Raw genomic sequence first — 71,399 nt, forward strand, 5'->3', positions numbered from 1 at the left:
AATAAAAGGAGAAAAGAGAGCAAAAATATAAAGAAAATCGGAATTGTGTTCTTCTTCAAATTCAAGCCACAGGCCCAAAAAAAATATCCAACCTTCCCCATGACCCGGTCCATTTCAACCCGGGTCGACCCGGTCCGCCCCATTAACCCCAAATGACCTAACCCTTCCTAATCTTCATTTTCATTTTTTCCAAAACCCTAACACTAAACCATCTGCCCCTCTCTTTCTCTTTTGTCCTTCACCATCTCCAAAACTCCAAGCCCATCCATGGATGCCCCCCAAGCTCACTCCAAACAGCCCCTCCCTCGTCCGCCATTAAAGAGCAAACGACCCCCATTACTGTGCATCTTCTTCTTCGACCAGCTGCTGCCCCAAGCTTCGTCTTCATCGACGAACAAACATCCGCCATTGACGAGCTCGTCAAGCTCCCATGGCTGCTGCGTTGCTGTGACTTCTGCTACGTCCAAACATACCCCGCTGCTTCTGCCTTCATCTTCTTCGTCAAGCTCGAGCTTGAGCTCGACACCCATGGCTGCCGCTGCGTCTTCGTCGTCAACCCGTCGCCATGGCTTCCATGGCTAGCTCCCTGCTGCTTCAAGACTGCTGCTTCATCGTCGTCACGTTAGCTCCCTCCTGTAGCTTCCTCGTCTTCACGCGTCGTCGGCCACTCGCTTCCAGCATCTGCTTCCTGCTGCTTTGCTACGTCCAAATAGACCACGCTTCTGCTTCTGCTTCATCTTCTTCGTCTCCGTCGAACTCGAGCCCGAGCTCCCATGGCTGCCCTTTGCTGCTTTGTCTTCTCCATGGCGAGCTCAAGCTCATTCATGGACTGCCCTCATCACCATAACTTACCAGAAAAACACACACAAACACACACGCTGAAGCCCAGCTGAAAACATTCAAAATCGCCCAGAAGTTCTGTCCGGGGTTGAGGTCCGTTCGAGTTCGTCGTTGGTCAGTCGTTGTTCGTGGTTCCGATCCGGTTAGTTGTTTTAACCAATTCGTGTTTATCATTTTTCTTATTTTTCTTCAGTTTGTTTCATTTTTGTTTCATTGCTCTTGTTTATTTTTAGGTAGAAATTGTTAGTAATTATAATGTTTTTAGATTTAAATTGAAGTTCAACTAATTATGTCTTTAGTTTGTTCTGTTGATTTTAAAAGGATTTAGTATAGAAGAGTGTTAGTTTAAATCATTTGAATCCGTCATGTTTGTTGTTTAAAATAGATTTAATTCATGTTCATTTTTGTTTGAAGTTCGTTTTTAATCCAGTGATTTAATGAGAGTTTATGTTTTGGTTTTTAATTTTTTGATTTAGTTTGAATCATGTATCTTTGTTGTTAATATTGTTGTCTCCTTGCTCATTCATTTGTGTCTAAGTTAACCAGGATTGGTTCCCAATATGGTTAGCTTATTCCCATTATTTGATGTTATTCAATCTGTGTTCATGTGATTTGTTGTTAAATTTGTTTAGAAATTGGTCATATTTGCTGTATTTTGGTTGAGATTGATTAGGAGAATTGGTTATAGCTGATGGGGGTAGTTTGGTAAATTGCAGTACGTTCAGGGGTAAAATGGTAATTTCAGTAAGGTCGAAGGGGTATTTTTGGAATTGAACATTTAAACAATTATTTAATCCGAATATATTGTGGGGGACAAGACATAAATTAGTGGAGGTTGATATAATTATTTAATATAGTGGGGAACAAGACATAATGTAGTGGGGTGGGAATAATGTAATTATTTAAGTTAAGTATGGGGGACAAGGTATAATGGGGTGGAGTTGATATATTTGTTTAATATAGTGGGGGACAAAACATGTGGGCATGAGGGACAAGGGTTTAAAATAAAGAAGACATAGGGTAATGGGGAACAAAGCATGCAATTAGGGGAATATTTCGGGTTGGGGATTCAAGACAAGAGTCTTGTTATAAATAGAGTCATTTGACACATTTTTTAGATGAAAAAAAGGACTTGAAAGACTTGAACTTGAAAGACTTACTTAGAGAGAGAGGAAGACATTCTGAAAATCTCAAGAGTGTTAGAGAATTTAAAAAGAGAAAACAAAAACAAAGTGAGAAACGAGTTTAGTTTCGGGTTTAATACACGTGGGTTTGAGTATGTTTGTGGTGATGTGGTTTGTTGTTGTTTAAGTCTTTTACCAACTTTTGGGTTTGTTCTATCGAGCTTGCTTGATTTTCTTCAAATTTTCCTGGGTTTTGATTCTGGTTCGAATTGCTGCTGTGGGGTTGCTGTTGCGTTGATGTGTTATTACTGCTGCTGACTCCTCCTTCTTTTCTTCTTGTACTGCCATTTCCAGGTACACATTTGTACACTCTCGGCTTGAAGCGAAATGAAATATTAATCAGGCTTTGTTCCTGTTGAATTCCTCCCGTTTAGATTTGTGTTTGAATAGAATTTTCCTTTCTTTGTATAAAAATGTAGTTGACTGATTAATGAGTAATGGGGTTGCATATGTATAACTTCTTCATCTAATAATGTTAGTTTAAATTAATCAAAGACTAGTTAATTTGTTTTGATATTATGGTGTGTCAATCTCATGTTCTAGTATTATTAAATAATAGAATATAGAATGAAAGCAGTCTTTCTTTGTACAAACTCGATTGCAATTTTCCATTCGCATTAGCCGTAAACTAATAACTAATAAGTTACGTCTTTTTTAGTATGTAATTAATCGGGAGATTTTCTTTTATTTTAGAGATGAACTTAATAGAAAAAATGTAGTCATTGTAGGTTTATCCTTTTAAATAAAAATGAGACGAGCCTCGCCAAATAAAACGCACAGATTGCGGGGCCCTCACAAAATTGTACGTGTTAATTGCTTAGATTTCGGGATGGACCGTTTAGCAAAATTTCACGACCCTACCCAAAGTAAATGATACGCTAGTCGCTTTAGGCGCGCCTTTAATAATTTAATCTTCTTAAACTCGGGTGCGCATTTATGTGACCCAAATCCAAATCTCAACGGAGTGAAAATGTGCCAACAACCACGGGTGCATTGATGTGACGTGGTTCGAGATGTATTTCCATGACGTTGCAATTCCCTGTAAAATAATAATAATAATAATGAAAGCGGTAAAGAGTTAAAATCTGCACATAAGTTCATATTTGTATAAAATCAGATAATCAAGCCGAATATGACAGTTGAGCGACCGTGATAGAACCACGGAACTCGGGAATGCATAACACCTTCTCCCGGGTTAATAGAATTCCTTATCTGGATTTCTGGTGCGCTGACTGTTAAATAGAGTCATTCTTTTCCTCGATTCGGGATTAAATTGGTGACTTGGGACACCCTAAATCTCCCAAGTGGCGACTCTGAAATAAATTAACAAATCCCGTTTCGATTGTCCTTTAATTGGAAAAACTCCTTGTACCCCTCGCGGGGTGGAAATATAGCAACTTCATGTATAGTATTACTTATAAATGCACCAGTATGACTTTGATCTTTATCATATTTAAAAGCAATAATACGTTTTTGCATACAAAAATTATCATCTATCCAATGACATGTAACAGTCAAATAATCATTTTCATTCACAGCACGACCAATATCAGAAGTAAGAGAAACTTTACAAGGAAGACTTGCGAACAAATAACGTATATATGTCTGATATTGTCCAAAAAACCTAAAGATATCAGCTCTACAAGTACTTCTAGGAATACCTTTAAACATAGGGTTATAAATTCTTTGAATATAAGTAACAAGATATGGTGAAGAAGCAAAACTAAAAGGTAAACAACCTAAAACAATCATTTTAGCTAATTCTTCCCGATCTTTCTTAATATCGTATTTCCCAAATAACCCACCAGTACTCGGGTTAAGTCTTTGTTGCCCAGATAACTCATCTACTCCCCATTCAAGAGGGTGTTTCTCTTCCATATGCCTACGAAGTTGACCCGTTTCCCCTCCTTTACCGGGCTCATGTTTATAATGTTCAATATAAATTTTACATTTTACATATTTTTTTTAATCTTCTAGTCTTTCAAAAAACATCCAACACTTACTTCTTAATCGTCGATTCTTCTTAATAGGGAGAGGAGGCCTACTTGTTGCACCTGCACCCCTAACATTTTGAGTTTGACTAACATTACCAGGTGTAGGTGGTGGTGTGTCAAGATTATCGGGTGATTGAATATCATCTAACAAAGCATCTAAATCATCATCTACACCATAATTTTCTTGCATTCGCTCATAATCTACATTTAAATTTTCAGGTGAACTTCCAGAAATATGTGTAAAGCTACTAGAAGAACCAACACCACCTCTTGTTCTTTTTGAAGTTTTCTTACTACCACCTCTCTTGCACGCTTTTTTGGCCGCTCTAAGTAAATCCATTATATAAATTAAAGTAAGAAATTAAATTAAGAAATTAAATTAAGAAATTCAAGTAAGAAATTAAATTAAGAAACTAAATTAAGAAACTAAGTGTACACCAAATAAGAGAAAGAGATGGAACGAGTGTACCGGGATTCCTTATGCCGCACTAATTTTGAATTTTTGATATCAAAATTCAAACTTCAATTGATAGACCGAAACTTGATAGTTGATAATACTTGAATACTTGATAATTGATACCACACTTCACTTGAATAATTGATATTTGATAATAATAATTTTGTAATGGCTAAACTAAATAATTGATGAAACTTGAAATAATAAATAATTGAGAATTTGAGATTTGAGAATTTAAGAACTATAATATCAAGAGAGAATTGAGAGTTTGATACTTGAGAGAGAATTAGAGTAGTAAGAGAGTGAATTTGTGAGAAAAAATGAAGAAGAAGGGGGGCTATTTATAGATTTTGGGGTGAGAGGGCTATATTATTAATGGGGGGGCCGAAATTGGCAATTTCTGCAATTTTTGGTCGTTCCCCAACGGTCATTTCTGAATTTGACCGTTGGGAACGGTCCAATTTAAATAAAAAAAAATTTCAAACGGAAACCGGGCTGCAACGGGTTGCAGCCCGTGTTCAGCCCGTTAAGGAAATTCGGGCTTAACAGGTTCAGGGCACCGTTAGTCTAAACGTGAACGTACACAACCCGGCCCCCGTTCCAACGTGAACAGTAGCGAGTTGACCCGGGCTGAAGCGGTAAATATAGAATCATTTGCTCAAGAATCATTTTGTTTTTTTCACCTGCTTGTATAGTTTACCACAAACTTTGACTTTCACACAAGATATATGTGTACTAAGACGGAGTTCAACATTGCAGCATGCACATAAAATTCTCTACCATAGTACAACACTAAAAGGAGATGCCAACATAATTGCATAAGCATAAACAGGTATATATGGCTTCAAAATCTAGCATTCAAGTAATAGATTGTTGGATCTAAATGTGAGTGGTAACATCATTTGCCCAATTACTACACACCAAAGAATAATTTCCAGTTGCTTATAGATCAAAATTATTCGCTTAATGCACCGTGCTGCCCTTTTATGCTGCAGGCAGGCAACACTGATAGTTGGCAGCAACATCATAGTCATCTGTCAGCACTAGAAACCCGTAATATATATTTGAGTACTTCAGAAACATTTTCACTAAACGGGTACCAGTAATAGTTATTTGACGAGTGTCTCGCGTATATGATTTAAACTCGTACTCTGTCAAATAGTAGTATAGAAAGATGTCGAACCCACAGAGATTGGTTTATCTATTCTACAGACGTTTCTTGTTTTAATTACTATTTGAGAAAATCAGAAAGAGTTGAGTTGTGAATTAACTAACTAAAAATGCACGAATAGAGCAATAGAATATATTTTGTTTTTCACAAATATAATAAAAAGGTGTTGGAATCCTGACTTCACTTAATATTTTTATTATATAGTAGATACATTTATCATTCAACTTTTATTTCTCATAAATGTATAAATGCCTCTCACGATTATATTTATATATTATTACTATAGTTGAACAATTAAATACACTCCTCTCGGTTATACAAATTAATTGTTAAAATGGTAATATTAAAGAACTAGAAATATATACTTGAACTAAAACATGCTCTTTTTAATAAGTCCCTTTCGGTTACCCTAATTGTTATAACTGATTACTACAATATTCGTCTCTTTCAATTACAAATAAGTGTAGAATCAATTTTAACATATAAGAGCTAGATGTCACTAAATACAAGTTAACATCTATCAATACCAAAATTAACTATTACTTTTTCTGCCTCTTTCGATTACAGAATTAGTAAGAAGTTAATATGTAGAACGAAATAGATAGATGTTAACAAAATTAAATAACACCCAACTATAAAGCAGATAAAATTTAAATAAAAAGCTTCAGCTCAAGCATGTGAAATTTGAGGAATAATATCTACTATTATATAAAAATATGAAGATTCGTCATTTTCCCAACACAAGAAAGTTACTCCATATTGGAGCCAATACCGACAAATAATCTTGCCCATTAAATAAGAAATCCCACTTAGTGAGGTTATTCAAGAGAATAATTCCTCCTATTTAATGAAAAACATGAACTAGAGTAATCTCCAATACTACACTTTATTCTGAACTCGAAATGAACCCAGTGTAATGGCTAAAAGAAGAAACAGAAGCAAAACTAAAGAACAAAGAGAAAGGAAAAACTTTCTACTCAATATTACACTTCTAAGATTTCTTTTTCGCTCCCCTGGTTTCACGATTGATGCCTCTTTTTATAGCCAAGCCATGACAAACTTTTCAATACACTCTTGGATATGAACTTGTCATGGTTAGTTGTGGCCTTGTTATGCTTGGTTATGAGTTTCTGTTATAGGTTAGTTATGGATCGGTTATAGTTTGTCGTAGCCGATTGTGAGTCGGTTGTCCTTTGTCATGGCAGATCACGTCTTTCTTTAGCACCATGTTTATTCTGCTTTAGCTTATCCGTTTTTCTAATTTTTCCTCTGTAATCTTCTCGTTCCCGGACCAATACTTCTTTAACCTTTCTTGCATAATTTAGACAAAAGTATGGAAGAAATATGATAGATTTTTTGTTTTTTTGTTTTTCAAAGAAATTATATGTTTTTAAATCAAGTAAAATGCACTTATCATTATGCATTCAACAAGTAGGAAAAAAATAGATCATAAAACCAACCTTAGCCACTAAAGGTTCCAACTTGGAGATATCAATTCTGTACTCCTTAAGAAATCTGAGATGAAAAAAGAAAATATTATCATAAAAACTCATGCTAATGTGAACCTATAAATTATTAAAAAATACTAGTATTGATTTTGATAAGAGGAGAAGTTTTTATAACAATGAAGCAACATAAACAGACTAGATGTGTAATTCTTTTCCCAATTCCATTACTTGTGTGCCATAGTCTGATCTCGAAGGGCAGCCGTGCATTACAACTTTCTACTTAACAAGTTACAAAAAATAAAGCCACTAAGAGTAAGAGAGAATATGTGGTGTTACTAATATTGTCTTCTTTTGTTTTTTTTGTCTTTTTGAGCCGAGGGTCTTTCAGAAATAGTCTTTCGGAGTAGGGGTAAAGTCTGCGTACACATTATCCTCCCCAGACCTCATTAGTGGGATTTCGCTGGGTCGTTGTTATTGTTGTTGTTAGAGTAAGAGAATCAAACATAATTCGACCAAATTCTAGAAAATGAAGAAGGGGACAAAAAAAATTGCCACACGCACTCATGTATTCTTTTTCTACTTTGCTTACAGTCTGATTCTTGAATTTATGTTGGATCTGAAAAGTGACTAAGGATACTTTGAGACTCACTCTTTTTCTTCCCATTGCTAGTTTGATTAAAGAATGTGAAATTAAAACCTATTGCTTCTCATTCAATTCTCAAGAGGAAATCGGACACCTTTTCTCCAAAAATACAACACTGGTAAAATGTTCGGTAGCACCCCATACTTCCATGTGTTGCTACTAAGAAAGCTCTATAAGAGCAAAAGAATGTGTAGGAGGGTCCATCTAGAGAATGTACTCGATTATGTTTAGCAATGCAACATTTGATCCTACTAAACCTATTCATTATAGATGTCAAAACGATGACGATAAAGAAATGGGCCTTGGGCCTAACTCAACCTCAAAATCTAGCTCATGAGATGAGGATTTCCCAAGACCAACAAACCCATATCCCACTGATGCAAGACTCAATACCCCCGGCATGCCCAGGACTAGACATCTGAAGAGTGGATAATATAAAATGGGGACCCAACATAGGATAAACAATGAATTGCGATGCATGTGGCTCTGATACCAAGATAAAGAAATGGACATTGGGCCTAAATTAACCTCACAAGCTATCTCATGAGGTGAGGATTGCCAGAGACCATATAAAGAGACCAAGAAACTCCATATCCCATTGATGTGAGTCTCAATTAACGACATTGGAGATAACAACCAAAAAGATTTAATTAAGCTTGAGGATTGAAATTCACTAGAAATGATGTATTCATAAAAACCAGTAAAATAGCTCCACATAATTTTCCCAAGATCATAACATTAAGGTAATACATAGAAAGCAAGCCAACTTTTGTTGTGCTACATTTCAGAGAAAGAAACGGAGACAAGAATGCATAATACGGAGGATCTCAGAAAGAAAAACACAATCAATTTGAAATTCCAAATGAGGAAAGATAACACTGAACACAATTTTGACAAATGGGAACCACTAGAATGTACCGCAGCTCGACCTTAATGTATTGTGAGGAAGCATGGTGAATAAACATTTCCTTCTGTTTTTTGCAATACAGTTTGGAAGTACTGGTATTTGAAGCACTAAAAGTCAGGCACGTGAATCAAGTTGATTGTTAGGATATATTAAGACTAAGATACAGGACATACACACTAGAATGATGTGAAACCGCTATGGCTTCAGGAAAAGAAGATAAACAGTATTTAATTACCTGGCTCCTTTATCGCTATAAACAGGTTCATAAGGCACAGAAGTCTTGTCCTGTGACAGCATTAAATTAACATATATTAGCTTTCGAGTAGCAGATCTTTCCTTCTCTAGACCAAGCAATTAAGATATCATTGATTGTGGACAGCATGTGCTGAATAATATTAAGCCTATGAGGGACGGGAAGGATCTAAAGAAGTAACTTGTACCCACGGCTTGGGTCCATTCTTAAGTTGTTTTATCGGCTGGGATGACACCATTCTTTCCATCAGCTTCAACAACCATGTTGCATAATGTCATTCTTTCTTCCATCTATTAGAGCAATGAGAGCTGTTACCATTTAAAAAGGATGCCTGCTTATTTTCATCAAAAATATCAAGAAAGCTTACGCTCAAACATTCAACTGTGGTGCCAACAAACTCCATTGTTTTGTATGTAGCACCAGCCACAGATATTTCACCAATAATCTGCAACATGAAAGTACCAACAGACAACAAGTGAATTTTGGAATATTATCGGTCTAACAAAGTTAGCGAAAGAAGAAATACAGACAGAAAGCAGCTCGTACATGAGACATCCAACTGACAGAAATGAGCCACAGAGTATATATAACAGTACTTATTTGCAAAATCAAATCCTTAGCTAGCAAGTAACTTGGCATTTCGCCATCCATGACAAATCTCAAAGTTGGAGGCACCTACATCATACAGATATAATTTCATATATTATGTCCATTAGCCCGAAGAACCTTTTATTTACTACAAATTAAGAGAAATAATGGGTATATATCATATGAAAGTGTCAACTACAGGTATGGAACAAGTACAGATAGAAAGTTTGAGCTTTTAAGCAAAGAAGGTTCCCAACATCATGCGAAGGAGAAGAAGCTCAGTTCAGTATCCAAAAGTAATGCAGTAGGCACAGAATCTAAAGAGAATAAAGACTGTTTCAGCACCATTTGTTAATCACAAATAATGAACGTCCAAATTTTATAGAGGAAAATGTCAATGACCGTAATTTGCATGTCACAGCTTTAAATTTTGAAACAGGAATAAAAAATGCATTTTGAAGGCGAAAGAACAGAACTTATAACTTTTGGCAACAGAATTGATACTTCATAGATAGTGCTCCTCTAAATTAAAAGTAATTAAGAAGTTTCAGTACTCCACAGAAAAAATTAAACAGCACTGAATTGATTCTAAGTCATGGTTTCTGCGGAGGCTGCGTCAACAGACCTTGAGCAAAAGCTTTCCAGTACCCAACACAAAACCTGCACCTGTAGTGCCAATTCCGGTAGCAAACTGCCCAAACGCTCCGGCAGTACATGTATGAGAGTCTGTTCCCAGCAAAACCTGATAATATAAGAATTTTACAGAGTTAAAAGCATATGTCAGCACATATTAAGACACTTTCATATTGCGATTACTGGCAAACAATTGTCACCTCTCCAGGTCTGCAGTGACCTTCTTGGGCAAGAGCAACGTGGCAGACGCCCTTGTAATCTGGATTAGCCTATACAATACAACACATGTTAGTTTTTCATTTGTCTAACACCAGATAACAGAAGCAGCAAAGCATAAAACAAGTTGGAACCTTTATATAGAACATAACCGTACCCCGAAGTTCCCACGATTTTTAATGTCATAGAAGTACTTAATATTTTGCTCACTGCAGTAGTCCCTCAACACATCCACATTACGGTTTGCTCGCTCATCAGCCGTGAATATGTAGTGATCAGGTATGATGACAATCTTCTCAGGATTCCAAACCTATGGTATCGACAGCAGCCACATCATGTTTATTTGGAGAAACATATCTCTACTCAATATAGTTAACTCTGGCCTTAACAGTTTTCAGTTCATTAGAGAACTTCATAAAGAATGACATAAACTGCCACTAGTTACTCGTTGCTTTGATTTTATCATCAGAACCAGGGGCGGATGTACCATAGTAGGTACGAGTTCAACTGAACCCATAACTTTTGGCGCGGATCTTAAATTGATGTGGAAAACTTCACTGAGACTGTAATAAATAGTAGACATGAACCCATAACTTAAAAAATATAACGGGTCAATGCTAAAAATCTTAAAAGCTGAACCCATAAAGTTTAAATCCTGGACCCGCCTCTGAATTCAGAACATGTATATGAAATTTGAAAAAAAATTATACTTCCAATATCTAAAGGACTAAAAGCAATGAAGAAAAAGGAAAAGAAATGGAGAAGTTTCCAGATGAGCTGTGATTATTTGCTTCAACCAAGAGCGGAGAGACCTACTTTTGCAATAAGGAAAAAGTTAAGCTACTCAAAGCGAAGCCTAAAGTGTGAGGTATCCATACCAGAAAATCATATTGGAATATGACATAAAAGGCAGAGGAATTAAATTATCAGCCAAAACCAAATACATTAATTGACTATGCACATGATTGAAGGCCATTATAACCTCAAAGCTAATTCCAATTCAACTCTTTAATCAGGCTTCAAATTAATGAGAGAAGCCAAAGTCTAAACTGACTCGAGCTTGAATAATTTGGTAGTTATAAAAAAGATTTCATTGCAAAGGATGGTTTATAAAGCTCAAAAACTTCTCTCTTTGATTCACGTATTTTCATATTACACAAACAATGATTGTCAGACAATCAAGAATCATATGTGTAGAGACATTTTGGTGTATATAATTGATTTACATTTCTAAGTACAAAGAAATGTAGTTTTATCAATTACCAAGTACTAATAGATAAATCGCATCACTCAATCATATTAGCATACATAAGTTACTCTAATAGCAGCAATAAATACCTTAGCTTTCTGTCCAAATTGTTCTTTGAAAACTCCAAAAGAGGCCGGGCCACCAATATCATGTGTCATCAGAACATCAACATTGACCCACACATTATCACCAGGAGTAACTTCAGGCTTGTCAGAAGCCCTAGCTAATATCTTCTCGGTCATAGTCATCCCCGTCTTAACCTAACAAATGTTATCACAAATCCACAATCAAGATTCACTAAAATCAAAAACCCATATGGGAAAAATCAATAGAAAGCCCAAAAATACCTAAGTTCGGGATTTGACTCAAAATGGTCACTAAGGTGGAACACTAATAGTCAAGCAAGATTAAAAGTGGTGCAAATCAGGGGGCGAATGTAAAGTAAAAGCTAGGGGTTCAGCCCAACCCAATAGTTTTGGCTCAGACCTTGTATATATATATTAAAAATCTATACATAAACGTAAATTTCGAACCCAGTAACTCAAATGGTTAGTGAATTCAGTTACATCCCGAACCCGTAACGTTCAATTCCTGGATCCGCCTCTAGTGCAGATTTAATCCAACCCAACAAAATCAAACGGTGCATATTTAGTCCAACTATGGAACAAATCATGTATAAATCACCTGTCATGTTCTTCAAACAGATAAAAATAACTCCATCATTTCTTTACTATTCCTAATTATTCTTGATCCCTAACTGAGACATTGAGAAACCTAAAACAGAAATTCACAAACACAAAAAGAGTCCTCATTTGAAGAAATTAAGCCCTTTCCAATTGAATTCCAACAATACAGGGTAAAAGCCCCAAGCTTGGATCTTTTTTTCTCGGGAAAACGAAATCATTTTCCAACAACAACTACTACTACGACACTTGAATGACAAATAAATTGGAGTCGACTATATAAATCTTCGTTGACCACGTTACTCCATTAATCCGTTTAAACTCATCTCATGCCAATTTTATGCAAAATAAAAAATTTTTTCCAACAACAACTACTACACGCCAATCCCAAGCAAGTTGGGGTCGGCTATATGAATCATCACTAATCATGTACTCCATTAACCCTTTTAAACTCATCTCATGCCAATATTATGCAAATCAAATCTTTTTCCAACAACTAATACACGCCAATCACAAACAAGTTGGGGTCGGTTATATGAATCATCACTAATCATGTACTCCATTAATCCGTGTAAACTCATCTTATGCCAATATTATGCACACAAGAAAATCCCAAAATAAATGAAATTTCAAACAAATCAAAATACCCAACTGAGCCAGTGGTAGCTGGTTTGCGTTCAGTCTGCTGACAGAAAATATTTTCTTGAAAACCACCTGCAAAATGAAGGTTGTAATGAGAAAGCTGATAGACCCACATCTCTCTGCACAACAAATGACAGAAAAAACAGAAAAAATTGGGTCCCTCAAAATTCAAGAAAGTTCAAACTTTTTAAGACTACTAGTCTTAAAGTTGCGCGAGTATTTCATGTCAATGAATTATATATTATAAAAATTACATACATATTATTCACAAAAGTATCTGAATTATTTAATATAAAATTTTAAAAATTCAAATTCCTTAAAAAAATAATGAACGTTAATCACATTTATCCAACTTAATAAAAGAAGATCAGTGCTCTACAAATACCTTATTTTTGACTTTCATTAGGATATATTTAGATTCTCAGGTCATCCTTTCTAGGTAGATTTGATCATTATTATGATAAAGAGATTATACATACTAATAAATGTTGGTACTTCATTTTGCTCAATAGTGATGGGTAATATCAGCTAGCCGCATATCAATAATTTGATATTTATTTACAATTACATGTAAGACCTATCCTGTAAATAGATTTACCAACACTATGAACGACCACGAAACTGTATGACAACACTTTTGAAAAGTAGTTATTAACATTTTCTTATAAAAGAATAGCTTGACATAGCTAATATTTATAACATTACCAATATTAAATCTTTAAATTTTAGTAATCTGAAAATAATCGTGAGCTTTTGAATGTGATTTTTGTACAATTTGCTTTACATTTTCGTCTCTTGGTATCTTGAAGTAGAATATTTCTAATATCACCAGGATTATTATTATTATTATTATGGGTGAAATAACAATCTCTAAAATTATGAATTTTTGTGAAAAATAATTTATCCGACTTATATAAGTAATTTCACTGTAACTACATTCCTAATATTAGGAGTTCTTATATAGTTAAAATAAAAAAGATAAAATAGTCAAGACTTTAGTTAATTTTAATGCTCTAAATATTAAAAAAAAAATTAAATGATAATTTTATTTAATTTGATATTTATTTTTAAATGATTAAAAGGTCGGTCGATTTTGCGTTAAAGTTTCATACTTTTATAATAGTCTAGATTAGTTGAAGAAGATAAAATTAAAAGAAAAGAGAAACATTAGTTTCCTATATATTAGTAGTTTTTAATTTTAGTCTCACATTATTTATCACATAATTAGAATAATTAATATAATTTATTGAAAATACTAAGTGAAGTAAAATTGTTCTTCAACAAAATTACTCATTGATGTTAAAAAATTATTTTGTTCATTATCAATACAATTGGAGTACTATTAGGATGTCAATTTTCAATTGCCACGTAAAAGCTATTTCAAAAGGCGTCTATAAATTTATGCTATCGTCCAAATAAAGACTCTTTATGCGTCTATAAATTTATGCTATCGTCCAAATAAAGACTCTTTACACATTTATTTTAGGTACAATTTTAAAGTCCTAAATTTTAGGTACCTAGTTTAAATAAGAAAAGATATAACAAAATTTTAATGAATTTCAGGTCCTAAATATTAGGAAAAATAATTAAATGACTATTTTATCTAGTGTGAACTCTATTTTTTAAAAGGTAAAAAAGGCGAACGATATTTCGATAAGGGCATTCATACTTTTAATATAGTAGAGATAGGCTGAAAAGTCTATTTCTTGTGGATACACAAACCTTGTTGATGACATGAAGTGTGGAGCTTGAAGCTACAGCTGAAGACGCCATTGTTGATAGTATGAATTAGCTTCAGTTTCTTTTTGGGCAGTGATATAAAGCTCTTTGTTAAAGAAAAAATGGGCGCAGTTTTGGAGGCTGTGTAATGGCGGCTATGGCCGTTAAGTCTACACAACTCCCGGATCGGGTCCCACTCATTAGGGGTGTGTTTGGTACGAATATAAGAGTAACTATTTTAAATTTATTATTACACACACATATATATATACTTTTATACAAAGTTTTAAAATTTTTTATAGTAAATATTAATCGTTTGCACTTTTAGTACAATTCTTTACATTTACATTCTAGTTTAATTAGTAGTTTTCTTTTGTTAAGTGTAAGATTCTATTTCATGTTAAAAATAATATATTTTTAATTGAGTCCTTATATTATTCATCACTATTTGATTCAATTATCATCAATATATCTTGGTAGATAATAGATTTCTCAAAGGGCAATTGATTTGATAGTGTTATGTTGGAAATGCGGTCGCCGCAATGTGTGTTTGGTAGTGTATGTCTTATATTTAAGAAAAAACCGACAAATAACCGAAAAAAACCAAAAAACCGATATAAACCGAATCGAGAAAAAACCGACTTAATTGGTTTGGATTGGTTCTAATATTTGAAAAACCGACTTATTTAGTTTGGTTTCTTTTAAGGAAAACCGATCCAAACCGAACCATGAACACCCCTAGTTGGACCAAATATTTTACTAGAACTCATTTTCCTCCAATTATATTTTCCCAAGATAATAGAAAATATTTTCCAAAACTCTTTTTGAACTTTCCATACCCTATTCCCATCCCCTCCAACCCCACCAAATCCACCTCACACCCATCACTTACCCACCCTACCCTACCATAAACCCCACCCCCACCCTCGCCCCACTCCCTACCCCCACCCCTACCGTCGACCCAAAAATGGAAAGAGTATGGGAACAACAACTCAAATAATAGGATATCCATAGCAGTGTATTAAAAAATATTAAATTTTTTAATAGTTAAGTACTTCAAATTTTAGAAAGGTTTCATTGATTAATTTAATTAACTGATAAACAGAGGCGTATTCAGGATTTTAATATTATGGGTGCACTATTATCTTTAAGATGGATATTTGGTTTCATTATATAAAATTTTATGATAGCAGCAAGTTGACGAGCAAACTATATTAATACTATATTCGCAAAAAATATCATTCACTTTACAATTGTCCTCGACGAGTTTTTATTGAAAATGGTCAATAATAACATCATTACTTATAGTTTTAAATATCTCACACCCTATACAGCAAACTAAACAATCATTCAAAAAAGATTTTAAAAGCGGCGCTTAATATTGAGGCGGGGTTTTCCTGCTTTGAATCCACTGAGAGCCTCAGAGTCGAGAGAGACGAGTCATGAGTACTTTGTTTTTAGGGATTTCAAAGTTTTGTACTCAAAAGAATGATTAAGAGAAGAAAATAAAAAAAGACATAGGCAAAAAGGAATTTTCTTTTTAAAGAAGTAAAAAAAAATGTATTTGTTCGTTAATTGAAAAGAAAGAAAGAGCATAGGATTATGTTGTTAACTGAAAAGGGCGTGGGAAATTGAAAATTTATTTACTGTAATTAATAATAAAGGAATTAATCAAAAAGAATTGTGTGGGGATCGAACCCCTCACCTTAAGGTCAAAAAGAAGATAAGAGGGACGTTTAGTCACCAATGCACCAAACCAATTACTTGAGCATGGGTGACCATAAACATATTTAATTACATAATTAAAAAATTAGTATTTTATAAAATATACATAGCCTAGGGAAAGGAGCATGGGTGCATGTACCCCACCCCTCTCCACGTAAATCCGTCTCTGTTGATAGATATTATACTAGGAGCACGTTAACTTATCTGCTGCTTTGATACATACATCGAGTTCGACTATGGAATTTTTGTACAATTTTTAATTTAAAATAAGTAGTTATAAATTAGAATTCTGAGGACTTTGTTATTATTGTTCGGTTGATGACGTATATATGTAAAAGGACGCATTTATATATTTATTTTTAGAAAGAGGACATTTATTAATCCTCCATTTTATTTTAGATGGCATGATTTTTTTACAAATCGGTCCCATTAACAAATTTTACCTTTCTAAATTTGAAATTTATTAAAAATAAATATTATATCTTATCATTACTAGCAATGTTTTAAGTTATAATAACATGTCTAAGATAACCGGTTCAAATAAAAAAAGTAATATATAAAAAAAAATTACCTCATTTCAACACTGGATATGGTGCCTTTTTTCAAATTATACAAGCTATGTATATTTCACATTTTTTTTACAGATTCTATGTAAATTTTTTCCGCTTTCTACAACTCTTTGTATGAATTTTTAGAAGAATAATTAAATTCTTGAAGAAATAGAATCCTAAAAATATTGGGTATTTGAGGGGAGGAGGGAGGATGAGCAAGGAAACATGGAGACTTGGGGGGGGGGGGGGGATGAAGAGAGTAGCATAGAAAAATACTTTCCTAAAAAAATATTTTCTACTCTCTAACCAAACGCTAGAAAATATTTTTCAGAATTTTTTTTCACTCACCAACCAAACAAGAATAAATAAGTAATCACTTATTTTCCATGAAAATATTTTCCTTCGTAGCAAACACAACCTAGGTGACAAAATTCAATGGGGAATTTCTTCTCTTTCTTGTTCTTATCATAGAATGGAGGTATTTTGAGGGTATTTACACAAATTTCTTGATTCTATATGAATCCTGTTAAAAAAAAAATCTTATACAAGAAAGAAAAGAAGTAGAGAAATGTATATAATATATATTTTATACACTTTTTGGCCAGTATAATTAGTTTCACCTAGACGGTCAATTTTGTATTTCGTCCAAGAAAGTACTATTACTTTTGGTTACTCATATATCCCACATTTAAATAACACTCTTTTCTTTTAGCTTGTTTAAAAAAAATATTATTTTTTACATTTAAAAATAATTTAATTTTAAACCTTATATTTTACTTTTAATGATTTATAGCTACACTAATGATAATGGTTTGCAAACCACAAATTTCAAAAGAAAAAAAAATCTCAAATTTCGTGCGCAATCAAACACATCGCTTTTCAAGTGTGAAGTAAAACCTTCTAATACATATTAATCATAAAAATACTAACATAAGAATTGAGCATAAAGCAACATATTAAGAGCATATTTTTCACAATATCCTTAAATAACATGACATTCTAGAGTATTATATAAAAAATGTATGCAGCAGCCATATTTGTGTCACGATCCAAAATCTAATCACGATCGTGATGGCGCCTATCGTGTTACAAGGCAAACTTAATTCCCAAAATATTACTACTAATTAATTTTAAATATTTAATAAAACAATACCAACATTTAAATTTCTCATAAACTAAATCAACTCTAAATATAACTAATATAAAAATACGGAAGCTAGCTCCAAACATCGGGGTGTCACTAAGTCATGAGCGTCTAAAACTATGAACTAAGATATATAACTGTTTAAAAGAAGAAATGACAAAAGGAGTAACAAGGTCCTGCAAACACTAGCAGCTACCTTGCAATCTCCACAGATAGCCGACCTGCACTCAACGATTGTCACGCTCTAACTCACCTGGATCTGCACATAAAGTGCAGGGTATAGTAAGAGTACAACCAACTCAGTAGTAACAGAAATAACTACGGAACTGAGTAGTAGTGACGAGCTAAGTAAAACAGTCCAATTATTTATTTTCACAATTTTAAAATAAAGGTAAATTTCATAACTTAGTAAATGCCACAAAGAAATTTAACAAATAAATGCAGCAACATCAAAAGTAAATGCAACCTGATAGCAATGCCTCACTCCATCACTCAACACTTGCACTCCACACTCAACACTCAATACACTTAACACTCTGCGCTCACTGGTGTGTACAGACTCCGGAAGGGCTTCCAAAGCCCAAGCGCTAAGCAGGGACAACTCACGTGACATCATATCAATACCTGAATTCGCACGGTCAACTCACGTGCTATGCGGACAACTCACGCGCTATGGTATCAATACCTGGACCCGCATGGTCAACTCACGTGCTACGCGGACAACTCATGCGCTATGATATTCATATCCTCACAACCAGACTCTCGGCCTCACTCAATCATGTACCTCACCAGCCTCACCATCATCAACAAATAAGGGAACACAACCCACATCAGTATCAGATTATATTAGCAAATAATAAAGACTGAGGTAAACATTCGAGCGGGACCTGGGTTTGGGCCCCAATGATTTGGTGGGCGAGAATGGGAACGATACATACGCAATACTAACTCGAGTAATGGGGTTTTCAGCTGTGCCGAGAGCGATTAGCTCGGATGATGTACAGTTGGTGAAGGAGATTGATTATGATTCTATATCGGGATATATACTCTATATATCGAAAGATTCAGATGGGTCATTGATAGTGAATCGAATTGCTTCTGAAATGGTGGATCTGAGAAAAGGGAAGATAGTTGTACATGTTATGGATGGGGTGATAATGGATTCAGAATTTGAGCAATCTGTACGACCTGGTTCCGAGGAGGATAATTGAGCTCAGTTTCGTGAATTGATGATTACCCCATTTTCGCTGGGGGAAAAATTGTGAAGCTTTTACTGAGTAACGATTGATACTGAGATGGCTCAGGTGGATCTATAAAGAGGAAAACTTTGTTGAATTTGCTGTCTCTGACTTTATTAAACAATATTGGGCTTTGTGTAATTTTTTTTGTTGATTTTGGACTTTTTCAAGCTGATGTTTTGCTACTGCTTGTTTGTTACAGTAATTTAGCCTATTATTATTGTTACATTATAATATTATTGTAAAAAAAAAAAGTTATAGCTGTTACACTGTACTTTATTTATCGTCTTATAGGAAAAAAAATTGTTATAACTCTACGAAAGTCCGCCCACCATTATCGGCCACTATTCAAGTTATATAATTGTTATTAGGGTTATACAAAGGAAATCGACAAACCGCACCAAACTGATAATTCGAGTCAAATAAAAAAAAACGACTATGATTTGGTGTAAAAAAAACCCGATTATAATTGGTTTGGCTTGATTTTAACTAAAAAAAGTCAAATCGAAACCAAACCAACCCGACATTATATGTATACAAGTTTTACTATTATTTTTTACATAAAAATAATAAGTAATGTAATTTATAATATTTTTTATACTTTTTCATACTTCTCTCTTTTAATGTATTATTTCAAGCTTAGACTTAATACTTTTGAATGATTAAATATGTTTTATAGCTCATAAAAGTTAGTAACTCAAATAAAGCCCAAAGCAAAATCAAATCAATACTAATGCTAACAAAAAAAATTCAATCAATACTAGGAATGACAATAGTATTAGATATTTATTTTTTTAGATCTGTATTGGTTTAGATAGTGAAAATGCATGACTTACTTTTAATATTATTTAGTCATGTAATTAATACTTAGTACTTATTCGTCGTACTTATTTTAGGATGACTTAGTACTTTTAGATGATGTTTATTTTTATTATGGCTTATTAATTAGCAATATTTATTTTATGTTATTGTTGAGTATTCTAGTATAATCATGACTCATCTCACATTATTTTATATTATTTTATTGGGTAACATCTTATATAGTTTTATCCTGCTAGGATCTAAGAAATATGTGCTATGAAGATTTTGTCGGAAAAAATAAATTGAAAACCCCGAGAAAAATGAAAAACTCAGGAAAAACTGAGATTGAAAAACTCGACTTTTATTGGCTCGCTAGTTCATGCAAATCCGAAGAAGTTATCACGAACGAGCCACATGCAGGGAAACTTGCACGTTGGTTTGGTTTATAGATTTAAAAATTCGAGACAATTGGTTTGGTAACTGGAAAAGCCGAACCAACTCGGACTATGTACATCGGAATTGTTATAGACCTCACGTATGAAACAACAAATTTAAAAAAAACTCATTTTGCAACTAAGAAGAAGAAGAAGAAGAAACTCTAAGCACAAAGAAGAAGAAAATAGCAGTAAATAAGAAGAGAAAAGTGTGTGCATATGAACTTATCTAAAAATTGAATATTGTTATGAAATAAAGACTATAAAGTAAAGGCAAGTATAGAGAGAAACTGATATATTATTCGAATTCAAACTGATGTACACAATGAACTGAAATCTCTTCTATTTATACAAGAAAGGAAGCTGCTCTGTAAGCTGCTACTACAAGCTGCTGTGTAAGCTGCTACTACAAGCTGCAGTGTAAGCTACTATAAGCTGCTGTGTAAACTACTACTACAAGCTGCTGTGTAAGCTGCTACAAGCTGCTGCTGTACCAGATATGGATAATCTTCTACTGAGAGCAATATTTATCCATAACGGAGTACTGAATGGATAAGCTTATTATATCCGGTATGGATAATCTTCTACCGGGGGTAATGTTTATCCATAACCGGGTACTGAAAAGATAAGCTTATTATACCCGGTATGGATAAACTTCTACTGGGGGTAATGTTTATCCATAACCGGGTACCGAAGTGATAAGCTTCTTCAGGAAGCTTATTTCCAATATAGTACTAAATAGATAAATATATTTACGGTGGAGTCCCATATGGATAAGCTTCTTCAGAAAGCTTATTTACAACAGAGTACTAAATGAACATCCATAATATAATATATTTATAACACTCCCCTTTGGATGTTCATTAAAAGATAATGTGTCTCATTAAAACCTCACTAGGAAAAACCACGTGGGAAAAAAATCTAGTGAAGGAAAAAGAGTACACATATTTAGTAATACGCATTGTTATGTGCCTCATTAAAAACCTTATAAGGAAAACCCCATGGGAAAAAACCTTAGTAAGGGAAAAAGAGTGCATCGCGTATTTTACTCCCCTGATGAAAACCTTGTTTCAAATATTTGAGTCTCCGCATTCCAATCTTGTATACCATCTTCTCAAAAGTTGAAGTTGGCAAAGATTTAGTGAATAAATCTGCTGGATTATCACTTGAACGGATTTGTTGCACATCAATGTCACCATTTTTCTGAAGATCGTGCGTGTAGAATAATTTTGGTGAAATGTGCTTCGTTCTATCTCCTTTTATAAATCCTCCCTTCAATTGGTCTATGCATGCAACATTGTCTTCGTATAAAATTGTGGGTCTTTTCTCACATTCCAAACCACATTTTTCTCGAATAAAATGAATTATTGATCTCAACCATACGCACTCCCTACTTGCTTCATGAATAGCTATTATCTCAGCGTGATTTGAAGAAGTAGCAACAATAGATTGCTTTGTGGAGCGCCATGATATGATAGTACCTCCATATGTAAATACGTAGCCGGTTTGAGATCGAGCTTTATGGGGATCAGATAAATAACCTGCATCTGCATAACCAACAAGGTCTGCACTATCTTTGTTAGCATAAAACAAACCCATATCAAGAGTTCCCTTTAAATATCGCAATATATGCTTAATCCCGTTCCAATGTCTCCGTGTAGGAGAAGAACTATATCTTGCTAGTAAATTAACAGAAAATGCTATGTCAGGCCTTGTAGCATTAGCAAGATACATTAGTGCACCAATTGCACTGAGATAGGGTACTTCGGGACCAAGGAGTTCCTCGTCCTCTTCTGGAGGTCGGAACAAATCCTTATTCACTTCAAGTGATCGAACAACCATTGGTGTACTCAATGGGTGCGCTTTGTCCATGTAAAAGCGTTTTAAGACCCTTTCTGTATAGGCAGATTGATGGATAAAGATCCCGTCTGCTAAATGTTCAATTTGCAGACCAAGACAAAGTTTTGTCTTTCCAAGATCTTTCATCTCAAATTCTTTCTTAAGATATTCAATTTCCTTTTGGAGCTCTTCTGGAGTTCCAACAAGATTTATGTCATCAACATAAACAACAAGTATAACAAATTCTGATGTCATTTTCTTTATAAAAATACATGGACAAATAATATCATTTATGTAACCTTCTTTCAGCAAATATTCACTAAGGCGATTATACCACATGCGCCCAGATTGCTTTAAACCGTACAAAGATCTTTGTAATCTGATTGAATACATTTCCTGAGATTTTGCTTCAGACATTTTAAATCCTTCAGGAATTTTCATATAAATTTCATTATCAAGTGAACCGTACAGATAAGCTGTAACTACATCCATTAGATGTATTTCAAGCTTTTCATGTAGTGCTAAACTGATGAGATATCGAAATGTTATGGCATCCATAACAGGTGAATATGTTTCATCAAAATCGACTCCAGGTCGTTGTGAGAATCTTTGTGCAACAAGGCGAGCTTTGTATCTTTCAACTTTATTTTTATACCCATTTATGACCAACTAGTTTTATACCAGCAGGTGTTTGGACTACTGGTCCAAAGACCTCTCTTTTAGCAAGTGACTTCAATTCCGATTGAATTGCCTCTTGCCATTTTGGCCAATCAGATCTTTGTCGACATTCTTCGACAGATCGAGGTTCAAGATCCTCACTATCTTGCATAATATTAAGTGCAACATTATATGCAAAAATATTATCCACCACTATTTTAGATCGATTTAAATTAATCCCATCACCGTTCGAACTTATTAAAAGTTCCTCACTCACATGAGCTTCAGGTTCATTGATTTCTTCAGGAATCTCAGAACTAATCAAATTTTGGGTCTCTTCAGGGGATCCCTTCATAGTATCGTTTTGATCATTTGTCGATTTTCTTTTTCGAGGATTTCGATCCTTAGAACCCAAAGGCCTACCACGCTTCAGGCGTGCTTTAGGTTCACTAGCTCTCATGCTAGTAGATGGTCCTACTGGGACATCAATTCGGATAGGCACATTCTCTGCTGGGATATGTGACTTAGTTATCCTTTTTAAATTAGTAAATGCGTCTGGCATTTGATTTGCTATATTCTGTAAATGGATGATCTTCTGGACCTCCTGATTACATATAGGGGTACGGGGATCAAAGTGAGATAATGATGAAACTTTCCACACAATTTCTCTTTTGATTTCCTTTTTCTCTCCCCCTAATTGTGGGAAATTTGTTTCATCAAACCGACAATCTGCAAATCGAGCAGTAAATAAATCTTATGTCAATGGTTCAAGATAGCGAATAATAGAGGGTGATTCAAACCCAACATATATTCTTATCCTTCTCTGTGGTCCCATCTTACTACGTTGTGGTGGTGCTACTAGCACATATACAGCACATCCGAAAATTCGTAGATGGGCAATATTTGGTTCATGACCAAAAACTAATTGTGACGGAGAATATTTATTATAATGTGTCGGTCTAAGACGGATAAGTGATGCTGCATGCAGGATAGCATGGCCCCAAACAGTAGTGGGCAATTTTGTTTTCATAAGTAGTGGTCTTGCTATCAATTGCAAGCGTTTAATAAATGACTCTGCAAGGCCATTTTGAGTATGAACATAAGCTACAGGATGTTCAACTTTTATCCCAACGGATAGACAATAATCATCAAAAGCTTGAGATGAGAATTCTCCAGCATTATCAAGGCGAATAGCCTTTATAGGATAATCTGGGAATTGTGCCCTTAATCGAATTATTTGGGCTAATAGCTTTGCAAACGCCAGGTTGCGAGATGATAGTAGACACACATGAGACCATCTTGAAGATGCATCTATTAGGACCATAAAATATCTAAACAACCCACTTGGTGGGTGAATAGGTCCACATATATCCCCATGTATACGCTCTAAAAAGGCAGGGGATTCAATATCAACCTTCATTGGTGATGGTCTAGTGATCATTTTTCCTTGATAACAAGCATCACAAGAAAATTCGTCATTTGTAAGAATCTTCAGGTTCTTTAATGGATGCCCACTCGAATTTTCAGTAATTCGTCTCATCATTATTGATCCGGGATGGCCCAAACGGCCATGCCAAAGCACAAAAGTATTTGAATCCGTAAACTTCTGGTTTACGATAGAGTGTGCTTCAATTGTACTAATTTTTGAATAATATAAGCCAGAAGATAAAGTTGGTAACTTTTCTACAATGCATTTCTGGCCAGAAATATTCTTTGTAATACAAAGATATTCCCTGTTCATTTCATCTATTGTCTCTACATGATACCCATTTCGGCGGATATCTATAAAACTCAACAAGTTTCTTCGGGACTTGGAGGAGAACAATGCATTGTCTATAATAAGTTTTGTTCCCTTAGACAGAAATATTATGGCTCTTCCGGAGCCTTCAATCAAACTTATATTACCAGAAATTGTGAAACATTTGCTTTTTCCTTATGCAAATAAGAAAAGTATTTATGATCGTTGAATATGACATGTGTTGTTCCACTATCAATAACACACATATCTTCATGATTTGTCTTTGATCCAAACATAATTTGAGGGTTATCCATATTCTTCAAAATAACATAAATAAAATATATTATAGTAAATATCATTATCAAAGCATAACTTTTATTTATGTACAATAATTACATAACCATACTATTTATTACAAACAACAAAAATTAAAATATTTACATTTCTACAGATTCACTACCGATTACATGACTTATTTCTCCTTCTGGGAGTGCAAAGTAATCAGCTACATCCAAATGCATGAAGTCTAAATTATCTTCAGAAATAAAATTTGCTTCAGCATTTTTCTCTGTCTTCTTCAGGGAGGCTTGATAAAGCTCAACCAGGTGCTTTGGCGTACGACAAGTACGTGACCAGTGCCCTTTTCCTCCACATCTATAACATGCATTTTCTGCATTTGGCGCTTGCACTGCTTCATGCTTTTGTTCCTTCCTTTTCCATTGCTGGTGGTGATGAGGCTTCTTTGGTGCATTATTATTATTACCATGATTGGGGTTTCTTCCCCGACCACAGCCATGACCACGACTGGGGCCACGACCTCTTCCACGTTTATCTTGGTGGAAGTTCGTCTCATTCACTTCAGGGAATGGACAAGAACCAATAGGTCGACTTTCATGATTTTTCATTAATAGCCCATTATGTTGTTCTGCTATAAGAAGATGTGAGATAAGTTCAGAATACTTTTTAAATCCCATCTCTCGATATTGCTGCTGCAGGAGCATATTCGAGGCATGAAAAGTGGTGAAAGTTTTCTCCAACATATCATGATCAGTAATATTATCACCACATAATTTTAATTGGGAAATAATTCTGAACATAGCAGAATTATACTCACTGATAGATTTAAAATCTTGTAGCCTTAGATGAGTCCAATCATAACGCGCCTGTGGAAGAACGACCATCTTCAGGTGGTCATATCTATCTTTCAAATTATTCCACAGTATGACTGGATCTTTAATAGTGAGATATTCCATTTTCAGGCCTTCATCAAGGTGATGACGTAGGAATATCATTGCTTTGGCACAGTCTTGGTTTGATGCCTGATTTTTATCCTTGATGGTGTCTGCCAGACCCATCGCATCAAGATGAATTTCAGCATCAAGCACCCAAGACATGTAGCTTTTGCCCGATATATCCAGGGCTACAAATTCAAGTTTAGAAAGATTTGACATTATTTAGGAAAAGAAAGTTCTTACCTCAGATACTTTCAAAATATTTGCTCGAGATGGTAGAGCTTCGTGCTGATAACGTGTTATGAAATAAAGACTATAAAGTAAAGGCAAGTATAGAGAGAAACTGATATATTATTCGAATTCAATCTGATGTACATAATGAACTGAAATCTCTTCTATTTATAGAAGAAAGGAAGCTGCTCTGTAAGCTGCTACTACAAGCTGCAGTGTAAGCTACTATAAGCTGTTGTGTAAGCTACTACTACAAGCTGTTGTGTAAGCTGCTACAAGCTGCTGCTGTACCAGATATGGATAATCTTCTACTGAGAGCAATATTTATCCATAACGGAGTACTGAATGGATAAGCTTATTATATCCGGTATGGATAATCTTCTACCGGGGGTAATGTTTATCCATAACCGGGTACTGAAAAGATAAGCTTATTATACCCGGTATGGATAAACTTCTACTGGGGGCAATGTTTATCCATAACCGGAGTACCGAAAGGATATACTTCTTCAGGAGGCTTATTTTCAATGGAGTACTAAATAGATAAACATATTTACGGCGGAGTCTCATATGGATAAGTTTCTTCAGGAAGCTTATTTACAACAGAGTACTAAATGAATATCCATAATATAATATATTTATAACAAATATGAATTAAACTTTTTTTAAAAAGTGGGCATAATTTCAACCGGCGAAATTTTTACCTTTGACTATGGTTGTTGGGCCCGGGCTGTTCGGGCTAATCGTAACTAGTTCTTTTTAAAAAGCAAGGAGCTTTCCCGAAAAAAGACAGAAGTAAATATCTTAAAACTACGTCGTTTCGCTGTAACGAAGGAAAGGCGAAAAATAGAAGGAAAAAAAAAACAGCTGGGTTAATTAACTCGCTGACATGAGCACTACAGCAGTACTCCAAATTTGTTAGAGAGAGATATTTTCCATTTCCAGCGTCAGTGAAATGCGAAAATTGTCCAACGGTTCCAAGCTTCCCCTTCTTCTTGAAAAAATTAGGAGAGATAATTGAAAAAGCTCCTCTTTGATTTCTTTTTCCTTTTCCTGATGGGACGCTATACTTAATTGCATATTAACTATTTGATGAAAAAGGAGTCACAGAATTTACTATTTAGTCTGACAACAGTGTAACTAAAAATGAAACGACGAGGTGATCCAATCAAATTTGTATGCGTTCTAGTGTCTTCTGTTTTTGCTTTCGCTCTGTGTCTTTCAGTACTTAAACTTGACGAAATACCAGTAGGAACTAGTAATGCAATTAATTTATCAGGAGTTAAGAAACTGAAAGTCAATCCAACAGCAGCAGGAGGAATTGGGAAGTTGGGCGAAGTGGTGATCGGAATGCTGCCTCAAGATTTGGGGTTCACTTTATTTTTGCCATCTGAAAAAGCATTCGAGCGGGACCTGGGTTTGGGCCCCAATGATTTGGTGAGCGAGAATGGGAACGATACATATGCAATACTAACTCGAGTAATGGGGTTTTCAGCTGTGCCGAGGGCGATTAACTCGGATGATGTACAGTTGGGGAAGGAGATTGATTATGATTCTATATCGGGATATATACTCTATATATCGAAAGATTCAGATGGGTCATTGATAGTGAATCGAATTGCTTCTGAAATGGTGGATCTGAGAAGAGGGAAGATAGTTGTACATGTTATGGATGGGGTGATAATGGATTCAGAATTTGAGCACTCTGTACGACCTGGTTCCCAGGAGGATAATTGAGCTCAGTTTCGTGAATTGATGATTACCCCATTTTCGCTGGGGAAAAAATTGTGAAGCTTTTACTGAGTAACGATTGATACACTGAGATGGCTCAGGTGGATCTATAAAGAGGAAAACTTTGTTGAATGTGCTGTCTCTGACTTTATTAAACAATATTGGGCTTTGTGTAATTTTTTTTGTTGATTTTGGACTTTTTCAAGCTGATGTTTTGCTACTGCTTGTTTTTTACAGTAATTTAGCCTGTTATTATTGTTACATTATAATATTATTGTAAAAAAAAAAAAAGTTATAGCTGTTACACTGTACTTTATTTATCGTCTTATTGGAAAAAAAAATTTGTTATTCAGAAAATCTTCTCCACTTGAAATCACTGGGAAGTTTAATGGGCGGAACGAATATGTCGAAATTGTGGTAAGCCAGCAAATTTCTATTAGCATTGATCTGGAATCTCTTTTTGGTAAGCCCAATAAGGTGGGACAATGTGCGAAGAACTTTAAGTGCATAATCACTGGTAATCTAATTATTAGGAGTCATGACTCAAATGATGCACCCAAGCTATTTGATGAATTGCTCGAATCAGATGCAACACATGTTTCATGTTTGTTTCTACAGGTTAGTAACTTACTATCATATGGCCCTGAAGAGAAAAATGATGAAACTATTGTCGCTTTTGGTCCAGGAGGTAATACATTTACTATGTTTGATGTTAGCTATATGAAGCTTGATGAGTCTAGTTTCCTCTCGATATTGGGTGTTTGCTCACAATTACGAATACTAAGTTGTACTGCACGGATAAAGTTCGACTGGCTGAATCAATTGAAGGAGCTACATAATGGAGTCAAAATTAAAGTTGATACCTCAGTTCCTTTGTTTATGTATTCTCTGGATTATGCCGAAATACAATTGGCTAATTGTGCTAAGACTACAAACAAGTGGATTGTGAGGCGACTTAATGGGATTGTTGGTGTTTACTGGAGAAACATCATATCTGAGGTTGGTAATTTACGAGCTAATTTCTTAGCCAACTTTTTGCCAGGATGGAGTATCACTGTTGGTGTTGGTTTGAACTCTTACTCAAATAATATAGTGCATAAAAGTCTAGGCATCTATTCAAGAGTAGCAATGAAGTATAAGAATTCATTGAGTTCATTTACCATAATAATTGATAGGGAAAACTCTAACTCACTTTATCAGGGTGTTAGAGCCAATGTTCTATGTGTTGTTTTTGGATTTATTGAGGTGGTTCTTGTGGACAAGAGAGTGGTTGCGACATACTGGCCAGATGTTCTTAAATCCAACAATAAAACTAACTTGCATTGGGAGAAATGGATTGTGCTGAAACAACTTCATTCACTACAGTTTGTTTCCATTCTTAGTTGCACAATGCTCAGAGTCATCACTTGGTTGGATAATCTACTGCTAATTACATACCTGAACACTTGGGCAATGAATTACGAGCCAAGAGAGATAACTGTTGTTGACAATTTACTACGCAATGATAAATTTCATTATATACTTGGTGCCTTGAACATTCTTGGTAATGAGTTTCAGCACATACTTAGGGCCTTGAAACCACCTGGACTGCCCGAAGGTATTGAAAGTGCAAACCAACCAGCAATTGTTAAAGGTTGTGGAGAGATGTTTCCTCTGTTGAAGAATTCAAGAAAGGGATTCAACTTTTTTTTTTCATAAATGCTGAAGTTGTATTGCATGCACTGACAATAACACTTACTGTAGTTGTTGGAAGTTCAAGTGCCAGCTACTTAGCAGGTCTGGTTATCACAAGTGGAACTACCAGTTGTGAAGGTTGGGGTACTAGCAGTTTACAAGGCTATTCAGTGTTACTGTTGTTCTTGCCCATTAAGAGGAGTTATTTTGGAAGGAAACATTTCCATGGTATTAATTCGGTTGCTGCAATCGATTATCTTTATCATGGCTTAACTCCAGTAGTTCACTACCATTTCAGACCTAGCAATAATGATATGCAAAGTACTCCAAATGAGAGCAAAGTCTTAAGGAAATCTCTTCAGTTTATGATCACTAGCAACTTCTGCCAACATGGTTCAATAAAGACCTTGAGGACAAGGTCAATTTCAAGCGGGAAGGATTGTTATGATCTGGCATTTTTTATCAAGGAGGTCACGTGATGGGCTTGTTCTCACGTGTGTCAATCAAATCTTATTTCACCGAGGTGGGAACTTCCCCATATATAGATACAAGCAAATGTTGAATGGGGGATATTCAGAATTATATTCCATTTTCGAAGCTTCTGCTTCTCACTTCTCTCTCTCTCTCTCTCTCTCTCTCTCTCTCTCTCTCTTCACTCCCTTCTCGTCTCATCTCTTCTCCTTCCTCTGCTCTCTTCTTCCTTCTTTGCTTGTCTTCTCCTCAATCGTTTGGTTATGGATTTGTAGCTTAACAATATCCTTTTCTATTTCGCAATTTTAATTCGAGTTGGAAGTGTTGAATTAATAAAAATTCTCACCTTTTCTATTACATTCTTGCTAATTCTATCTTTACTTCTTGAGTACATTACAGCCCAATAAGGCGGGACAATGCGCGAAGAACTTTGAGTGCATAATCACTGGTAAACTAATTATTAGGAGTCATGACTCAAATGATGCACCCAAGCTATTTGATGAATTGCTCGAATCAGATGCAACACATGTTTCATGTTTGTTTCTACAGGTTAGTAACTTACTATCATATGGCCCTGAAGAGAAAAATGATGAAACTATTGTCGCTTTTGATCCAGGAGGTAATACATTTACTATGTTTGATGTTAGCTATATGAAGCTTGATGAGTCTAGTTTCCTCTCGATATTGGGTGTTTGCTCACAATTACGAATACTAAGTTGTACTGCACGGATAACGTTCGACTGGCTGAATCAATTGAAGGAGCTACATAATGGAGTCAAAATTAAAGTTGATACCTCAGTTCCTTTGTTTTTGTATTCTCTGGATTATGCCGAAATACAATTGGCTAATTGTGCTAAGACTACAAACAAGTGGATTGTGGGATTGTTGGTGTTTACTGGAGAAACATACTATTCAAGTTATATAATTGTTATTAGGGTTATACAAAGGAAACCGACAAACCGCACCAAACTGATAATTCGAGTCAAATAAAAAAAAAAACCGACTATGATTTGGTGTCAAAAAACCCCCGATCATAAATGGTTTGGTTTGATTTTAACTAAAAAAAGTTAAACCGAAACCAAACCAACCCGACATTACATGTATACAAGTTTTACTATTATTTTTTACATAAAAATAATAAGTAATGTAATTTATAATATTTTTTATACTTTTTCATACTTTTCTCTTTTAATGTATTATTTCAAGCTTAGACTTAATACTTTTGAATGATTAAATATGTTTTATAGCTCATAAAAGTTAGTAACTCAAATAAAGCCCAAAGCAAAATCAAATCAATACTAATGCTAACAAAAAAAATTCAATCAATACTAGGAATGGCAATAGTATTAGATATTTACTTTTTTAGATCTGCATTAGTTTAGATAGTGAAAATGCATAACTTACTTTTAATATTATTTAGTCATGTAATTAATACTTAGTACTTATTCGTCGTACTTATTTTAGGATGACTTAGTACTTTTAGATGATGTTTATTTTTATTATGGCTTATTAATTAGCAATATTTATTTTATGTTATTGTTGAGTCTTTTAGTATAATCATGACTCATCTCACATCATTTTATATTATTTTATTGGGTAACATCTTATATAGTTTTATCCTGCTAAGACCTAAGAAATATGTGCTATGAAGATTTTGTCGGAAAAAAAAAACCGAAAACCCCGAAACAAACGAAAAACTCGGGAAAAACTGAGATTGAAAAACTCGACTTTTATTGGCTCGCTAGTTCATGCAAATCCGAAGAAGTTATCACGAACGAGCCACATGCAGGGAAACTTGCACGTTGGTTTGGTTTCAAAGGTTGATTAGGAAATGGGAATTGTTAAATTTACTTGTTTTCATATGATCAAGTAGAAAAGTTTCAGTCTTTGGCACAATTTTGGAAACTCAAATCTTAATGTTGCTATAAATTAAACGTTTCATACATTTATTCCTGGTAGATGCTATGATACTGTGTAGAAAAATAGTTGGGTCTGCAGAGTTATTCGGTAGTTGCGCTGGTGGGAGGTAGCAGATATCCGGTGGAATAGTCGCCCGACACCACCATCATTAAAAACAAAGAAGGAAGTAGTTGGGTGTGGCTATATGTATTTCTCTTTATTTATTCCGCACTATTTGGATTTATTTCATTCCAATACTGTGCAGAGGAGTAATGTAAGGAAGTCAGAGATTTTGGGTGTGAGATGTTGGTTCAGAATAGGAAAGATTTTGATTTATCTCGTTTTTTGGTTTTTAGATAATGAGTCGGTTGATCATTACTTGGTAATACAATGTGGAACTTGACAAATTATGGGTGTTCTTGTTTGGAAGACTGATTTAACCGAATTGGGTCTTTGGAATTAACTTAGTAGTTACATTATAACGGAAGAATTGGTATCGAGAAAGATAGCATTGTCCGAAGTCCGTATTTTCAACTGTGAATATGATTTGGTGAATGACCCAAAAGAGAAGGTCAGGAGGAAATTTATTTACCCTTTTCTTTAGAGTTACTAGTTGCTAGATTCTTGAGGTAATTGAAGAGGGAACTTATTTTGGCTGCTAGGTTACAAAACCCAGTATACTACTTGCCAAGGGCTGCCTTATAAGAATCATATGCTATCTGTACGTTTTGTACGTTATACTCATCTGTTTGGATAGTTAATCTTGGAGAAGGAAGATGCCTTGTCTTAATATGGGTGTGAATGTAGTCTAAGAGCCAACATATCCATAAGACGTACATAAAGATGTGAACATTAAGATAGATGTGCACTAATACAAGATTCGATAAGATAACAAATTATCACATCAAATAAAGTATGCAAGTAGCACACATATAGGATGAAATTGAGAGGTTGTGCAAATGTTTTGTTAATTCTTATGTAGGTCTCCGAATTTACAGTCCGTAAGTGTGACACTATGGTGATTGATGTTTTTAAAAAAGGATAGGTAGATCCAAAATCATATGGAGGCAAGGTGCGTGGAAAGACCTAGAATCTCTTAGAACCAATGAAGATTTATCTAACAACTGAAAAAATCGGAGTAAAGGATCCATATGTGTGATACTAAGAAAACTAGTTGGCAATTAGGTCTTAGCTATTGTTCGTTACACTGACATTAAGTCTGAATATGGATAAATATTGGAATGAAATGGGTTCGAAGCGAAATTGATATAGAGGATTCATATAACCAACCCCAACTAGTTTGCGATCGAGGCATAGTTGTTTGTTGTTCTCTTGAAAAAGCTCCATTCCAGGAGATGAGGAATCAATAATATATGCTTTTTTGGAAAAGTTGTTTGGTCCATTATTCATAGGTTTCGTTGGATATCATGTTCTGTGTAAGGTTTGGGATCTTCATGAGTTTGTTCCACTGGATGTTTAAACTTTTTACTCACTAACCATGATCATGGTGGGAGGACGACGTGATACTATTCTCACTTTTGCATGTATGAAATTAGTTACTACCATGTGCTTTCCTCTTCCTTCATGATCTTTTAAATGTCTGTTTCAGCTTGAGGTTGAGTTTAAGAAATGCTAATTTACAAGCAAAGGCAAACATGAGGAAAGCTGCCCAAGAAGAGGTACTTTGTATATTTGTGTAGAGATTCTGTTTAGCATGCCAGAATTATTAACTTCCGAAACATCCTGCAATTTATCCTTCTTTTTGACTGATCCTCACAAAAGATATGGTTCTTTCATCTTTGTTGGTACGATGTCAAAACACATGGAAATTTATTACTTGCAATTTCTCCTCTTTTGGCCCTGATACTTACAAAAGATGTCATGCTGACATCTGCCTTCATATGATGTCAGAGGGAGCTTCTATTGGGAGGTGGAGAATAATCTACAGTTCGCAGGCGAAATCTACAGTATGTGGTACTTTTTAAGTCGTTATACTTCCGTGGTTATATCTTCTATAAAAGTTCATGCGGCTGTGGTTTTGTGGGGCAGAAGTATCAAAACATTTCTTTCTATTGAACTGAGGTTCTATATATCTAAACTATTAATGTATTTTCTAGGACAAAAGCTGGAATGACATCTGCAGCTGAAAGTATTACGGAGAGCCTACGCCGCACTCGCCAACTTATGGTTCAGGTTATTGTCATCTTTCTTCTATTTTCATCTGCTTGGTTTTACGCCCTATTTTCTTATTACTCATGTAATTATATTTTGACCTTTATATGTTGCATAACACTGCTTGTCTCTTGTCATTTTGTACTATGTTTACAGGAGGTTGAAAGAAGTGCAAGCACTCTAATGACAGTTGGTAAGTAACTTTCCATGTTTATGAATGACATTCACTCTTGGCATGATATGTCTTTAATCTTTATTATCAGTTTACTTTATGTTGCTTCATTCAGATGGCGTTGTTCTATTCTTCCCTAGTTCTTTTGTTATTTATTGAGTCGTTATTCATAAAAAGATTTTGATTGCACGATGAATGTTTAAGAAAAAGTTCATATTGAGATGAAAGGTTTTTTCTCCTTCCCTTTTTCCTTTTTTTCTTTTGAAGGGGATATAAGATAGTATTTCTTTAAGGATGGTGATATATCGACAGAAGCATCAAAGAACTGCAGTTTTGCTTGCCATGCAACAAAAATAACGGGGCCTCTTTCTGCACATAATATTAGGAAGTGTGGCAAACATTCTATAGGATGAATAAGTTTGTAATTGCAGCGAAAACAAATTGGGTTTGACAAGTATCCTGCTTGCTTCTGAATAGATTCTACTTTTTTTTTTTTTTTTTTTTTTTTTTTTGTTGAAAAGGTAACATATGAATAGATTCTACTTCTGTTACTTTTGATTATGCTTCTGAAGTAATGTGGAAAATAAACGTCATAAACCTCAATTTCAGATATATGCCATTTTTGTTGGTTAATCAAGCTCAACTTAGAGCTAGGTCTTGTTTTATTATTTGACTGATCACCCAGGTTATGTACTAGGTTAACTGCACTTAAATATGTTTACCTCACTGTAAAAGTAGCCTTATAAATAAACACCATCTGCGGCGTAAAAGCTTAATGGGTGTAAGGAAAAAGGTAACAAGAACTTGACCAGAAAATACATTGATGTTATTCACTACATGGCTCAATGGATCTGACTCATCCAATGTGGTATGCTGTACATGAATCGGTTTGGTTTCTTTGATGAGGCGTGTTCAAGAGATACACCTCTTGAAAGATGATGACAACAACATGGTTACTTTTATAATATCTGCATTTACTATCTAATGTGATGAGTCTGGTGACTGGCTCTATGACTTTTGGACCGTATTCTTCATATCCTGAATGTGGAATGTAAGTTGAGACTAGATGACAATGTACACAGTCTGGATACTGCAGATGAATCAACAGGGGTATTAACGAAAGCTGAGAGTGAATACAAAGGCCACCGCTCCTTGCTAACACGAACGCGGAACCTTCTGTCCACAATGCAACGGCAGGACGTTCTGGACAGGTATCATGTGACAATGACTTTTCTAAAATAACATAAACCTTTCTTTGCAATTCTACTGTCAATTCTGTTGTATCGTACTTTCTTCCTGCTTGTTAGTATGTTGTTTAAAAGTGTATTTGACCTTTATTGCAACCTTAACACAAATCTGTGAGCAGGGTGATACTGGTTGTAGGATTTACTATTTTCTCCTTGGCCGTTTTTTATGTGGTGTCAAAGCGTATTGGCCTGCTCAAGTTGCAGCGTAAGCTAATTGAAGCTGTGAAGGCTGGTACAGCTGGACAGGTGGAGATAGTACCCAGAGTCGGTAGAGAAGGTGCAAATGTTGCCCAGGTTCAGATGAATCCTGTACCCGAGTTAAATGTACCCTTAGAACAAGCAATGCATGATGAACTTTGAATTCCCTTTAGTTGTGTACATTTTCTGTGGTACATGCAAGTTTCACCTATGGAGCTCCATATCTTGGTACAGCATTACAATAACATAGTTTTGTGTTCTTTTGTTTTTCTATTATTCACAGCTTGCCTTGGTCCCTTCATCTTTGGTCTTTACTCCATTGGTTATATGTTTTTGATATTGGTATTGTAGACACAGATAAACAGTATATGCCCAGTAATCTTTCAGAGAATGCATGTACAATCTTGTTGTGTTCTTGCACTTGGGCATATCATATAGTGGCGGAGGCAGGATTTCTGCTAAAGGGACTGAGAAAAGAAAAAAATTGAAAAAGAGGAGCAACCTCACGAAGGTTTTGAAGCCCCTTGACCATTGAGCTACGCTTTTAGGTTGTGTTAGGGGGATTCAACATATGAACATATAATATATAGAAACACAAAACGGACTTTGCCTTATATGCACATTGTAATTTTCCGGCGAAGGAGATTCTGTTGAACCCCCTTCCGCCCCCCTAAATCCGCCCCTAATAGCATAAGCCTTCCCAATGACTAAAGCAGAATGAAATACATCTATTTCCTATTTCAACCACAAAATTGACTTAGCAATACTCTTTGTAGATAACCAAATAAAATTGAGAAGGATGTAGAGTTCGAGCCATTTACAAGTGGAAAAAGGAAAATGAAGAAACTATTTTATGCATGTATAATTAAGATTATGCTAAGAGCCAGAAATTTCTATGAGTTTTGGTGTTAAGATTATGCTTTGAACTGCAACACAGGTGCATTTCCTGGTCTCAATCAAATATTCTGCCATATCCAGACCCAGCCCTCTTAGCGACACACTTCGTCTAGGCCTGGCCACACAAATACAAGATGATTTACACTTACTCAACAAGGAAAAGTGAATTAAAAGATGTTGGGTGTTTTGGGGGGTGGGGTGGGGTGGGGTGGGGTGGGGGGAGTTGTTAGATGCACGAATTCCCAAGGACAATTGGTGCAGGGTTTGAAACTCGGTGAGTAATGAGCTTGCTCCTCTACCCATTCTCTACCCATTCTCCACTTAAATAGCGCACGTGTCATGGTTAGAACTCGTAATATGCGCCTAACCACACATCATGCGCTACGCTCTTACCACTTGACCATAGCTCGGGGGTAAGCCATTACTTTATTACTTAAGAATTACCATATTTTTATAGTTCTTTTAATTCTCATTTTGAATTAGATAATGTGAAAGGAATACAAACTGACCGAAGTATTACGTTAGAAAGACTTCTTCTTTGACCTATAACAAGAACATCAATACCAAGAGATGCACCTTTAGCAAGAATGATAGAAGCCTTTTCCTTGGCATTGCCGTCCATTTCCACCGTCTCCGTACAAACCTTTATCTTAGGTTGTGCAACCTCATGCCTGTTTCATTGTCCCAAGAAAATTCATGTATCTCTTTCCTCCACATCCTCTTACACCACCGTCTTCCGCCACGTTGGAGGGCGTGGACGACGGCGGTGATGCAGAGGATGCTAGAGATTTCTTAAAGAAAGCACCTAACGAATTATTGTGTATGCCTCTTCCTTCTTCGGATTGAGAGGATAAAGAGGTCGTGGACGAGGACGTAGCTGAGTTTTGTAATGGCTTCTTGATAAAAGAACCAAGGAGATTACTCCATGCATTAGGGTTACCAACATGCAAAAGAATCAACGTGTCATTTTCCGCGACAGCATGGGAGAGCGCATATTGAAGAACGGCTGCTGATTCACGAGTTGGATCGGGTACCACCATTACTTTTCATGTTGAGTTCTTCCCATCTGCCATAATATGGTCTCTGGCCATTAGTTACTTACCACCACAACCGCGAACCGCCCCCCTCCACCACCACCCCCAACACCAACGTTGGTTCTCTCCTAATGATAAAACCAGGGCTTGTGGGAATGGTAGAACGGTAGACAAGGAAGAAAACAATAATATGAGGCTGTCATCTTTTTAGGCTTCTCCTATATATATGATACCCATGTATATCTGTTAAAAGGGTAGTTTCCTATACAAAAAAAAAAATTGTGATTCCTAAACTTAATGCCATTCTTACTGTTTGCAAAAGCCATTAGAAAGACCAAATGAATGTCGACCTCTCGTGTTGAAAGGGTAACAAACTTTTGACCTTCTACGTTCTCCATATATAAATTAATACACTTTTTTGACTACCGAATATAAATAGTTTCTGGTGCGAGCTAAAAGTGACATATCCCAATTTTGTTTGCATCTCTTTATTTCTTAGAAGCAAATTGGGTTCTCAAGATTCTTTTATGCTCATGCATCTAGTATCCGAAATTCATCGGCCAGCTTATATCAGCACTCATATAATAGCTAGGGGCAAGAAGCAGGGACTGTAAATTCGTTATATAACAGAACAAGACTTTCAAACAGTGCCAGCGTAGAAACTGCAAACCTTAACTTTAGCTTCTCAATCTCATCAAGCACATTTAAAGTAAAAAAAATATCTGCGAACAATAGCTTCATCAACAGGAATATGGAAATAACATTGAATCCTTAAAAAAACTGCATACTTTAATTACACTTGAAGGAAGAAAGTAAGCAGCTACAATTGTAATCACTGAATCACATCGTATGGAACATGAGCAATATGATAAGAGAGTGAAGCAAAGGTCAGGAAAAGAAAGAACTAAACAGAGCTCGCACGTGACAGATAACAGCCAACATCAGCTCGTGGCATTTAATTTTTCCAAGAGGATTTTGTTCAAAAGTTTTGGATTTGCTTTGCCTTTCGATTCCTTCATCACCTAGTGATCACCAATGTGAAAAAAATATTAGTCAGCTTGACGTCGAAACAAGAAACTTCAAGGAGAACTAAAGGAAAACATACCTGGCCAGCAAAAAAACCTTGCAATTTAGTTTTACCACCACGGTATTGTTCTTGCTGCTTTGGATTATATGCAATCACCTTATCTACCATTTTCTCTATCTCCGCAGTGTCAATAATCTGTTTTTTTCCAAAAAAAAAATGGAAACTTAGCTAGCGTTTGGCCATAGATTCCCAAATTTGTTTTGAAAAATCCGATTTGGGTGAAGTTTGGTTTGAAGATGAAAATATGTTTTGGACATACGTTTTCAATAACATATTTCCCAAATTTATTTTGGAAAAACATGTATATTATTATACATGTTTTGTGATTTTGGTCCAAAACCAGCTATTGAGCTGGTTTTGGGATTTGGAATTTTGCCAAAATATAGGCAAAATTTATAGCCAAACATGCGTATGCCAAATAAAACCCAAATTTATTTTGGGAAAATCTATGGCCAAACGGGTCCTTACATTAGATTCCTTTCAACGTACATTCTTCAGTTACTTAACTGGTTTCCAATTGCCAGTCATGTAAATCGACAAGAACAAACACTTCTTTAGATCAAATGACTTCAAAAACATATCACAAGGACAGTCAGTCTGAATTATAGATAGTTCACTTCAGTCAAGATTTATTTCCAGACAAGATAGCTCATGGTAGAAATCCCTATTCTAGGTAGTGTAATCGAAAAACATGCACACACAGCTTGACACACTTCAGAAGATAATTTCGGCAATTATCTATGCTATTTAAAGTAGATTTTCCGCAAAGTTCTTACACTCAAGCTAGCAGAGTTGTACTGAGGCTTTTACAAAGCTGGGATAATAATAATTTAGTCATTAGGTTTTTAAAGCTTATACCATAATAATACCTAAATTTTCATCTCAACTTGTTATAAATAGGGTTTTGTTATGCAAATCGTGAAGCCTTGGAAGTAACATTAAGCATCAACCTAGTTAACATAATCTTCTAGCAATCTGGAGTTGGCTGGATGTCTATTTGAGGTGTATATTCCTCCTCAAGTATCTTTAGTCGTAGTTGTTTCGTGATCAGCTTTCTCATTTTAATCAAAGAGAAATCATAGAAGAAGGTGGAGTCACGGTAAAGAAAATTCATACTACAGAGAATCATGCTGATATGCTGACAAAGGTGGTGACTGCGGTCAAGTTTCAACATTGTTTGGATTTGATCAACATTGTTGAACACTGAAGATTGAAGATGAAGACACAACCAAAAAATTTTATTAAGAGAGAATTGAAGATGTGGAATTTTGCCAAGGTGGAGATTTGTTGAATATATCAATATCCCACATCGGTTGGGAAGTAAATTGGGTTGGTACTTCACCCTATAAAAGAAGGCCTAATGTTTAGGATTTAAATACACCTCTCATTTGCCTTCTTATCTTCTTAAGGCATTTGTATTTTCTCTCTTTAGTATTATTTCACTTGTATTTTTGGAGTGAAATAAAATATTGGTTGTGTCCGAGGAAGTAGGCAAAATTGGCCGAACCTCGTAAATTCTGGTATTTCTTTTATTGTTGCTTTATTGTCTTGTTTATTATTTAGTGGCTGCCATAATTTTGGTATAGTAGTTGTGACTTATTCACATATATACATTTGGCTTACGCAACAATTGATATCAGAGCCAAGATATTGTCTAAGTATGCTCTGTGGTTACAGCATAGTCTGATCTTCCACATCAGAAAAAGATTTATCTTGGTAACTGAGTCAAGGTTCTGTCTGAGTATGCTATGTGGTTGCAGCTTAGTCTGATCTTCCACACCAGAAAAGAAATAATCTTGATTTGTGTCGTCAGCTATTAAATAATATTTATGTCAAAGATGAGAGACAATAAACAAGAATAATCTACATCAAGTGTCAACAATACGTCATCATTGGCATCTTCGCTTATGTCAAGAATTGTGTCAAATGCGAAATTTGCGGTAGAAATTTTTGACGGGTCAGGACATTTTGGGATATGGCAAGAAAAGGTTCTAGATGTCCTTTTTGAACAAGGGTTAGATCTCGCTATTGAAGAAAAGAGACCAGATGTTATTGGAGAAGAAGATTGGAGAATTATCAACCGTGTTGCTTGCGGTACCATTCGATCCTACCTTACTAGAGAGCAGAAATATCCATACACAAAGGAAACTTCTGCAAGTAAATTATGGAAAGCACTGGAGGATAAATTTTTGAAGAAAAACAGTCAAAATAAATTGTACATGAAGAAGAGACTGTTTCGCTTCACCTATGTTCTTAGTACCACGATGAATGAACAAATCACCAGTTTCAATAAGTTGGTCACAGATATGCAAAATATGGATGCAACTTTTGATGATGGTGATTTGGCCCTGATGTTGTTGGGGTCACTTCCTGATGAGTACGAGCACCTTGAAACTACTCTACTCCATGGGAATGACGAAATTTCTCTCAGAGAAGTTTGTTCGGCTTTGTATAGCTATGAACAAAGAAATGGAGAAAAGCAGAAGGGCGGAGAAGGAGAAGCACTGGTTGTGAGGGGTCGTCCTCAAAATCAAACGAGGACAAAGAAGGAAAGATCCAAGTCAAGATCTAGACCCAGCAAAGATGAATGTGCCTTTTGTCGAGAAAAGGGGTACTGGAAGAAAGACTGTCCGAAGTTGAAGAATAAGGCCAAACATAACAATGGAAAGACCATTATGGATTCAAATGTAGCTGATTGTGATGATTCAAACTTCTCATTAGTTACAACAGAGCCATCAACATCATCAGACATATGGTTGATGGACTCGGCTTGTAGCTATCATATGTGTCCCATAGGGACTGGTTCGTGGATTTTCAAGAAGGAGAATACGGAGTCATCCACACAGCGGATAACAACCCTCCTACCTCATATGGAATTTGTTCAATACGATTAAGGAACCATGATGGAATGATCAGAACATTAACAGATGTTCGATATGTACCGGATTTGAAGAAAAATCTCATCTCTGTGGGAGCCCTAGAATCAAAAGGGTTCAAAATCATTGCAAAAAATGGAGTGTTGAGAGTATGCTCCGGTGCACTAGTGGTAATGAAGGCTAATCGGAAGAACAATAACATGTACCGTTATCGTAGTAGTACATTGGGACAACAACAGTAACATCCTGTGACAAAAAAGAGGCAGAAGCAACCAAGCTATGACACATGCGCTTGGGACATGCTGGAGGAAAAACCTTGAAAACTCTATCAGATCAAGGATTGTTAAAAGGAGTAAAGACTTGCAACTTGGAGTTTTGCGAGCATTGTGTCAAAGGGAAACAGACAAGGGTGAAATTTGGTACAACGATCCATAATACTAAAGGCATATTGGATTATGTACACTCTGATGTTTGGGGTCCTTCCAAAACACCTTCATTGGGTGGGAAACACTATTTTGTAACCTTTGTTGATGATTTTTCCCAAAGAGTGTGGATGTATAAAAATGAAGAGCAAAGATGAAGTATTGGGAATTTTTCTCAAATGGAAAATGACGGCGGAGAATCAAACAGGCAGGAGGATCAAGTGTATTCGTACAGACAATGGAGGTGAATACAAAAATGATCATTTTAATAAGGTCTGTGAAAATGATGGCATCGTCCGACACTTCACTGTCAGACATACACCACAACCGAATAGAGTGGCAGAACGTATGAACCAGACCTTGCTGGAGAAGGTACGGTGTATGTTGTCCAATGCTGGCTTGGGCAAAGAATTTTTGGCTGAGGCAGTTACATATGCATGCCACCTCATTAATCGCTTATCATCTGCTGCTATTGATGGCAAGACACCATTTGAAAAATGGTATGGAAAGTCTGCTGTAGGTTATGACTCTTTGCACGTGTTTGGCTCAACTGCATATTATCATGTGACAGAGTCAAAATTGAATCCAAGGGCAAAGAAGGCTATTTTTATGGGGATTACTTCTGGAGTCAAAGGATATCGTTTATGGTGTCCTATGACAAAGAAAGTAATATTCAGCAGGGATGTTACCTTTGATGAATCTGCTATGGTAAATAAGGTAACATAAGATACCAAACAAAATGAGGGTGCTTCTAAGCAGGTGAAATTTGAGGGAAAATTTATTTTTCCTACACAAGAAGCAGAGGAGGAAACAAATGAAGATTATCCTCTTGAAGAAGAGCCAGTAGACAGGGAGATTCCAACTCAGGAACCTCAACAACTTGAATCAATAGCAACTAGCAGGCCAAAGAGGACAATAACAAAACCAGTTCGTCTCATAGAGATGATTGCTTGTGCCGCCTCAATTGTAGCTGATGATGTTCCTACCACTTATAAAGATGCAGTTCAAAGTTCAGAAGAAGATAAGTGGAGGATTGCCATGAATGATGAAATACAGTCCCTTCATCAGAATCATACATGGAGATTGGCCAATCTCCCGAAGGGAAAGAAAACAATTGGGTGCAAATGGGTATTTGCAAAGAAAGAAGGATTTCCTAACCAAGAAGATGTTCGCTACAAAGCAAGATTGGTGGCCAAAGGATATGCTCAAAAGGAGGGAATTGATTACAATGAAGTATTTTCTCCAGTTGTAAAACATTCCTCCATTAGAATTATGTTGGCTTTGGTAGCACAGTTGGATTTGGAACTAGTTCAGATGGATGTAAAAACTGCGTTTTAACATGGAAACTTGGAGGAGGAAATCTACATGACTCAGCCAGAAGGATTCAAAGTTGTTGGAAAGAAAAATATGGTGTGCAAACTTGAAAAAGCATTGTATGGATTAAAATAATCTTCTAGACAATGGTACAAACAATTTGACAAGTTTATGTTGCAGCAAGGGTACAAGAGAAGCAAGTACGATCATTGTGTGTATTTGCGCAAACTTAAAGGTGGTTCCTTTATATATCTTCTCCTATATGTTGATGATATGTTGATAACTTTCAAGAATTCGGAAGAAATTGTTAAGTTGAAGATTCAACTGAAGGAGGAGTTCGAGATGAAGGATCTGGGTGAGGCAAAGAAAATTCTTGGCATGGAGATAATAACAGATAGACGTTCAAAGAAACTCTGTTTATCTCAGAAAGAATATTTGAAAAGAGTACTACAACGTTTTGGTATAGATGAAAAGACTAAGCCAGTTAGTACTCCACTTGCTCCCCATTTTAAGTTAAGTACTACTATGTCGCCAAAAGATGAAGCTGAACGAGAGTATATGTTAAAGGTACCATACGCAAATGCTATTGGTAGCTTGATGTATGCAATGGTCTGTACGAGACCTGACATTTCACAAGCTGTTGGAGTTATTAGCAGATATATGCATAATCCAGGAAAGGAGCATTGACAAGCTGTGAAGTGGATTCTACGGTATATTCATAATACTGTACATGTTGGGTTAGTTTTTAAGCAGGAAGGCGATCAATCTGTAGTTGGATATTGTGACTCAGATTTTGCAGGTGATCTAGATAAACGAAGATCAACTACTGGTTATGTGTTTACTTTTGCAAGAGCACCAGTTAGCGAAGAACCAAGCTTGTCATGCAAGGACGAAGCACATTGATGTTCGGTATCATTTCGTACGAGAAATCATAGAAGAAGGTGGAGTCACGGTGAAGAAAATTCATACTAAGGAGAATCTTGCTGATATGCTGACAAAAGTGGTGACTGCGGTCAAGTTTCAACATTGTTTGGATTTGATCAACATTGTTGAACACTGAAGATTGAAGATGAAAACGCAACCAAAATTTGTTATTGAGAGAGAATTGAAGATGTGAAATATGAAAAGAGTTGTTGAATATGTCAATATCCCACATCGGTTGGGAAGTAAATTGGGTTGGTACTTCACCCTATAAAAGAAGGCCTAATGTTTAAGATTTAAACACACCTCTCATTTGCCTTCTTATCTTCTTAAGACATTTGTATCTTCTCTCTTTAGTATTATTTCACTTGTACTTTTGGAGTGGAATAAAATATTAGTTGTATCCGAGGAAGTAGGCAAAATTGGCCAAACCTCGTAAATTATTATATTTCTTTTATTGTTGCTTTATTGTCTTATTTATTATTTAGTGGCTGCCATAATTTTGGTATAGTAGTTGTGACTCATTCACACTATATACATTTGGCTTCCGCAACACATATAAGGAGACTAAGGACCTCAAGTCCCACCGATGTGGGACGACTCAACACCCACCCACCCCCACACGCCCAGACCTGCAAATTGGAGTGTGAACAACATAAATGGGGGACCAACATCGGTAACAATAATTAGGATGGGTCTGGCTCTGATACCATGATAAATGGACCTTGGGCCTACCTCAATCCCAAAAGCTAGTTTATGAGGTGTGGGTTGCCCAAGACCATATAAACTGGAGCGTGGACAACATAAATGGGGCCCCAACATCAGTAACAATAATTGGGATAGGCCTATGCCTGGCTCTGCTACCATGATAAATGGACATTGGGCCTAACTCAACCCCAAAAGCTAGCTTATGAGGTGAGGATTGCCCAAGACCATATAAGGAGACCAAGGACCTCAAATCCCACCGATGTGGGACAACTCAACAGTCTGTATATTGATTCGAAACAATAGAAATAAACTAGAGTCCTTGCGATAATGCAAGCCAACTTACCTGAACCAAATCCTTTTCTTTTATCAGTCCCTTGACAGTTCCACCCTTGGCCATTAGCTCAAATAAAATCTGCAAAATTCAATGACAACTGATCAAACAGAAACATGCTAATTGAAAAGAGCGGATCCAAGTAAAGCCAGTGAAGAAAGCGATCCATTGGCATATATTTATGCATTTATAGAGAATGCTACTAATAATGCACAAGTGATATTCTTCTCCCCCCTTTCTACGCACACATTAACATGTATTTTCGAAATAACTTTCATGACATTAGTTATACCGCCGCTCAAACAATAGCTAATGATTCTCTTTTAAAAAAAATAAAAATAAAGAAACAATAGTTAAAACTGAATGTAAAGGTTATATTGCTTCCATCATAGAGACTCCTTTAATTGGCCTCTATAGCAAATCTCGTCACTCATTACTGTCCAAAAAAGGTGTATGCTTAATTCCTGATATATGTTCCATCTTTAAACCCTGTTTCTAATATGTCGCAATTAGAAGCATTGACACGGAAAAGAAACAGCACATCAATTCCTGGCTACTCAAAAGGCAACTGGAATCTTTTATTCTTTTGGAGAAGGTAAAGTTAGGAAACTGGAATCAAATGAAAGTCCTGTGATTCGCAGAAGAAATCAGGAAAGTGGTCGTTAAATTGTGACTGGACAAACCCCCAATCTAGTGCACCCAAAATATTATATATGGTGAGAAAGATCAATGGAACTAAACTTCTAATTAACAATGTATATAGTAAGCATTAGAAATGATTTTTGACCCATAAAAAAGTTGACATATCAGCATGAAAAATGTAATTACCTCCTTCCCAATCTTTCCACTGATAGTCCCATCTTTAATGGAAGCTATGAGCTCCCCAAGTTCTTGAGGGGTAAGTTTAATCTCATTGATAGTTACTTTTTCATTTTTCATATATGCAGCAATATCACCCATAATCCAATTGGCAGCAAGCTTTACATCGGCACCCGCTGCAATTGTTGCATCAAAAAATTCTGCAATCTGAAACATCCAATTATTAGTGGATTTTGGACATTTCTACAAATACATGATTGAAAAAGCTGGAAAAGAAACATGATTTTGAAAGTTAACAGTCCAAGAATTTTAAAAACAGGATGATGAAGGCATATCATGCTTCAGGACATCCTTGAAAAAAAAAACTTAAGGGAAATCCATGCATGTAAAACTTTAAAGTCCGGGAAAGGATGGACGTGTTCTTGAACAACAACATCTATCCCTTCACTTCTCTTTTTTTTTACGTATTCAAGTTTCCACCACCACCCCCACACCCCACCCCCTACCCAGCGGGTTGGTCTCATTGGGCCATTGGAAGAGAAGGGGAAGAGAGGTAGACATGTCCAAGGACATAATGCTAAATGGCCTTACGTATACATAAAAGTCAAATAATTCTTCTCGGTAGCTGCTTAAGGATTTAAAACAGCAAACTAAAGGAAGCACTTCATGCACAGATTAAGCCCTTGCTAAATAACATCAGCTTGATAGATTATAGCAATGGAGTATCAACATGTCATAAGGCCAATATAATCAGAACCTGAAGATGAGCAGCACTTACATTCATGTCATTGGCGAGAAACAAGACATCCTGCATGCTTAGGACCATGTTCTCATACCTCCGACGCTTAGCTTCTGGAACTTCAGGCAATGACTCACGGATATTGTCCACATACTCATCTGTGAGAGTAACTACAGGAAGATCAGGTTCAGGGATATAACGATAGTCAGCAAGTCCTTCCTTTTTCCGCATTGTTACCGTTTTCTAGAAGTATGAGAAAGTTAAACATATAAGCTTTCCATGGAAAGACTTGAGTAAATTAATCTGACATACTGCAGTAGCATGAAAACTAAATTTAGCATACCTGAGCACCTTCCTCCCATAGACGAGTTTCCTGTACAATTTGATCAACCTGACCTTGGCTATGTAGAAGCACCTGTCTTGAAATTTCATAATCAATGGCCCTACTCACCGATGAGAAGGAGTTCAAGTTTTTAATTTCCACCTGATGCAAGATGAAATATATCAGTTCGTCACATACAATGCTGACTTACCGATCTGCAAATTAAGCTAAACACTTGAAGGGGAGAATTTCCAGCACATAGAAAAGCAACAGTAAAAAATTAACGCCAGATGAAGCAGAAACATGATCCATAAGGCAGAAGAATCCATGTTATTGACATGAAAGTTGCAATAATGGGAAAATTGGGGTCACTCTAGCAACAATTACATAGGATAAAGTAGCCATTCACTTAAAGCCTTGAATGGCATGTAATATGTATTTTAAGGAATTAAGAGAACATGAGAATTCATTTGCTAAACATCTCTATGGTTTCAAGTTTCTCCAGAGAAGGTGGTTTACACCAAATGAAACTTAAATGATGTTCATTCGAATATAAAAGATCATTTTCGCTAAACTTGGCATGCAAATCTAGTCTCCTGTGGGACCAACCAGAGAACATGTTTCACATTAAAATGACAAGTATAGTTCCTTACTAAGTTTAATGCTAACACAAGAATTTCATAAATAGTGAAACTGAACTTGCAGGTGTGGCTAAATCAAGTTGTCCATTGAACTTATCATAGAGGACCATTCTTTGTTGTGCATAGATGAGTTGGATCCAATTTTTCACTTAAAACACAGAAGAATGGTAGAACAAGATAAGACGGAAAAAACATCCACAAAGGAAAGCAAACTAGAAAGTTTCCAATCTTATGCTGAATCATCCAGCAATCTTAAATCCGTATTTCCTATGCATAAGGGACAGCAAAAGAGATGGCAGGCACATCATGCAAACCTTTGTACCAAACTCTAACTGCCCAATAGGACGAATTGAGATATTGACGTCACAGCGAAGTGATCCTTCTTGCATATTCCCATTACTCACTCCCAGATACCTGACCAACCTTTGCAATTCTGCGGCTTCAATACCATTTCTCATATCTGGCTCAGAGATAATTTCTAACAATGGAACTCCCGCCCTATTTAAGTCAATCTGCAACAGAGAGCCAAATAAATCAACAACCGTCTAAGAATCATAGTGAATCTTGAAACCATAGGGTATTCTTTATCAATAGAAGTAACAAGTATATTAGATCAAATAATCTAACTCCATTCACACAAATATACAAGTAAGTTACACAATTTGATACAATCATCAAAGGAACTTAAACATTAAAATGTGATGTATCTGATAAATGCAAGAATATGCTATCTGAAAGAAAGGGGCAGAAAATAGAAAAAGAAGATGACGAGCACAAGAATGTTTAAATGAGTAAGGAGGAGTTCTTTCCTGCGAGTAACTCCCACCGGTGGTATGAAGCAGCTTCCCTGCATCTTCTTCCATATGCACTCTGGTAACACCAAACTTTCTATGGCCACCACCAAACTCAACTGGAAGATCCACATCAAGATATCCACCACTCGCAATTGGGATATCAAACTGTGATATTTGATACCCTTTTGGAAGGTCAGGATAAAAATACTGTTTCCTATCAAACTTGGAACTCAAAGACAGTTTACAATTAAGTGCAAGGCCAACTCTCACTGCACACTCAATCACCTTTGAGTTCAAAACTGGCAATGCGCCAGGCAAACCCATACAAACAGGACAAACACTGGTATTTGGTGGAGAACCATAGTTGTAAGGGCAGCTACAAAAGGCCTTAGTAAGAGTAGAAAGTTAAACATGTGTTTCTATGCCAATAACTGTCTCATAATCTTTCAGAATTTTATCAACTGTTTTTGATTGGTTTTGTGTGGAAACTTTCAACTTGGGCTGTTCTTTTTCTTGGGTTGCAGTTTGTGTTTGTGCACTTCTCATACAACAATACAAAACACCATGTTTTCTTGCAAAATATGAAGATGGGTATAACATAGAAGGGTTAAGCTGTATCCCTCTAAGGAATGTCAAAGCCATCTTACCAATAAGCACACCAATTTATGCCTGCAAATCATCAAACACATTGTTTAGCATCTACAAACTAATACTAAAAATTCTCAAGAAAATGCCTTTAAGTAGATAAAGATTGTAACTTTAAGCTAAAATTAATAAAGAAAACTGAAAATGGAGAACAACCAGGTTTTATTTTTCTGTCAAAAAGCTTCAGTGACATAAAAACATTGTTAAGAAGCTTCAAGTTAATACAAATTTTTTTTGGCAAGTAAATGCCTTGAAGTGTATAAAGATTGTAATATTAAGCTGAAATTGATAAAGAAAACAGAAAATAGAAACACACTAATTTGCCTGCAAATTATCAAACACGGCCTCAAATTAATACTATTTTTTTCTCAAGAAAATGCCTTCAAGTACATAAAGATTGTAACTTTAAGCTAAAATTGATAAAGAAACTGAAAATAGAGAATACCCAGGTTTTATTTTTCAGTCAAAAAGCTTCAGAGCCATAAAACACATAGTTCAAAAGCTTCAAATTAATACTATTTTTTTACAATAAAATGCCTTGAAGTGCATAAAGATTGTAACTTTAAGCTGAAACTGATAAAGAATGCTGAAAATAGAAAATACCCAGTATTTATTTTGTGTCAAAAAGCTTCAGAGACTAATGAGAGTCACATACACAATACTTTTGACGAAGGTCCAAGATTTTACTCTGAGAAGCCGTGAGATATTAAAAAAAAATATTGTAACAATTGGTTTAACTGTAGAGAGAAGTAGACAAGCAATTTAAGCCGAAGTAGCTGCTACTATGAATTGAGCATAGCAAAAATTGAAAGACTGAAGAAGTTTGGACGCTCGTAAGAATTGGTGAAGATAAAGGAAATCAAAAAACAATACTTGTTTTGTTATTAATATTATAACAATCTTGTAGACAATGGTACAAACAATTTGACAAGTTTATGTTGCAGCAAGGGTATAAGATAAGCAAGTATGATCATTGTGTGTATTTGCGCAAGTTTAAAGATGGTTCCTTTATATATCTTCTCCTATATGTTGATGATATGTTGATAGCTTCCAAGAATTCGGAAGAAATTGTTAAGTTGAAGATTCAACTAAAGGAGGAGTTCGAGATGAAGGATCTGGGTGATGCAAAAAAAATTCTTGGCATGGAGATAATAAGAGATAGACATTCAAAGAAACTCTGTTTATCTCAGAAAGAATATTTGAAAAGAGTACTACAATATTTTGGCATAGATGAAAAGACTAAGCCAGTTTGTACTCCACTTGCTCCCCATTTTAAGTTAAGTACTACTATGTCGCCAAAAGATGAAGCTGAACGAGAGTATATGTTAAAGGTACCATACACAAATGTTGTTGGTAGCTTGATGTATGCAATGGTCTGTATGAGACCTGACATTTCACAAGCTGTTGGAGTTATTAGCAGATATATGCATAATCCAAGAAAGGAGCATTGACAAGCTGTGAAGTGGATTCTACGGTATATTCATAATACTGTACATGTTGGGTTAGTTTTTAAGCAGGAAGGCGATCAATCTGTAGTTGGATATTGTGACTCAGATTTTGCAGGTGATCTAGACAAACGAAGATCAACTACTGGTTATGTGTTTACTTTTGCAAGAGCACCAGTTAGTTGGAAGTCTACTTTGCAGTCAACAATTGGTTTGTCTACAACAGAGGCAGAGTACATGGCTATTACAGAGGCTGTGAAGGAAGCAATTTGGCTTCAAGGTTGCTAAAGGAGCTTGGTATTGGACAAAAAAGTATCACAATTTTTTGTGATAGTCAAAGTGCTATTCAATTAGCGAAGAACCAAGTTTATCATGCAAGGACGAAGCACATTGATGTTCGGTATCATTTCGGTATCATTTTGTCTTTTTTGTTTCTTACTTGTTTCTAAACATATAAAGAAGAGGTATTTTGTTGCTCCTTTTGCTATTTTTACTAAGCTGTCCAGTAGCGAAAGATGAACAACTTCAATTCTCATATATCACACAAAACTTTTGGCTCTCTGGTGCTATCAGCTCCTACCATAATGAGAATGGCAAAAGAAAAGTTACTTCATTATATGTCAAAGAAATCTGATGCTTGCTTAATCATGTTTAATGAAGGGGAGCCTTGAAGCAACGGTAAAGTTGTCTTCGTGTAGCCTATAGATCACGAGTTCGAGCCGTGGAAGCAACCACTAATGTTTGCATTAGGGTAGGTTGTCTACATCATACCCCTCGAAGTGCAGCCCTTCTCCGGATCATACATGAACGCGGGATGTCTTGTGTACTGGGCTGCCCACTCGGTCATGTTTAATTCCCTTACAGCAGATTCTGGTCTTTCTCTTGGACTAGCAGAGGATTTGGACCTTGTTATACTAGTTCAAGCTTCTGTTGAATTGGTTGGAACTCGAAAATTTGATCGTGCAAAAAAGTTACTGAACTTGTGTAATCTGTCTACTTCTGATGCTGGTAGCCAACTCATTTGAACCTGCTATATTTGCAACAAGGCCAGTTTTGTCTACTGCCAACTCATTCAATTCACTGGAATACAAGCCATCTTAGACCGAGTCTCAACTTCAAGAAAAGTTCATGTGATTTTGGAAGCTATGATGGATGCTATTAAAGGTCTCAACCCATGTATAATGGTGGTCAGTGAGCTAGGCTGAGATAAGCACAAAGTTAATAAGTTAATCGACTGAATTTTTCCATAGTAACATCATTGATATGTTTGATACCTTCATGGAGCAACAACATAGTTTCACACAGTTAGAAGGAGTTTATGTCTATTCGAAATATTGTTGCATATCATGGTGAAGAGAGAGTTGCTCGCCATGCGAAACTCGAAGTTTGGAGGGACTTATTTACAAGGTTTGGTTTGGTGGAAGCAGAAATGAGCCACTCATCATTGTTCCATATCATGGGTTGTGAAAGATGATGGAGACCTAGTCCAGTTAGTTTTGTTTTAAGATTAAGATATTGAATGAGTTTTTTAAGATGAATATAATGTTCAAACCAAAGCTACTGGGTTCGGCTGAACCCGTTCTTGGTGCTCTAGCTAGCCCGGACTCGGACTTCGGCCGATCTCTTGAATACATGGATCGAAGACATTCGATCTCGAGCGTATACAGATAGTCCCCGCATTTCTTAGAATAAGATGAAACGATTTGAACCTCGATCCTCCGGAGTCTATAACGATGATGTCACTCTCGTGACTAAAACGTCCTGTCGATTCGCTTCCCCAAAACATTAAAAGCACGCCAGTGTTGGTAGGCCACTAGCGTTGTTGAAACGTCACCACCCATCTATAAATATAAGGTCCTACCTTTAAGAAAGCTTTACTTCAATTTTCAAGCATCTCTGTACCTCCTCCATACCTCTCTCTCTTAATCTGTTCCTTTTATTTTCTGCTACTGCCATCTTTTTAGTACCGGAAACAACTAGGCCTCGCCGTCTTTTGTAACCCAAAACCATGGCTAAAATTTCTAAAATAGTCCCTCAAAAGGAAAAGGCATTATCTTCTTCTACTTCCCGATCGGCCAAATCGGTGGCGCCTCCAACTCTTGAGGAATTCAACCCCGGTCCTTGTATAATTAAGAAGGACTTTAGTATTGAAAATCCCCCCGACGTCCCAGGCCGATGCGAGCATGCATCTCAATATCTCAGGAAGGACATGAAGAAGGACTGTGGCTGGGGAGATGAGGTCGTGATTCAGATCCCGAGCCCCAAGGAAAGCATTACTACCCACGTGGAGGGGTTTTTAAGTGTTTACACTTACCCCTTCATATTGGGTCCCCTTGATCCAGTGGTGATTGATTTATGCAAAATGTACAAAATCACCCTCAGCCAGATTCACCCCTCTTTTTGGCGTATCGTGATCATGTTGTGCTATTTTTTCGAAAAGGCTGAGGGGTTGGAATTCACCCTTAACCACCTGATTCGATTGTACCGACCTCAGTTGTTTTGAGGGCTTGTCAAGTTGCAACGTCGTACGAAGAAAGCCTTCTTTGCCAGCAGCGACGAAGCCAAGGATCAGGGCTGGATGAGCCGATACGTTAGAGTAAGGACCTCGGATGTCATTCCCCGGGACAAAATTCCGTTCCCAGAGAGATGGAATTACAATCGTAAGTGGAGTCCTTCTTCGTAATATCTATATGTACTCAACTTCCACATCCCATAATAATATTTTTATCTTTTCTGTAGTTGTTGCTTGGACACCTCTCGCCGTCTCCGATCTCGAGGACTAGGTCCAAAAGTTGGCCGTGACCTCCTCATATGATGAGCGCAAATGGCGCGAATTATCAATGGGCCAGTGGGAGGCCAAGAATCATGGTAAGTGCTTTGTTAGGTTTCAAATACTTTTCATATGTTGGTGATGTCAACTTATTCATGTTTACTTGTGCAAGCCTCGGAGATGTATCCGAGATGAGTCCGACCCTACTCGGGGAAGGGACCAAGTCTTCAATCCCGAAGTCTGAGAAAGACAACAAAAGAAAAAGTGTTTCGAAGCCTGAAGACCCTCAAGACAAGAACACTCCTGCTCGAAGGTTGCGGAAAAGATTTGCTCAAGCGGGCGCAGGTTCGGCCCATGATTCCACGGATGACGAAGAAAATGATGGTGAAAAGTCGACATTGGTGCCTCGAACCAGGAAACCAATCGATATCACCAAGCCCTCCGAACTGGAGACCTAATTCCGCGGTGAGGGAACCTCAAAGAAAGATGTGGGCAAGGCCCCCGTGTCTCCGAAGGTTGAGATCGCTGCTCCTCCTTCAACAAATGTACCTGAGGGGGCAAATACGGAGACCCCCGAAGCCAATGAGAACGCCCCGAGTGAAGAGCTCGGGGCCGCAACAATGGGTCATTCCTTTTCTTTGCCAACTTATTCCGAGGGGGCAATCGAAGAAGCTAACACTCTGCGTATGCCCGATCCGAGCAAGGTCCTCGAGGAAGATCCCTTTCAGGGTTGCTTTGCTGTGTTCGAGAATGCCATTGACCTTAATGATGGGTCCACCATCTTCGTAGAGGCTCAACATCTCCTCTCATGGGTAAATACTTACTTTTATTATTGTAATTTTCTCTTTCCTCCCTTTCTTTTGACTGATATATCTTCATTTCATGTATAGGCCATCGTCAAGTTTAGAGCTAAACTAAGCCAATGTGAGGCCGAGCTTAGGAAAGTTTCAGGCGAAGAGAAGGCCCTGAGGCTCCTCTGTAGCAAAAAGGAGGAGGAGCTTAAGGATCTCCGGGCAGAATTGGCTAAACTCGGAAAAATGAGTCCGAGTTAGATGAGCAGGTCACTGTGATTTTAACAGAGTACGGCCTACGACCTTCTTGGCTCTACTTTGAAGGCTAACACTTTGATATCTCAGTTGCAGCAAAATCTAGAGATGATTGGGCAGCTTTGAGGCGAGGTTGATCAAGTCAAAGCTGATTGTCATCGATGAAAGCAGAGCATGGATCAGCTTGCTGCCAATAAGGAAGCCTGTTTACCGAGAAAATGGTAACAACAATTAAATTTGTAAATGGGACTCTAAAAATACGTGATCTATTTTTATGCTAGTTGTTAGAGCAGTTGATGCTAGGCGTATGAAGTTTAACGATGAGATACAAGATAAAACAGGGCAATAATTAAACCGAAGGGCTTGCTACCCGGGCTTTGGACTGGTCGATGAAAGGCCTCGAGGCCGATATCCGACTCGAGCTCGAGCTATCGGGGGTAACCGGGAAGGGATAACAATTAATATGTAATTAAAGAAGGCTCTTTATGTTCAATACCAAGCAATAAATGAAGAACAAGTATGAAAGTAATAAATGGAAAGAGTAGCCTCGAGCAAGTGAGTTAGAGAGAAAAGATAGAGAGAGAAAGAGATATTATTGATCTTGTGTAGAATGGTTGGAGTCACAGCGGCCCCTTACAAAGTGGCATGGATTCCCTTTATATAGGAGGGAAATCCGGTTATAGTATAACGTACATTAATCATAAAAGTATGGAGATGTGACGGCTGGACGTGACGCCTCGACACAGGCTCTAGGTAGGCCAGATCTGTCAGATTTAGCCGCGTGCCTTGAGAATTCCCCTTTTTGATCTAGCCTCGATCTTCTTCTTTTTTGAGTCGGGCCTCGATGAGCCCTGAGGGAGGGGACTCGGTCGTAACTCCACGTCCTCAAGGTCTCGAGATATTCTTCCGAAGTGACTTGATAGCAAGAAATTAGGCCCTCTGATTTCGCTGCATATAGATAGTCTCCACGTTTTCCAAAACAAAACGATGGGAAATGATTCTGACACCTGACTCCTCGAGCTCCTTGCGACGACGTCATACCGATGATGCAACCTGCGGTGCGAGTTTTTGTGATAACCGGGACATCCCACGGACTTGTGTTTTTGACATCATTCAATGCACTGTCGATTTATATTCTCCAACGTGAAAGTATTGCCGTCGATTCTGTTCTTCAATAGTGCAGTAATTGCATCCGCCAATCAGTCTTCCAAAAGCCTCCTATAAATGGGGATCGTTACCTCCTATAAATGGGGGTGCTCTGGCATTGTTTTTCTTATCCAAGTACCTTCATCTGCTCATTCTCCTATTTCTCCTTATCATCTTCCTCTATCATTGATCATCACATTTGGGGTTTGCGGCCTCAAGGCCATTTGGCAGAGCTCCCATAGGCTGTGTTGTGGCCTTTTGCCAGAGCTTCCCCTTGTCGAGCATGATTATGCCATTTTGTCACTGCTGTGGTTTCTGTTACGTCTGCAATCGCTGCCCTAGTTTGCTCGAGATGATGACATACAGGGGTCAACTTTCCTCGCTCATAGAAAGCTCTTCGGATTATATACCGCTGCTCAAAAGGGGGCTCAGATTATACACCGTTGCTTACCTTTATACCCTGGCTCGATGTGGCGCTCTTCCTCGAGCTGGTGGCTTGCACGACTCAATGTTCCAAGAAGTGGATTCTAAGTAGCCGTGCAAGAGAGGCCGAGGTTCACCCAGCCCGTTGTCTCTCCGAGGTTCTCTTGGCCAGCGAGGGTCCTCGACCTTCGATGGGCTATGGCATTTTTTCATCCCTCCCTGCTTCTCGTCCTATCCTTTGGAGATATCAGTGTGGAAGGCCGGGATAAGGCTTCAGAGGATGTGTGCTCAGAGGTACTTGTTGTAGGAGATGGACCTTCGAGAGTAGACCAGTCTCTAGGATTTTACCACGTGTGTGCATCCTTTTGTTTCTTCCTTTTGCGTAAGGACCCCTTGCGGACTTTTGTAATTGAATGTAAGAACCCTTCGAGGGCCGTTGTAGCCAATATTTATGAAATATGAAGATGTTTCATTTACTTCTACTTTTGATTTTTGTCATGTTCTTGTATACTCTTGTGCGCTCATGGAGATTTTGAATGTATGCCTCTGTCGACGATCGTCAATATTTTTTTCGGCCTTTGGTCGACAGAAATGGCTCTTTTTCGAGCTCATCGTTGTTCGCAAAATCAAGCTTGAAATGGTTCGGTAAACTTGGATCATCAGGTGCCTCGAGCCTCATGGAGACAGAGCACCGAAGCAAAAGTCGACTTCGGGCGCTTGGAGCCTTTACTTTGAGCTTGGCGTAGATAACCTTTTAAGGTGTTGTAGGCAGGTTTCTGAGGAAGGGGCTATTCTTACTTAGGCAATTTTCCGCGGTCGAGCCCTCGCGATCGGGGCTCGAAGTGCTTATATTTTTTTATTTCGAGGGAAGACTTTGAGGTCGGGTACCACCTCGGAATTAGAGATGATGTCGCTGACCCTCTGTGGCCTAACTTCTTTTTAACGGAGATCTCCGAGGTTGGGCACCACCTCGGGATCTGCTTTGGGGTTGCTGGCCCTCTGTGGCCTAACTTCTTTTTGATAGAGATCTCCAGGGTCGGGCACCACCTCGGGATCCGCTCCGGGATTGCTGCCCCTCTCCCCCCAGGCTTATCCTAGGTAGGCGAATTGTTGCTGCATCCTACATATACATGGGGCAGCTTTTGCCTCTTTGAAAGATCTCGTTATTTTAGATAGCCATCCTTCCGCCTTGGCATCAAGTCCTTCGTTACCTAAAGCACAAAAAGTGTTAGCGTAGGTCCCTACTTCAGCTTTCCAATTCTTCCATAGTTATGACTGCTACATCAGGTCCTGCCTGGCAGGGAGGGAGAGTTCCACTCCCAGTACTCAGGATCTGTAGGAGTTTACTCTGAAGAGTATGTCGTCGATAAGAGAGGAACATTTGGAGACGGTGATGAGAGATTGCAAATGGGGCAAGGGGGTAGCGTTGCAGGCGCTTTCCCCGGGTGAGAGTATTGCGAACCGTCCTGATGGATTCCTGAATGTATACTTATACCCTTTCGCACTAGGCCCCCTTGATAGGGTCGTGCTTGACTTCTGCCTGAAGTATCAGGTTACTTTGGCACAGATACATCTGTCGTTTTGGCGAATAATGCTGATGATCAGATTCTTCGCGGAGAAGGTCGGGCTTGAATTCACACTTAGTCACCTCGTTAGGCTATACCAACCCTTTCACCATCGAGGCCTGCTAACCCTGTGGTGCCGTTCGCCTACACCCTTTGTTGTTGATGATGAGGAAGATGGCGATCAATAGTAGGTCAGTTGATTCGTCCGGGTTCAGACGGCTGACATTATCCCCGTGGAGCTCATACCATTTCCCGAGGGATGGAATTACGCGTGTGAGTAGAGCATCTCGTGCTTTCTTAGACTCGCTTATAGTGAAAACCAGTTTAGTAATTGTGTTTCCTCCTTTTCTGCAGCAACTTCATGGATGCCGGGTGAAGTTCCCAATTTGCCCCGCTGGGTTCGGAGGTTGGTGACCCATTCGACTTGTGACGAACGTAGGTGGCGAGCTGTGTCCCGGGGCATATGGGAAGTGAAACACCAAGGTATGCGTGTACGCTGCTTTTACCTTGGTCTTCGTATATTTGAGATGACATTTTCCTCTTTCTTTTGTATTGGCTTTGCCGTCGTAGGTATCGGGCGGTCCCTTGGGGCGAGGTTCTGTTCCTCCGGAGAGAAGGAGCCTCCGAGCCAAGGGAAGATGGCGATAAAAGGGATTTGCACTCACAGTGCCATGGATCTTTTAGCAGGGCTAAACGGGCCCGTGTCTTCGAGGAGAGAACCTCGCCCGAGCTTGCTATTCCTGAAGTCTTTGGTTCAGGAGCGGTGGTTCCTCCAAGTAATTATGCCTCGACCGAGGTTGGCTCTTCCAGGGCCGAGGGGGCTGGACCAACAGGAGTGTGTTCGGCCTTCGAGGAAGTCCGCCGGCTTCACTTCGCGGTGAGTTTCGGCATAGTCCTTCTACATTTCGCGTCTTCCCATCCTTATCGCGTTTTTCTTCTACAGACCTTTGATAGGCTCAGGTCTGAGTTGCTCCGTCATGGGGCTAGGCTTCGAAAAACTCTGGATAAGGGTAAGTCACTTAGGCTCCTCATTGAGGAGAAAGAAGTTGAGTTGATACACTGGCGATATGAGGCATATCAGAGCTCGAATTATGAGAGCTATTTGATGGAGCAGGTACCCTCTCGTAGTACGTGTTTCTCCTTTTTAACCCTTAAGGTTAATCTTTTTTCCTATCTTAGTTGCGAAAAAAGATGGAGGCTCTGGATTACCTTAGGGACGAAGCCGATCGAGTTAGGAATGCTTGCGGTGAACTGAGGGCTCAGGTGCAGGCTCAAGCTTCAGAGGAAAAGGGTGCTTTGGCCAAAGTTCCCGCCTTCGAGGCCCAACTCCGCTTGGCTCGTGACAACGCTTCAGTTCAAGTGGATATGATCGCGAAGCTCGAGTCCAATCTCTCAAATGTCAGGGCTGAAATAATTGATGCTCGAGCTGAAGCAGCATTGAGTCGGACTAAGGCTGATCAGGAGATGTCGATTCATTTGAAGGACGCTACTGGTTCCCAAGCCGAGTTGACGACCCTCGATCGTGAAAAGAGGATTGAGGAATATGTTCGTTGTAGATCTCGAAGAGAGGTGCTTGAAAAGATCGGTGCCAGGGGTTTCGTTCTCCTGGAAGAGTTGGCTCGATCGAGGGCGGACGAGCGTGATGCTCGGTCACTTCTTGCCGATGCTGTGGAGAGTGAAGATAGGGTGGCTAGGCCGTAGCCTTCTAGAATGGAGCGTAGATTTTGCCATTTTGTATTTGATATTCGTAGAACATGTTTGTAGATGGAGAACGCACCTTTTGCGTGTGTAAATAAAAGCAACTTTGAAGCTTTATCTCTTTTGTATCCCTTTCTGCATTTCTTTTGACTAGGCGGGCTGGTTTCGGAGTTTGGCGGGAACCCTTATATTCATAGTACGGCTCCAGAACTCATCAGGCAGATCCGGAGGCTCTTTCATGCTCGGTTAAGTGCGGTATTTAACGCAAATTGGTGTTATAGCTCTTATGATTTGCCTAGTTGTTTTGGGTTTAGTCTCCGAGTCAGGTTTTGACTCGAGATTACATGACCTTCAATCTCTTGTGCTTTCACGGGCGGAAGACAATGGCTCTTACGCCTTGCCCTTTTGTCATTTATATTTTAACCATTTTGGTTCAGTCTCCGAGTTGGGTTGCGACTCGACCTTAATTGACCCTCAAGTTTTTTGTGCCTGCATGGGTGGATGATGATGGTGCTTACGCCTCTTGTCGAAGCGACCTTTCAAGTATATGGCCCTGGGGCTCGTGGAGCTGGAGACGATGGCTCTTACACTGTGCCCTTAGGCATGTATAGTTAACTATTTTGGATCTGGTTTCTGAATTGGGTTACGACTCGAGCTCATTTTAATCCTCAAGTTTTCAATTTTTTAAGCTGGCAATAGTGGCTCTTACGCTTTTGGTCGTTGAGACCTTTTAGTGTGTGGCCCTGAGGCTCGTTTGGCTGGCGACAATGGCTCTTACGTTGTTCCCTTAGGCACGTATAGGCTTTGTTTTCCTCTCGTTGAGGGCTTTTGAAATGATTTTGGCTGACCCGTCGTCGGTTTGGGAAGAACCTCGATTTCAAGTCGTTAGCGGCGATGTTCGAGCACCTCGAAAGGTTTAGCTTGTAGGCTGAGCAGCTCAAAGCCTTATGATTTGGAACTGACATGGTCGAAGATCGTTTTTCTGTTGAGGGTAGCCTGTTTTAATCGATTCTTTTCGAAGTAATGGCATGTGATTTTGTTAGCGACGGTCGGGCATCCCCGAGTGGCATTAATTTGGCTGGTGCAGCCGTTTTGACCGTAGTCGTATGCGTTTGGCCGGAGCCATTTTTTATCCCGAGTGATAGTTTAGGCGTCTACATCAAGAGTATGCCCTTTCGGGAGTCTTACAAATGCGACATGTAGCCCAAACTTCGGGATTGAGTTTTATTCCTGTAGTAAGGTTTTACAAATTTTCATACCTGTTGAGGTCTTACAGGTTTTTCATGCCTGTTTAGGTCTTACAGTTTTTTTAGGCCTGTTGAGGTCTTATAGTTTTTTAATGCAGTTGAGGTCTTACATTTTTTGTTGCTGCGTAAAATAGAACTGGCTAGACCGAGTCTGCCCACTCGGGGTCTTACGGCCTCGAGTTTTTCAGTGAATGGTGATTGACGACAGTCTCCGAGTCATTGAGTTTGCTTAGGCTCGAAGGCCGTTACTCATGACCTCAAAATTGCCTCGTTGGGGCTTTATGAGCATGGAGTTCCAACCCTGAGGTCGTGCGGGTGCCAAATTGTTAATGCTAAGTCTCCGAGTATTTCGGGACGTACTTGATTGGGGGGATCCTTGCTGTGAGCATGCCGAATTTTTCTTTTTTGGACTACGAGATGCTGAAAGATATTCTTTGATTGTTTGGCGTAAATACATGTTGTTTCGTTGTCGTGAGCTCAGCCTGCACGGGCACAACTCTTTTGACCGTTTGGCCCGGTACATGATTTCTTATTGGAAATTAGTCCTTCGTTCCCCAACCCTTCCGAGCAGACGGCGCCTCCAAGGGGGGTTCCCTCTATCGTTCGGGGTTAATTGCAAAAGAAGTTGAGCATTTGCTGAGCTTCCCTTAGGCAGCTCGCGGACGTTGCCTCGTTAAAAACCTTGCCGGTAAAAACCCTTATTTTGGGACAAAAACTCGGTCGAAGGAAAAGAGTGCAACGAGTGCATTTTAGAACCTTAAGGTCTTCGGGCAGGATTAGCATTCTGACCGCTCCGATCGAGTGCCTGCATAAGGTTTAACACTAAATTCGAAACAAAAAAGGGAGATGGTCGTACCTTGGAGTGAGACATGCTGGCGATGCCTCGAGATTGATTCGCTACAATCGTGAGGGCTAATTTTTGTTTCAATTGCCCGAGGTGAAGATGCGGTATGTTTCTTTACTTCGTTTTGCCAAATTTGATCGAGGGTGAGGCCTGATTCGCCCTTTGGTTTATTTGGGGGTAGAAGTACAAATGTTGGTACCACATCATGTATTGCGAACATTTCCCTCGCCGCATGTTGTTCCCTGTAGACGGTTTTGATTATGTCCTTTGTTGGAAATTTTATCATCTGATGAAGGGTGGACGATACTGCTCTCATGCAGTGTATCCACGGCCGCCCGAATAAGGTGTTATACCTCATGTGTTCTTCGATGACATGGAATTTGTTGTCTTGGGTCGTGCCGGCCATGGTAACCGGAAGGATGATTTCTCCTTTCGTTGTTTCGCTTGCCATGTTTAATCTGTTGAGGACCCAAGTGGCGGGCACGATTTGGTTGAGCAATTCGAGCTACTCTATCACCCTCTACCTGACAATATTAGCCGAGCTACCTGGATCCACGAGTACACGTCTTATTTGAAAATATTTTACAAGGAAGGAGATTACCAGTGGATCATTGTGGCGTTGAGACAGGGTCTCGGTGTCCTCTTCGCTGAACGTGAGGGTGTCCTCGGGGATATATCCCCAAGTCCGCTTTTCTCTGGTGATGGATATTTTTGTTTTTCTTATTACGAGTTCCTGCGGGGCATCGGCGCCCCTCATGATCATGTGGATGATATGTTGCGGCTCGTTTGCCTCGTTCTTCTTGGTTGCCTCCCTTTCTAGGAACTAATTTTTGGCTTGATCGCTAAGGAATTCTCTGAAATGTCCTTTGTTAAGCAGCCGAGCTACCTCTTCTTGTAGCTGATGACAATCCTCAGTCTTGTGGCCGTGCGTATTGTGAAACTCGCATACTAAGTTGTAATTCCTTTGCGAAGTATCTGACTATATAGGTTTGGGCCACTTGGCGTCTCTGACTTTATTGATGGCAAAAATGACGTCTGACACATCGACGCTGAAGTTGTATTCTAACAAATAGGGCGCACCCATTGGCACCACGTTTCGATCTAACCTGGCTCTGTTGATGAGCCCTTGAGGGTCCTATCCTCGATCCACTCTCCAATCATTGCATGGTAGGTTGTGTATTGGGGCGTTCCTTCAATCTTCGATGTATGGTTGATACCTTTATTTGTTTGGTTTTGGCTCTTTTGCCAGGAGCCTGCTTGGGTATACTGAGCCCGAAGGGGCTCCCAACTGGTCATCCTCAGCCCTGATCTTCGACTGGTACCGGTTGTGGACGTCTGACCAGGTCATAGTTGGATACTCAATCAGGTTCTATTTTAGCTATTTTGAAGCCACCGAGCTTTGTTCATTCAGACCTTGGGTGAAGGCCTGCACTGCCCAGTCGTCAGAGACTGGCGGTGGCTCCATCCGTTCCATCTTAAAGAAAGACACGAATTCTCGCAGTATCTCATTCTCTCTTTGCTTGATTTTGAAAACGTCAGACTTCCTCGTCACTACTTTGATGGCGCCGGCATGTGCCTTTATGAAGGAGTCTGCTAGCATGGCGAATGAATCTATGGAATTAGGAGCCAAGTTGTGATACCACATCATGGCCCATTTCGAGAGTGTTTCCCCGAATTTTTTTCAGCAATACAGACTCGATCTCGTCATTCTTTATATTGTTGCCTTTTACCGCACAGGTGTAGGCAGTAATGTGTTCATTAGGGTCGGTGGTCCCGTTGTACTTAGGGAGTTCCGGCATTCCGAACTTCTTTGGAATGGGTTTCGGGGCCGCTTCCTCGAGGAACAGCCTTTGTATGAACTTCTTTGAATCCACCCCCTTGAGGACCGGGGGCACACATGGGATCTAGTCGACCCTAGAGTTGTAGGTCTCGACCTTCTTATTGTTGACTGCTATCATTATCTCGCCTGATTCGATCCTTTTGGTGAGATCCTCAAGAATTTTTACTATGGTAAGGTCGGCTACCGATCCGTTATTGCTCAATCTCTCGGGTACCTGTTTGGCTGGGGGAGCTGTTTCCGGCGCTGCTGTGCTGGGAGTCTCTGGATGGATTTGTAACTGAGAGATGGCCAACTGTTGTGCCTGCAACATTTCAAAAATAACATGAAGACTAACTTCCTATTCTTCCCGGGCTGGGGTTTTTTGGGCTTCCTGCTGGTCGTTATGCCGTATGCTCTTGTCGGTGTGTAAGGCTTCGTTGACCTGTTGTGCGTCCTGTGAATCTGCGTCCGCTAAAATCGGTCCAGGTGCGTTATCGGGATTCTGTGGTGGCGCACCAACAGTCGTAACAACCACACCGTTTTCCCCATGATTTTCGAGGTTATCGTTCTCAACTCTGTTTACCAAGCCAGACATTTTGACCTGTAATCAAAGGATCTTGGACAAGAAAAGGTGTGAAAGATAACTTGCGTTTGTGTAATGGAACTAGCAAGAAAATAATCACTATTATTTTTATCCTCACGGAAGGCGTCAAACTATTTACCGTGAAAATGGTAACAACAATTAAATTTGTAAATGGGACTCTAAAAATACGTGATCTATTTTTATGCTAGTTGTTAGAGCAGTTGATGCTAGGCATATGAAGTATAACGATGAGATACAAGCTAAAACGGGGCAGTAATCAAACTGAAGGGCTTGCTACCCGGGCTTCGGACTGGTCGATGAAAAGCCTCGGGGCCGATATCTGGCTCAAGCTCGAGCTATCGGGGGTAACCGGGAAGGGTATAACAGTTAAGATGTAATTAAAAAAGGCTCTTTATGGCCAATACCAAGCAATAAATGAAGAACAAGTATGAAAACAATAAATGGAAAGAGTAGCCTCGAGCAAGTGAGTTAGAGAGAAAAGAGAGAGAGAGAGAGAGATATATTATTGATCTTGTGTAGAATGGTTGGAGTCACAACGACCCCTTACAAAGTGGCGTGGATTCCCTTTATATATGAGGGAGATCTGGTTATAGTACAACATATATTAATCATAAAAGCATGGAGATGGGACGGCTGGATGTGACGCCTCGATATAGGCTCTGGGTAGGCTGACTATGTCAGACTTAGCCGCGTGCCTTGAGAATTCCCTTTTTTGCTCTAGCTTCGATCTTTGTCTTATTTGAGTCGGGCCTTGACGAGCCGAGGGAGGGGACTCAGTTGCAACTCCACGTCCTCGAGATCTCGAGATATTCTTCCGAAGTGACTTGATAGCAAGAAATTAGGCCCTCTGATTTCGCCACATACAAAGTCGTCACAACCCAACTGGCTTCGGCTGAGACTCAACTCTGGGGCAATTAAGCAAAGGGTCTGGCCCAGGCCAAGAAAATCGAGGAGTTGGAGGTAGAGCTATCTAGAGCCCATATCGAAGCTGTACAGGCTAAGGCTGAAGCTGAAAAGACGAAGGCTGCGGCTGATAAATCCATTGTCATATACTTAAGGGATGCCACAACCGTTCAAGATGAGTTGAGGGAGGCCTCCGACTGGGAAAAACGAAGTAATGATTTGGCCAAGTGCTAGGTCCGGAGGGAGACTCTCGAAGAAATCCATGCCTGAGGGTTTGACCTTGCCGAGGAGATAGCCGAGGCAAAGGCACGAGAAACCGATGCCAGGTTTCTTGTCTCTTCCAATTATGAGGATGTAGTGAGTGGCTCTGGGGACGGGGAAAGTGAAGAAGATGTTCCCGAGGGAGGGGAGGCTCCCTAAGATAGAGCTGCCGAAGATGCAGCTCCTGAGGATGGCGCTCCCGGGGATATGACACCGAAAATATATTAGGTTATCTTTTTCTTTTCTGTGCAAGGGCCCCTTGCGGGCGTTGTAAATATTTTTTGTAAAACTTCCCTTATGAATATAAAGTATCTTTTTATTCTATCCTCGTCTTGTGTTGAATTTTGTTTTGTTCTCATTTGTGGAAGATTTCGATAATTCCAATAATCAGCTCGAGTATCGATTTGAACTCAGAATGTAATAAACCCTTAGGTTTTTATTGCTCAATATAATACCCCTTAAGGTTTTAGATAATCCTCGAGCTAAGCTTAAATCAATTTTATGCGAGCTCGGTACAATGGGACTCTTGGGTCCGAGTTGAGTGAGAATAGAGTCTCAGACTCTTATATGCTTTTGGCCCTTAAGCTCTTTTAAGCTGGCCCTTAGGCTCTTTAAAATTGGCCCTTAGGCTCTTTAAGTTTGGCCGTTTTGGCCTCTATAATGGCTATATATTTTTCCCTCATTTCGTCTAAAAGACTTAGCGAAAATTTAGTTATGCCTTAGTATGTGTTTTTTGTACCCGTTAGGTTTTTCGAAGGTTTGACGTATCAGAACCTTATTAGTAATTTGTTTGTGTAAACATAATCAAATACTTTTTAAGTCTTTTCCGAAGGCTGATGTTATCGAAGCCCTTGGTTTATTCGAAGGTTGATTTATCGAAGCCCTTAGATTTTTTAGGGGGGGGGCTGAATTTATCGAAGCCCTTTATATTTTGCTTTTGCCGAGGGCAGCCTGATTTAACCGGTTTTCAATGTTTGAAGGCCTTTAATTTATAGCGGAGGTCGGACGTCTCCGAGCCACATTAATTTGGTCGTAGCCTTTATATGACCGTAGTCTTTAGTATGGTCGTAGACTTCAGATTTCTCACTTGGACTTATTTCCCGATAACTTTTTGAACTTGTTTGAAAAGTTAGTCCCCGAGTATATTGGCCTTGGCCTTTGTTTTAAGGGGTGCCTCTTTGAGGTCTAATGAGTCCGAGTTTTCGATGAATCGGATATACTGACTGTCGATGACAGTTCCCAAGTGTTCTGGGGTGCTTTTATGCTTTGGCTCTTGAGCCATATCCCGTAGGATTATAAGTGTAGAGCTCGTATAATAGTAGACTTCTTTGAGACACAAAGTGTTTTTGGTATTAATAGAATGCTTCTTCAAATGATTGATACATGCGTACATGCTTTGCCGTCGGGGCTCGACTGTTCTATACGGACACAGTTCATCTGACCGTATGGACCATTACAAAGTTTTCCTATCGAGGCCCTCTTAGGCGTGAAATATTTTCCTTGAAAATATAACCTCCGAGGGTGATGCCTCCAGTATTCGAGGTTGATTAAAAAGAAGCCTTGGATACTATTGAGTTCTCCTTAGGTAGCACATAGTTGTTGCCTCGTTAAAAACCTTGACGATAAAACCCATTAGGGACAAAATCCGATCTAAGGGAAAAAAAGTGCAACGCATGCTTTAAAACCTAAGGCCTTCGTATAAAAAGGGTGTCTTCGAGATCGCGTGCCTTCGATAGCTTCAACCAAAAATTTGTAACAAGTTAGTTTTAAACTCAAATGTACAAAAAAATAATGTCATACCTTAGCAGTAGTATCGTTTGAGCAATGATATGTTCCAATTGTTTGGCAGTTGTTCACCTTCCATCGTGCTAAGTTTCTAAGACCCTTTACCGACGACTCCGAGGACTCGGTACGGTCCTTCCCAATTCAGCCCTAGTTTCCCTTCATTTGGGTCTCGAGTGTTGAGGGTGAACTTTCGTAGAACTAAGTCCCCGATTCCAAATGTCGAAGGTTGGTTCTTCTATTGTAGTATCTTTCGATCCTTTGCTTTTGCGAGGCCATCCAAACAAGCGTGCTTCTCTCTTTTCATCTAATAACTCGAGGCTAGAATTCATGGCCTTGTGGTTTGACTCCTCCGATGCATGCCGAAATCTGGCGCTGGGTTCCCCACCTCGACGGGCATTAGGGCCTCAGAACCATATACTAGAGAAAACAGGGTGAGACTCTTTCTAGACTTTGATGTTGTCCGATATGCCTAAAGGACCTCGGGTAAAACTTCTCTCCATTTTCCCTTTGCATCGTCTAACCTTTTTTTAGGTTTTGAATGATAGTTTTGTTTGTTTACTTGGCTTGTTCGTTTCCAGTCGGATGGTACGGTGTTGATAAAATCCTCTTTATCTTATGTGCTTCGAAGAACTCTGTTACCTTGTTGCCAATGAATTGCTTTCCATTGTCACATACAATCTCGGCATGTATCTCGAATCGACATATGATGTGGTCCCAGATAAAGTCAATAACTTCCTTTTATCAAACCTTCTCGAAGGCCTGTGCTTCCACCCACTTAGAAAAATAATTAGTCATAAATAAAATGAACTTAGCTTTACCTGGGGCCATTGGTAAGGGTCCAACTATGTCCATTCCCCATTTCATGAAAGTCCATGGGGATAAGACTGAATGGAGTTGTTCTCTGGGTTGATGGATCATCGGTGCAAATCGGTGACACTTATCACATTTTCTAACAAATTCCTTAGTATCGTTTTCCATTCTATCCCAGTAGTAACTTGCTTTGATAATTTTGCGGACCAAAGACTCGGCACCGAAATGGTTCCCATAAGTGCCTTCATGGATTTCTCGTAAAACATAATCGGTATCCCCTGTCCCGAAGCATAGCGCCAATGGTCCATCGAATGTTCTTCGGTAAAATGTTCCATCTTCATCTAATGCAAACCTAGCATCCTTGGCTTGTATGGCCCTCGATTCTTTGTGGCCCGATGGGAGTTTTCCATTCTTCAAATAGTTGATATACTTATTTCTCCAGTCCCACGTTAAACTTGTTGAATTTATCTCTACATGACCCTCTTCAACCACAGACTTTGATAGTTGGATGATAGTCCCCGAGATGATGTCATCTTCTTCGACCGAAGATCCCAAATTAGCAAGTACATCAGCCTCGCTATTTTGTTCTCGAGGTACGTATCTAGAGCCCAGTCCTTGAAGCGGTGCAAAGTTACCTGTAGCTTATCCAAGTACTGTTGCATTCTATCCTCTCGAACCTCGAAGCTTTTGTTTACTTGGTTTACCACTAATAGAGAATCACACTTGGCCTCTGTTTGGGTCATCACCTATTTTAAAAATAATTTTTGCGTTCCGAGGCCTTAAAAACCTCTTTTTGTCTCACCTCGATTTGCGTGCATAGTCTGGGCACGTACCCGAAAAGCCAATATGTGAAAATATATGAAAAATGATGAATTTTGACTTTAAAATGAATTTAAGTTAACTTCGATCAACATTTTGGGTAAACGGACCCGGACCCGTGATTTGACGGTCCCGGAGGGTCTGTAGGAAAATATGAGACTTGGGCGTATGTCCGGAATTGAATTCTGAGGTCCCGAGCCCGAGAAATGAATTTTTAAAGAAAATTATTTTCTGGAATATTTATGAGTTTTTGAAAATGAAATGTGTTTAAAATTTAATGGTATCGGGCCCATATTTTGGTTCCGGAGCCCCGATACAGATCTTATATACTCCCTCTGTTCCAGTTTAAGTGAACCTATTTCCTTTTTGGTCTGTTCCAAAAAAATTAACCCTTTCTAAATTTTGTAACAATTTAGCTTAAAGTTACAACTCTACCCTTAATGAGAAGCTTTTATAACCACACAAATACTCTAGGCCCCATTTGGACTTGTTTAGGACCACAAATTCCAAAAATCTTTATTTTTTTCTTAAACTCCATGCCCAGTCAAACAGGTTCACATAAATTGGAACGAAGGGAGTATGATTTAAGTCGATTCTGTGAAATTTGGTAAGAAACGGACTTGAAATGACGTGTAACAGACCTTATCTGAGAAAATTGGAAAATTTGAAGTTCTTAAATAATTTCATGATTTTGATGCTAAATTCATAGTTGTTGATTTTATTTTGGTGATTTGAATGCACGTGCAAGTACGTATGATGGTGTGCATGTTTGGTTAGGAGCCCCCAGGGCTCGGGTGAGTTTTGGATAGGCCACAGAGTGGAATTTGGACTTAGAGTATTGCAGATTTGAACTGGGTTGTTGTAGGCCTGCAGGCTTCTCATTTGCGAAGCCTGGCTCACAAATGCGAGTTCGCAAATGCGAGGGCTGAGTCGCAAATGCGAAATAGCCCAGGCTAGCCCTTCATCGCAAATGCGATATTACCTATCTTGGACTGTAGTCGCAAATGCGATAGGATGTTCGCAAAAGAGACTTCGCAAATGCGAGCTTAGCAGAGTCTAGTTCGTAATTGCGAACCTTGGTCGCAATTGCGATACCTGCAACCTATAAATTCACACTTAGACACATTTTCAACCATTTTTCATATCTTCTCAAAATATAAACTCTCTTGGGCGATTTTCCAAAGAATATTTCTTCTCCAAATCAATTGTAAGTCATTTCTAACTAGTTTTCTTCAATCCTTAGCATCGTTTCACATGATTTCAACTCAAAATCAATGGTTTTCATGGAGGAAATTGGGTGTTTTGGGTAGAACCTACGTTTTTCAAATTTTGGGGATTTGAACCTCGATTTGAGGTCCGATTTCAAAACAAATTATATATTTGGGTTCGTGAGGGAATGTGTAGTCGGGTTTTGGTTCGAACCTCGGGTTTTGACCATGTAGGCCCGGGGGTGATTTTTGACTTTTTGGGTAAAACTTTGGAAAACTGATTTTCATGCATTAGAATTGATTCATTTAGCATTTATTAATGTAATTAAATAATTTGTGGCTAGATATAAGTGAATTGATGGTTGAATCAAGGGGTAAAGCGATAGTTGAGACTTGACTTGTGTTCGTGGCATCGAGGGAAGTGTTTGGTCTAACTTTAGTTTGAGGGATTAAGAGTCGTGTCATATTTTCTATATGTTAATTGTGGAGTACAACGTATAGGCATGGTGACGAGTATCTATATGTCGGTATCAAGCATGCCTGTGAGTCTTGTATTGTAATTGTCATGACTCCGTTGTGGTTTATTGTGCTTCATATGAGGATTATCATTATTGTTCCCTTGCCGAGATGTTGTTGTGGTATTATTGTTCCCTTACCGGGATGTTATTGTCATATTATTTTTTCCCTTGCTGGGATGTTTGTTGTGATATTAATGTTCCCTTGTCGGGATGTTGTTACATTGCTATTGTTCCCTTGCCGTGATTCTTTTATGATTGGTGTTGATAAATAAAATGGGAGCGGGTTGCACGCCTGCAACGGTAATATATGAAATAGGAGCGGGTTGCATGCCTGCAACAGTAATATATAAAATGGGAGTGGGTTGCACACCTGCAACGGTAATATATGAAATGGGAATGGGTTGCACGCCTGCAATGGTAATTTATGAAATAGGAGCGGGTTACACGCCTACAACGGTAATATATGAAATGGGAGCGGGTTGCACGCCTGCAACGACAATATATAAAATGGGAGCGGGTTACATGCCTGCAACAGTATCAAATGAAATGGGATCGGGTTGCACGCTTGCAACGGTATTGCATGTGTACTTGTTTCTTATCTCCTTATCTTCTGCTGGTATTTGATTTGTGGCGTCCTTACATTTCTCTACTATTATTCTGTTGTTACTTGCTACTCCCCACAACATGTTTCCCCTGCCCAACTTTAGTTGTAATTATCTACTTTTATTTTCGCTGTATGTGATTTAACTGCACAGGTTTATTTGGTAGTCTGGTCCTATCCTCGTCACTACTTCGCCAATGTTAGACTAGGCACTTACCAGCACATGGGGTCGGTTGTGCTGATACTACACTCTGCACTATGTGTAGATCTTGGAGCGGCAGCTTTTGGACCATAGCTTTGGGTGGCTGCCTTTAGTCCAGTTAGAGATCCCGAGGTAGTCCTGCAGGCGTCCACAAGCCCCGACATTCTCTTCTATCTTTATATCCTGTTTTCATTTACTTCAGAGATAGATTGTATCTTATCTTTCAGACTTCGTTTATAGTAATCTTAGACCGTGTGTGTAGTTGTGACACCAGTTCTGGGTAGTCTTTGTTCAAACAATTGTATTGGATATACTCAAATAGTTTTATTGTTTTTCATTCGCTTGTTATAAATTCCG

At 38.2% G+C, this 71,399-nt stretch overlaps 4 protein-coding genes and 1 long non-coding RNA gene across 25 annotated transcripts; 2 read left to right on the forward strand and 3 right to left on the reverse strand.

Moving 5' to 3' along the window:
• Window positions 1-6,464: 6,464 nt before the first annotated feature.
• Window positions 6,465-14,724, reverse strand: LOC107796699 (3-isopropylmalate dehydratase large subunit, chloroplastic-like). 12 transcript variants are annotated; one of them, XR_012704618.1, is made up of 11 exons: window positions 12,919-13,106; window positions 11,673-11,843; window positions 10,492-10,644; window positions 10,319-10,387; window positions 10,111-10,227; window positions 9,444-9,572; window positions 9,265-9,342; window positions 9,085-9,187; window positions 8,880-8,929; window positions 7,107-7,161; window positions 6,465-6,953 (listed from the first exon to the last, which is right to left on the reverse strand). XR_012704618.1 is itself a non-coding variant. In XM_016619493.2 (10 exons), exons 3-9 carry the CDS (start codon window positions 11,829-11,831, stop codon window positions 9,104-9,106), a joined length of 789 nt encoding a protein of 262 aa, XP_016474979.2. In that variant the 5' UTR covers window positions 11,832-11,843; window positions 12,919-12,980; window positions 14,631-14,724; the 3' UTR covers window positions 8,425-8,929; window positions 9,085-9,103. The 12 variants fall into 12 exon arrangements, 5 of the variants coding, with proteins under 5 accessions (XP_016474979.2, XP_075098523.1, XP_075098522.1 ...); XR_012704621.1 differs by having other exon boundaries at window positions 6,465-7,161; window positions 9,089-9,187; window positions 12,919-13,107; XR_012704617.1 differs by having other exon boundaries at window positions 6,465-7,161.
• Window positions 14,725-27,089: 12,365 nt separating this feature from the next.
• On the forward strand, window positions 27,090-36,077 carry LOC107812449 (uncharacterized). 7 transcript variants are annotated; one of them, XM_075242176.1, is made up of 7 exons: window positions 27,093-30,639; window positions 33,599-33,668; window positions 33,901-33,956; window positions 34,107-34,182; window positions 34,318-34,354; window positions 35,430-35,544; window positions 35,700-36,077. In XM_075242176.1, exons 4-7 carry the CDS (start codon window positions 34,120-34,122, stop codon window positions 35,938-35,940), a joined length of 456 nt encoding a protein of 151 aa, XP_075098277.1. In that variant the 5' UTR covers window positions 27,093-30,639; window positions 33,599-33,668; window positions 33,901-33,956; window positions 34,107-34,119; the 3' UTR covers window positions 35,941-36,077. The 7 variants fall into 7 exon arrangements, 1 of the variants encoding a protein (XP_075098277.1); XR_001654120.2 differs by lacking the exons at window positions 34,318-34,354; window positions 35,430-35,544; window positions 35,700-36,077 and adding an exon at window positions 30,640-30,709 and having other exon boundaries at window positions 27,090-30,142; window positions 30,490-30,538; window positions 34,107-34,130; XR_001654119.2 differs by lacking the exons at window positions 34,318-34,354; window positions 35,430-35,544; window positions 35,700-36,077 and adding an exon at window positions 30,640-30,709 and having other exon boundaries at window positions 27,090-30,538; window positions 34,107-34,130.
• Window positions 27,361-27,951, forward strand: LOC107812447 (uncharacterized). The gene has a single exon (XM_016637547.1). It carries the CDS (start codon window positions 27,361-27,363, stop codon window positions 27,949-27,951), a length of 591 nt encoding a protein of 196 aa, XP_016493033.1.
• Window positions 36,078-36,496: 419 nt separating the features above from the next.
• LOC107812450 (uncharacterized) lies at window positions 36,497-37,950 on the reverse strand. The gene is made up of 2 exons (XR_001654121.2): window positions 37,252-37,950; window positions 36,497-36,790 (listed from the first exon to the last, which is right to left on the reverse strand). It is a non-coding gene; the product is annotated as an uncharacterized LOC107812450 (long non-coding RNA).
• Window positions 37,951-38,461: 511 nt separating this feature from the next.
• Window positions 38,462-50,210, reverse strand: LOC107822787 (glutamyl-tRNA(Gln) amidotransferase subunit B, chloroplastic/mitochondrial-like). Of its 4 annotated transcripts, none has more exons than XM_075242114.1 (8): window positions 49,984-50,206; window positions 48,204-49,352; window positions 47,270-47,410; window positions 46,966-47,169; window positions 46,197-46,394; window positions 45,381-45,449; window positions 38,815-38,931; window positions 38,462-38,731 (listed from the first exon to the last, which is right to left on the reverse strand). In XM_075242114.1, the coding sequence occupies exons 2-8, from the start codon at window positions 48,345-48,347 to the stop codon at window positions 38,651-38,653; spliced, it is 954 nt and encodes a 317-aa protein (XP_075098215.1). In that variant the 5' UTR covers window positions 48,348-49,352; window positions 49,984-50,206; the 3' UTR covers window positions 38,462-38,650. The 4 variants fall into 4 exon arrangements, with proteins under 4 accessions (XP_075098215.1, XP_075098214.1, XP_075098216.1 ...); XM_075242113.1 differs by having other exon boundaries at window positions 49,932-50,206; XM_075242115.1 differs by lacking the exon at window positions 49,984-50,206 and adding an exon at window positions 49,774-49,880.
• Window positions 50,211-71,399: the final 21,189 nt, after the last annotated feature.

Source organism: Nicotiana tabacum, chromosome 21 (assembly GCF_000715075.1).
Source record: "Nicotiana tabacum cultivar K326 chromosome 21, ASM71507v2, whole genome shotgun sequence".
NCBI lineage: Eukaryota > Viridiplantae > Streptophyta > Magnoliopsida > Solanales > Solanaceae > Nicotiana > Nicotiana tabacum.

Bases quoted from the DNA above. Each gene is read 5' to 3' on its own strand.
- LOC107822787 (XM_075242114.1), bottom strand. From the start codon at position 48,347: ATGAGAAATGGTATTGAAGCCGCAGAATTGCAAAGGTTGGTCAGGTAT. The intron at 47,170-47,269 runs GTATGCTAAATT...TCATACTTCTAG, and splicing joins TATGGGAGGAAGGTGCTCAG to AAAACGGTAACAATGCGGAA. The intron at 45,450-46,196 runs GTAATTACATTT...TGAATTTTGCAG, and splicing joins GTGGAAAGATTGGGAAGGAG to ATTTTATTTGAGCTAATGGC.
- LOC107812449 (XM_075242176.1), top strand. From the start codon at position 34,120: ATGACATCTGCAGCTGAAAGTATTACGGAGAGCCTACGCCGCACTCGC. The intron at 34,355-35,429 runs GTAAGTAACTTT...TGGATACTGCAG, and splicing joins AAGCACTCTAATGACAGTTG to ATGAATCAACAGGGGTATTA. The intron at 35,545-35,699 runs GTATCATGTGAC...ATCTGTGAGCAG, and splicing joins CGGCAGGACGTTCTGGACAG to GGTGATACTGGTTGTAGGAT.
- LOC107812447 (XM_016637547.1), top strand. From the start codon at position 27,361: ATGAAACGACGAGGTGATCCAATCAAATTTGTATGCGTTCTAGTGTCT.
- LOC107796699 (XM_075242422.1), bottom strand. From the start codon at position 13,023: ATGTGGGTCTATCAGCTTTCTCATTACAACCTTCATTTTGCAGGTGGT. The intron at 10,645-11,672 runs GTATTTATTGCT...TCGATACCATAG, and splicing joins AATTTGGACAGAAAGCTAAG to GTTTGGAATCCTGAGAAGAT. The intron at 9,343-9,443 runs GTACGAGCTGCT...TTCATGTTGCAG, and splicing joins CTGTCAGTTGGATGTCTCAT to ATTATTGGTGAAATATCTGT.